The sequence below is a fragment of the Hyaena hyaena genome, unplaced genomic scaffold, assembly GCF_003009895.1.
Source record: "Hyaena hyaena isolate Hyena2069 unplaced genomic scaffold, ASM300989v1 scaffold_438, whole genome shotgun sequence".
Lineage (NCBI taxonomy): Eukaryota > Metazoa > Chordata > Mammalia > Carnivora > Hyaenidae > Hyaena > Hyaena hyaena.
Genome location: NW_024081071.1, coordinates 786,334 through 856,924, shown reverse-complemented (window position 1 = coordinate 856,924; position 70,591 = coordinate 786,334). Strand labels below are relative to the sequence as shown.

The following is a 70,591-nucleotide window of genomic DNA, read 5'->3' as shown; positions in this document are numbered from 1 at the left end:
GTGTATGAAAATGTATTTTTTTACACTTATTTTGAGAGAGAGAGAATGCACGAGCGGGGAAGGGGCAGAGAGAGAGAGAGAGAGAATCCGAGAGAATCCCAAGCTGATAGACCCTGCACTGACAGCACGGAGCCTGACGTGGGACTCAGTCTCAACAACCACTAGCTCATGACCTGAACTGAAATCGATTCAGACACTTAACGATTGAGCCACCCAGGCACCGTGAACATGTATTTTTTAGAGACAGAAGGCATCACAACACATTGGGGATAGCATTGGAGGTTCCTGGTGGGAGAATGGCTAAGAAGCACACAGAAGGATTTCAGGAGAAAGTGAGCCAGCTTGGAATGCCGTCAGGGCCAACAAGCACCCATGTGACAATGGAACCACACCTGCCTTGTACGTCTCTGTTTTTCCGTTTCCATCCACCCCACTGACCACCTGATGCAGGAGGCCAAGCAAGAAGAGAGAATCTCCCCACATCCATCTCCCTCACTACAGGCCTCAAGATCCAATACAGTTCTCAGCCAGGACAGAGGAGAAGCTTTTATCCTTAATAAGTTTTGATGTTTTGATGATTACACTGGATTGGGCATTTTAATCACTCATCAGAGATGGTTCTTGTTTCTTTCATGGCAAATTATGCTCAGAGACTGATATTGTCTTTGCCAATAATTTATTTAATGCAAGTTCACTGTGGGAATTATAATTTATAATAATATGTCACAAGCCAATAGCATACAGGATAATGTCTCTTCACGAGCCAATCAAGAAATAATAGAGTCCAAACCAGATAGATTAATTATACTACTGTTCCAGGCCAAGGGGAGATGAAAGAAAAAAGGACCAGATTTAATTGAGGTGTACCTTTCTGCAAGTTGGGTCTCAGGAGAGACGGCTTAGCCACCCAAGAGCTGACGGCCTGCTGGCACAGATTAAAAGTACCTTGTTGCTGGAGCACAAAGCTAGCAGAGTGAAGAGGCTGGTGTTTATGGGCAAGAGGATCTCTTTCATGGGGCCGTTGCACGGTTTGCACCACCTCCAGCAAGGACTAGCCTCATCATGGCAGGAGCTGATGTCCCAAGGTCTCCAAAGAGCTATTTAGATCAGCCAAGAGTAGCCTTGCTCAGACAGAACGCTCTTGGTAAGTCTTCACAAATTCTTGGCATTAAAGGTTTCACATCTATAAGCACTCAGTAGCACAACAACTTGGGGGACATCATTCTGACATGGCCTCCCCCTAAGATCAAGACAACTGCACTTAAGCCGTAAAGAAGTGGATTTGAAATCATAACAATGCACAACAGTTGTTACTATTGAAAGCAACTGGTGGTCAATTATTTGAACGTGAACACGAGCATAAATAGCCACTGCCTCTAGCCCCTTCCCCAAACCTGGGTTTTTATCCAAGAGCCAGAAATAATTCATAGAGCAAGTGACAAAGGTTGTCCTCTGCTTGAGCCATCTGTCACTTCACAATTTCAGCATGATAAACTAATCCTTAATGGCTTAAAACAGCCACAATGTATTTATTATTCTTTACAAGTCACCAGGTTGCTTGGACGGTTACGCTGATCTGGGCTGGACTTCGTGAACCTCAGCTGGGCTTACTCAGCCATCTGCCACAGAGGCAATCGTATTTTCTGAAACAGTAATTTGAAGTAGAAATAATAATGAGACCCTGTACAAACAAATCTTCCCAGGGCGCATCACTGTTGTCAATATGGTGCTTGCAGAAAGACAAGCACATCAAATAGCACATGGATCTTGGAACATTAAATTTGCACTCAACGATGATGTAAAATTGGAAACCTACTAATAATCTGGCAGCAGACAGATCTTGTAAACGCAGAAGTTTGATTTAAAATGTATAGCGATGTGTTCTGAAATTAAATACTTGTCATGTGTATTCTTTTACCAGGAACTCTTAAAGCATTGGGGATCATCAACAGGCAAATCCCTGCTCCTCAAGAGTTTATACTCCTGGTAGAAGACCAACACCGAAGTAGATAACAAATAAAACCCTGATATCTTAGGCAGTGATTACTAAGTATAATAGTAAAAATAACACCCAATAAGGGAAATCATGATGGCGAGGCAGGTGTTACTTCATACGGGGTTCTCAAGCAAGGTCTCTTTCATAAGGTGTAATCTGAAAATTAGATCTTGGGGCGCCTGGGTGGCTCTGTCGGTTAAGCATCCGGCTTCAACTCAGGTCATGATCTCGTGGTTCACGGGTTCGAGTCCTGCATCGGGCTCTGTGCTGACAGCTCAGAGTCTGGATCCTGCTTCGGATTCTCTCTCTCTGCCTCTCTCTCTCTCAAAAATAAACATTTAAAAAAAATCTGAAAAGAGATCTGAAGAAAGTAGGAAAAAAGAAATTGTGAGAGCCTCCTGAAGGGTGGGAAATTGAGTAGCACTGCCAGGCAGCCCCAGCAGCCTCTTGAAGTTAATGGCCATGAATTTAAAATGATTAAGGGATTTAAAATCAATATTGGTGTCCAGAAATTTGGCAAGCTAGTTTATTTGAACTAACTCACCAGGTGAAAACAGCTATACGTGTTGGAAAAAATATAAAACGTCTTCTTAAAAGTATCAAAAGGAAAAAAATCTCCAGGTCAGAACCTAAGAGAATGTGGAATTTTGTGTGGCAAGCTAAGCACCAAGGCTGCTTTTTCCAATCCACACAACTTTGAGCTTCAGGTTTGAAGAGAGCAGTAGTCAAATACCAGAAGCCAGCCAGGGTAGGAAGTCTAATAGTAGACCTCATAAATTGGAACATCCAAAGTGCTATACACTCCAGGTAAGGGTGAGTAGGAAGCAAATGTGCCCCTTCTTCCCACCCCATCCTCACTCCCCATGCAGGAGGTGACAAATAAATTCACTGAGTGTATCAGGATCAGGAGAAATCTGTTGCGCTCTCTTCTCCCTTTCTCCCAGGCCCTAGCAACCACTCGTTTTATTGAGATTTTATTGTATGGATATACCACATTTCATTTATCCATTCATCATCATTTGATGGGACATTTAGGTGGTTTTCCCATAATGGAAACATGAATAATTTCATTTCCACTTGAATAATGCCTCTGTGAACACTGATGTACAAGTTTTTGTGTAGACATACCTTTTCATTTCTCTTGGGTATATATATACCTAGGAATGAAACTGCTGGTTCATATGGTAACTCTATGTTTAGCCTTTTCAAGAACAGCCAAACTATTTTCCAAATGGCTATACCATTTTATATTTCCATCAGAAATGAGTAAAGGTTCCACATTTTCACCAATATCTATCATTTGCCTTTTTGATTATAGGCATCCTAGTGGGTGTGAGATGGTATCTAATTGTGGTTTTTATTTGCATTTCCCTAATGACTAATGATGTTGAGCATTTTTTCATGTGCTTATTGGCCATTTGCATATCATCTTTGGGAAAATGTTGGTTTAGATCCTTTGCACATTTTTAAATAGGTTTGTTTTTGTTTTTGTTTTTTGGTAATTGACTTGTAGATGTTCCTTGGATATTCTGATTACTAGTCCCTTGTCAGATACAGGATTTGCAAATGTAACAGTAAATACTGCAGTATGTCTCTGTAACGGAATTTTTTACAGAGCCAAAACTGCTTCATCACACCTAATAAATAAAACAACGTTCTTTCATATCATCTAAGACTTAGCCCACATTCAGATTTCTCTACTTACCTCAATAATGGCTTTTAACAGTTGATCCATACCTTGTACTTCATCTTATGTCTCCTAAATATTTTCATATCTATAATCATACACTTATAATTTTTTATTCCATTTATTTGTTGAAGAAACTGGGTCATTAGTACTATGGAGTGTTCCACATTCTGAATTATATGGCTTGTTCCATTGACTCTGTTTCTGTTATCTAGAAGATAAAATAGAAGCTTCAGATTCAGGGCAAATTTTTTGTTCAAACACTTCATAGAGAGCACTGTACACTTCCTACCTGTGCACACTACTATATCACATCAGGCAATACTTGATGTCACTATAAAAGGCTAACTATTTGTGTTCCTCTAAAATCCATATGTGATAGCACTACACCCCAGTGTTTGAAAGTGGGGCCTCTGGGAGATAATTAGGATTAGATGAGGTTATGAAGAAGGAGCCTTTATGATGGCATTAGTGCCCATATAAAAAAAGAAAAAGAGGAAAGGCCATGTGAGAACACAGTGAGGTGACGTCTACAAGGCAGGAAAAGAGTCCTCACCAGGTATCGAATCTACCAGCACCTTGATCTTGGACCTCTTAGCCTCCAGAACTGTGAAAAATGTCTGTTGTTTAAACCACCTAGTCTATTACATTTTATTATAGCAGCCTGAACAAACAAAGACAGTCCTTTGTCCCACATTCGGTGAAATTAAGAGTTAAGATTCAGGGCACCTGGGTGGCTCAGTCAGTTAACTGACTGACTCTTGGTTTTGGCTCAGGTCATGTTCGCAGGGTCGTGGGATCAAGCTTCTCATCAGGGTCCATGCTGAGTGTGGAGCCTGCTCAAGATTCTCTCTCTCTTTCTCTCTCTCACTCACTCACACTCTCTTTCTCTTTCAAGGGACACCTGGGTGCCTCAGTCAGTTAAGCATCCAGCTCTGGGTTTCAGCTCAGGTCATGATCTCACAGTTCTTGGGATCAATCAAGCCCCATGTCGGGCTCTGTAGTAACAACAGAACCTGCTTGGGATTCTCTCTCTCCCTCTCTCTTTGCACCTCCCCTGCTCTCTCTCCCTCTCAAAATAAAAAGAATTTAAAAATTTCTCTCTCTCCCTCTGCCCCTCTCCCCTGCTCACACATTCTTGATCTCTCTCAAATGAAGAAAAAAAAAATGAAAGAAAAAGAAAGACAGACAGACAAAACTTAAGATTGATCATGGGGTTCAGGTTTTGCCAGGCTGATCTATCTGCTATAAGATTCCACTCACTATTTCACTTAGTATCTTATATATTGATTATTGTTGCCTATATTATTGCTTCATTAGGGGTTGCAAAATGAGTTTTTCCCTAATTTTCTAATTCCTTCTAGTGTATTGGCTGTAATTTGTCTAGAAAGAAAATCTTCCCCTTATCAACAATTTGGTTACCTTGAAATATAATTGAAATATAAAAGGAAAGGCAGGATAAATGCTTGAATTCTTTTTGCTTTAGAAAAAATAAATTATCAGAATAAATCAGATTCCCTGGTAACTTCCAGTGATGACCATTGAGGGTTTGTCTTTTGTTTTTGTTTTTAATCATTATTAACTCAGGAGACCTGTGTACCCATTACCAATACTTCTATCTTACACAGTTATAGTGTGACATCCAAAGCAGACATTGTACAACCAAAAAACAGACACCGGTGTTGTGCGTGTACAATTCTAGGACACTTTATCACATATAGATTTGTGTAACCAGCACTGCAGTCAAGATGCGGAACGTTTCCTTCACCACAGAGTCCCTCATGCTACTCCCGTATAGTTACACACTCCCCACACACCATCACTAACCCTTAGCAGCCACTAATCTGTTCTCCACCCATATAATTTTGTCATTCTGAGAATGTGCTATAAATGAAGCCATACAATGTATGACTTTTTAAGACTGGCTTTCACTCAATATAAGATTCACCCAAGTTGTTGCATATATCAATTTATATTCCTTTCTTTTAATTTTTTTAATGCTTTTTTTATTTTTAAGAGAGAGGGAGACAGAGCATGAGTAGGGGAGGGGCAGAGAGAGAGGGAGACACAGAATCTGCAGCAGGCTCCAGGCTCTTAAACTGTCAGCACAGGGCCCAACGAGGGGCTCGAACCCACGAACCATGAGATCATGACCTGAGCCAAAGTCAGATGCTTAACCGACTGAGCCACCCAGATCCCCTCAATTTTTATTTCTGAGCAGTATTCCATGGCATGGATGTGCCTGTTGGTTTAACCATTCACATATTGAGAGATATTTGGGCTGCTTCCAGTTTGGGGCTGTTACAAAAAAGTTGCTATGAACAATGATGTATTTGGTTTCTGTGGGAGACATACGTTTTTAGTTCTCTGGGATAAATGCCCAGGAGAGCAATTGCTGGGAGTACAGTAAATATATGTATGTTTAGTTTTTTAAATAACTGCCACCACTATTCTTTTTGATGCTTAAATTATTCCATCTTTTCCCAGTGGAAGACTCTTCAAGTTCCCTCCTGTGTTCTTTTGACATGACCCATTAATCTTTTCTAGCTTTGGTTTTTGGGGTTTCTTTTTTCTGACCAAGAAGACATCCCAGGCTCCTTTTGTACATTCCTAGCTCTAAACTTGAAACTGTGCTTTGTTACCTCTGACTACATGCCTCTCATTGTACTTGGCAAAGTATTTGTGAGTGGGAAGTAATAGGTTAGCAGGAGATCTGCAATGTGTTCCCTCCCATTACTGGTCAGATCATCTTGTACATATACCAAAGGCCAGTGCTCTGCAGCCAAACTTGAGAGTGTTTGCTGGTGGAGGAGTCTTTTGCTGTGAACTGCCTAGAGGAAACAAGCCTAAAATCTCTGCAAAATGTTACTAAGCCAAGTAAGTGAGTTCCAGTTCAAAACAGCTCCTTCTGTGTAAGTGCTATGACCATGCACACCATTAATGAGTCCCCCACGTGGTACTGTATAGTGCTAGTAAGACTGTGAAATGGTAAAAGCCATAATGGAAGACAGTTTGACAATGTTTCAGTCTGCTTGGGCTGCTATAACAAAATATCATAAACTGGCTAAAACCACAGAATTTAAACTAGCTAAACAGTCTAAAACCACAGACATTCTAGAGGCTAGAGGTGCAAGATCACGATGCGAGGTGACTTGGTTCCTGGTGAGGGCTCACTCTCTGGCTTGCAGCCATCTCTCTTTTTGCTGTGTCCCCTACATAGCTTTCTTTGGTACATAGACACAGTGAGGCAGGAAGGTGGGTGGGAGGACTCTCTCTCCTCTTCTCAGAAGGCCATCAGTCCCATCATGGGGCCTCACCCTCATGGCCTAATCTAACCCTTATTACCTCCCAAAGACCTCATCTCTAAATACCATCACAATGGGGGTTAGAGCTTCAACATACGGGGGACACAAACATCCAATCCGTAATACAGTTTTGTATAAACATACACCTACTCTATCAGGCAGCAATTTTATTACTAAGTACTTACCCAAAAGAAAGAAAACATAAAGTCATAAAAAGACTTGTATAAAGGTATTTATAAAAGCTTTATTTGGGGCACCTGGGTGACTTGGTTAAGTGTCTGAATCCTAATTTCAGCTCAGGTCATGATCTCACAAACCATGAGATAAAACCCCTGTTGGGCTCTGTGCTGACAGCAAAGAGCCTGCTTAGGATTCTCTCTCTCTCCCTCTCTCTCTCTGCCCCTCCCCTGCTCACATGTTCTCTCTCTCAAAAAAAAAAAAAAATAAACATTTTTAAAAAGAAATTTTATAATAGAATAATTAGTGACAAGACTAATATCCATCAATAGGATAATGGACACTTCATTAGGTTCATTGTATTCATCTGCTTGGGCTGCCATAAAAATACCACAGGTGGGGTGGCTTAAAGAACAAATTTCTCCTCTCACAGTTCTGGAAGCTGCAAAGTCCAAGATCAAGGTTCCAGCTGACTCAGTTCCTGATGAGAGCTTTCTTCCTGGCTTGTAGATGGCCACCTTCTCACTATGTCATCACACAGCTTTTCCTTGGTGTGCATACAAAGAGAGAAAGAGTTTTCCAGTGTCTTTTTTTTTTAATGTTTAATTTTTATTTTTGACAGAGACAGAGTGCAAGCAGGAGAGGGGAAGAGAGAGAGGGGGACACAGAATCTGAAGCAGGCTCCAGGCTCTGAGCTGTCAGCACAGAACCCAACGTGGGGCTCAAACCCACGAACCACTAGATCATAGCCTGAACTGAAGTTGGATGGTTAACCAAATAAGCCACCCAGGCACTCCTGGTGTCTTTTTTTTTTTTTTTTTTTTTTTGATGTTTATTTATTTGTTCTGAGAGAGAAAGAGAATGAGAGAGGGTGTGAGAGCAAGGAAGGGACACAGAGAGAGGAAGTCGGAGAACCCCAAGCTGGCTCCTGGCTGTCCATGCAGAGCCTGATGCAGGCCTAATCTCATGAACTGTGAGATCATGACCTGAACTGAAACCAAGAGTCAGGTGCTTAACCTACACACAGGTGCCCCTTCCCGGTATCCTTATTAGGGCACTAATTCTATCAAATCAGTGCCCCATCCTTATAACTTCATTTAGCTTTAATTATTTCATTAGAGGCCCTATCCTCAAGCACATGAATTGGGAGCAGGGGGTGGACACAAACCTTCCACCCACTGCAATTATCTAAAATGCAGCACAAAGACAAAAAGGCAACAGATATGAAAGATCAGAGACCAGAGGGAAGGTCCAAAATGTTTCTAAAGATAGAAGGAAAGAAAGGAGGGAGGAAGAAACCCACCCCTAGTTGCATGCCAAAGACATAAAGAAGAGTTTTAAAGCCACAGGAGAAACAGAACAGTCATCTTCAAAGGAGTGGCTGTGAGACTGGAATCTGGCTTCCCAGCAGCAGCATGGGAACCAAAGTGGAATGAAAATGGAATGAATGTGCTGAAGACATGCCTACTGTTAGAATTCTATACTCAGCAGAAATATTTTCTGTGAATGAAACAGAGGTAAATTTCAGACAAATAAAAGAGAGTTTGCCATTAATAGACCCTCATTAACGGAAATTCTAAAGAATATACTTCAGTAAGAAAGAAAATGATCACAAACAGGCGATCTGAGATACAAGAAAAGATGAAGAGTGAGGAGATTGGAGAGTATGTAGGTAAATCTAAATAAATGTAAACTGCATAAAAGAATAATAACAACGTCTCATTGTATTCAGAAAAATACAGCATTAAGACAAAAATAACATGTAAGTCAGGAAAAGGGATAGTCTTTTGAACAAATAGTGATGGATCAATTTGATCTCTGTAGGGACAAAATGAACCTCATTCATATACAGAAAATGTCTTTAATGGATTATAGACCTAAATGTAAGAGATAAAACTATTAAGCTTCTAGAATAAAACATCAAAGATATTTTTCATGAGATTAGGCCAGGCAAAGATTTCTTAGGAATGATACAGAAAGCAAAAACCATGTAAGAAAAATTTGATAAATTAGACACTATCAAAATTTTTAAAGTTTGCTCTTCAAAAGACACTGGTAAGAAAATGGAAATGCATGCCACAAACTGGGAGAAGATATTAGCAAAACACCTACCTGAAAAAGGACTGGTATGGAGAACATATAAAATAACTCTCACAACCCAACACTAAGAAGACACAACCAGATTTTTAGATGAGCAAATATTTACACAGACACTTCACCAAAGAAGAGAGGCAAAAAGTAAGCACATAAAAAGCTGCTCAATATTATTAGCCATTGGAAACACGTAAATTAAAATGGCCATGAAATACCACTACACACCTAGTAGAATAGCTAAAATTAAAAAGCCCCCCAATACCAAGTGTTGCCAAAGACACAGAGCAACTGGGACTGTCACGCAGCATCAGAAGGAATGCAAAATAGGATAGCCACTTAGGAGGGGGAGAAAAGCTCGACAGTTATTATAAAGGTAAACCTGTGGTTACCATTCAACTCAGCAATGTTGCTCTTAAATATTTACTGAAAACATGTGTCCCCACATAGACTTGTATGTGAATGTTATTAATAGTTTTATTCCTAATAGCTAAATAAATAAATAAATAAATAAAAGGAAACAACCCAAGTAACCATCAACTGTTGAATGAATAAACAAATATGGTATATCCATACAAGGGAATATTACCAATAAAAAGGAAAAACACTACTGATACACAGAACAACATGGATTAGCTCATGTGATTATGGAAACAGAAGTCCCATGATTTGCCATCTGCAATTGCAGGCCCAGGAAAGCCAGTGGGATAGCCACCCACTAAACCCAAAGTTCTGTGCACCAGGGGTGCCAATGGAGTAAAGGCCCAGCCTGAATCTGAAAACTCGAGAACCAAGAGTGCTGATGTCCAATGCCAAGAGAAAGGTGGATGTCTCAGCTCTATTCAGACCCTCAAGGACTGGGTGATGCCATCCCTGTTGATGAGACTAATCTTCTTTCTTCATCTACTGATTCAAGCGCTAATCTCTTCCCGAAACACCCCCACAGACACACCCAGAAATGATATTTTACCAGCCATCTGGGCATCCCTTAGCCCAGTCAAGTTGATACATAAAAAACATTAGCATTAACAACTACCCAAAAGCAATCTGCAGCACTTTTCAATACCAAAGCACTGGAATACAGAAAATAAAATTAATTCTTACAAATCAATACAAAACTCCCACAGGCAACCCAATAAAAATCAGCAAAAGACATTAACAGACATTTCGCAAAAGAGGATTATCCAAGTGGCCAATAAAAGTATGAAAAGGTGATCAAGCAACCACATTAGTCATTAAAATAAAAAGACACCATTACTCATCCACCAGACTGGGGGTAGGGGAAGATAAAAAACCAAAAATCTAACCATAATCTGTGTTGATGAGAATGTGGAGCTTTAGGAATGCTCATACATTGATAGCAGCAATGTAAGTTGGTACCATCATTTTGGAAATCAGTTTGACATTATACAATAAAATGAAACATACTTCTACCCCACAACCAGCAACCCTACTTACTACAAGGTATATACTCTTGAATGTGCACCAGTGCCTTAGCTTGGGTTCCTCCAAAGGGCCTGAGACAAGGACTTGCCACACAGGTAATTTACTTTGGGATGTAGTCCTAAAGTAAGACTAGAGTGGGAGACTAGAATGAATGGACCGGGGAGGAAGGAAAGCCATTCTAAGGCTTTGTCACTGAGCTGTTACCACTGTGAGCAACCAGGGCTCAATGCTGCTGGGTACCCTTTGAGGAAGGGTGTAAAGTGAATTGCCCACCCGTGACCTGGAAATGGAGAGTACTTATCCTTTGACTCCTGTCCCCATGGTCAAAGATCCCTTTTCTTGGGACCTACAAGTGGAATAAATTACCTTTTCTTTTTTTTCTTTGTTTTTTTTACTTTATTTATTTGTTATAATTTACATCCAAGTTAGTTAGCACATGGTGCAACCATGATTTCAGGAGTAGATCCCTTAAGCCCCTTACCCATTTAGCCCATCCTCCCTCCTACAACCCCTCCAGTAACCCTCCGTTTGTTCTCTATATTTAAGAGTCTCTGATGTTTTGTCCCTCTCCCTATTTTTAAATTATTTTTTCTTCCCTTCTCTTATGTTCATCTGTCTTGTACCTTAAAGTCCTCATATGAGTGAAGTGATATGATATTTGTCTTTCTCTGACTGACTAGTTATGCTTAGCATAATACCCTCTAGTTCCGTTCACGTAGTTGGAAATGGCAAGATTATTCTTTTTAATTGCCACGTAATACTCCATTGTATATATATACCACATCTTCTTTATCCATTTACCCATCAGTGGACATTAGGGCTCTTTCCATACTTTGTCTATTGTTGATAGTGCTGCTATAAATATTGGGTTGCATGTGTCCCTTCGAAACAGTGTACCTGTATCCCTTGGATAAATACCTAGTAATCCAATTGCTGGGTTATAGGGTAGTTCTGTTTTTAATTTTTTGAGGAAACTCCGTACTGTCTTCCAGAGTGGCTGCACCTTTTCAATGGCAGGCATCTCCTGATCACCTGGCCTCACAATACCTGAATAATAAAACCTATTAAAACACCTACTGACGAGGCACCTGGCTGGTTCAGTCAGTTGAGCATCCGACTTCAGCTCAGGTCATGGTCTCACGGTTCGTGAGTTCAAGCCCCACATTGGGCTCTGTACTCCCAGTGCAGAGCTTGCTTCAGGTCCTCTGTCTCCCTCTCTCTGCCCCTTCCCCACCTCTCTCAAAATAAATAAACAACAAGATAAACAAATAAAAATAAAAAATAAAACACCCACTAACAATAGTTGAATAAATTGTCATATAGCTACACAATGTAATACAATACAGCCATATGTATCTACAAACAACAAAATAAGGATGATTCTCACAAACAATTTTGACTGAACGTAGAAGGACACAAAAAATAAAGTATGATTTCATTTATTTAAAGTTGAAAATAAGTAAGATGAATCTATAACACTGAAGATTGCATATGTAGGAAGCCCAACTATAAAGAAAAGCAGAGAAATGTGTATCACAAATGTCAAGATAGTAATTACCTCTAGGAGAGGAGGCAGGGGGTTGTGATTTGGGTAGAGAGGAATATGGAGAACTTCTGGGGAACTGGCTATTCCCTCACTTCACCTGAATGATTTTAACAGGGTTGGTTTTTTTTTTAGCGATTCTTTAACCTGTATATATATTCTTGTGCATTTGTTGCATACGTCCTATCAATCAAAATATAACTTATTATCATGTTGCTTGAAGAATGAACAGAGGGATAAAAAGCAAGGATGAAAATAAATCAAAATGCTAATTTTATTACCTATCTGGTGCATGTGATGCTGTTCACTGACCGTAGTACCATAAAGAGGCCAGTATTGCTGCAGCGGAGTCTGGGAGGGTGATGCAGTGGGACAGACAGAGATAGACAAGCAGGCAGGGACAGGTTACAAGGGACCTGTATATTGAGTTAAGGAGCTTGGGCTTTATCCTGCTGGCAGCGAACAGTAAGAACTGGCCATTTATTCTTCATATCATGTGCTGGGACTGGCAAAGGAAAATATCCACCTCCACCAGAGCCTCAAAGGAAAAAGTGGCCCCTAACAGCCAAGAACAAGAGCCTGGGTGCAAGGAGTCAGCCGCCAGGCTTGCCCCGTCTTCCCCTTCTCCCCCCTCCCTCCGGAGCATGTGATAGAAAAGAGGCTGCGCTATGCATCTCTGCATCTCTGGCGTGTCTGCTCTGAGCTTCTCCTAGGCCACTGGGATAGATGCGACTGTCCTTATTTTACAGACACAGCTAGTAGGTGATAGAGCAGGGTGTCTATTCATTTGAAGTCATTTGAAAGAGCCCCCGTCTTTTAATGACTTGCTGTACTGCCTCTCCAAGACTGGGGGACACATCATTCTGGGGGCAAGTGAGAGAGGCTGGCAAGTCAGCAGTATGAAAGGATGGCAGAGCCGTGGGAGGAGACAGATCACTCAGAGACAATACCAGAACTCCCCCTAGACTAGCAATAGAAAGAGGGCATCCTGAAAAGGCTGCTGGAGTGGGATGGGAGGCCAGTCTGGAGTGCACTGAGATTAAGTAGACTTTTTAAGGAAAAATGGCTTTGAATAGGAGGGAAAAGGAGGAGGTGGATGGAATGGAGGACAGGGTAGACAACGGATCCTCTGGCAACTGCACAATGCAACATTTACCAAAATATCCACAAAAATTTTGATGCTAGTTCAAGTTACTTTCATCCATAACAAATCCGAAGCAGGACTATTAGATTTTAAGTCGAGAATCTAGAGCATAATATGTCTCTTAACAGGCAGATAAGGAAATACCATAAGCAGAGGTTTAAAAAGTGTAAATGGTTTTAGAATTATGTTGATATCTATAAAATTTTACTATTGAAAACAGCTCAAATTTCCACCAATAAAAGAATGTTTTGAAACTGTGGTACATTTAAAATAAAATAAAATAAAATAAAATAAAATAAAATAAAATAAAATGGGGCGCCTGGGTGGCTTAGTCGGTTAAGCGTCCGACTTTCGCTTAGGTCATGATCTCGCGGTTCGTGGGTTCGAGCCCCGCGTCGGGCTCTGTGCTGACTGCCAGCTCAGAGCCTGGAGCCTGTTTCAGAGTCTGTGATTCCCTCTCTCTCTGACCCTCCCCTGCTCACGCTGTCTCTCTCTCTCTCTCTCCTAGAAATAAATTTAAAAAATAAATAAATAAAATGAAACTGTGGTACATTCATACAATTTTCTGCTATTGCATCCCAGCCACTTTGTCTCTGCGTGTTTGCTACCTTTTACTTTAGTTGATATGTAAAAATTTGACTTTGCTTTCAGATGAACTTACAGCAACGCACTCCTAAGTAAAGTGTAAGACGGTCATTGTCCTTACAAAGCAAGGGAATGGGCTTTGGCATCAGACCGATTCGGTGGTAATCTTACCTTCACCATTTACTTAGCCTCCTCCTCTATAAAATGATAACAGTCCCTACCTTTGTCTATTATCAAAACATAAACATCTTCAGATGTTAACTTATTTAATCCTCCCATCCATCACTCCATTGAGTTCAATACATTGGTTTGCTTGTTTTTGTAAAAATGGAACGGAGGCACAGAGAGGTTAAGTGACCTGGCAGGGTCACACAGCTGGTAGGTAGGCGAGAGTGTTGATGCGCGATTTGAACGTCCACCCCCTCTGACTGTAGAATCCGTGCCATCCAGCAGGAAACGAGCCCGTCCCCGGACCTCGCACACGGTGCGCGGGTCGCGCAGCGTTCGAGCGGAGCCCGCTTGTCCAGGAGCTCGACTTCTCAAAGGAGCACGAGGCTGCGAGGGCGTCCAGGGGTGCAGCCCCCGCCCGGGAATCCTGCGGCGGTCGCGAGCCGAGTCCAGTTCCGCGCGCCCGCCGCACGGGGGCGCTGCCGCCCTCGCCGCCGCCCGCGCGCTCCAGGCCGTCCCCGCGGCAGGGCGCGCCGCTGCAAGATGTCCGTGCGCCGCGGCCAGAGGCCCGCGCGGCCGGTCCCCCGCCTCTCCTGGCTGCTGTGCTGCAGCGCCCTGCTCTCCCCGGCCGCGGGCTACGTGATCGTGAGCTCGGTGTCTTGGGCCGTCACCAACGAGGTGGACGAGGAGCTGGACAGCGCCTCCACCGAGGAGGCGCTGCCCGCGCTGCTGGAGGACTCGGGCAGCATCTGGCAGCGCAGCTTCCCCGCCTCCGCTCACAAGGAGGACGCGCACCTGCCGCCCCCCGCCGGCGCCGCCCGCGCCAGGCCGCCCCCCGCGCCGCCCGGGATGTTCTCCTACCGGCGCGAGAGCGGCCCGAGACTGCGCCCCAGCACCGCCCGCTTCCTGGCCCACGCCAGCGCCTGGGGCTGTCTGGCCACCGTGTCCGCCCACGAGAAGGTAAGCCGCGCCGCCCGGAGCCCGCTGCAGGGGCGTGCCTGGCGGTGGCCTGGGGGCGGCGAGGAGCGCGCCACCGCTCGCGCGCTCGGATCCAGGGCGCACCGACGTGCCCGGTGGGCTGGGTTGCGCTGCGGCCGGCGCGTAAATAACGCAACCAGGTTGTGCTTTGGTTAACCTGGCAAAATGGGGGGCTCGGCAGGTGCTGACAGTCGGGCATCCTGCCAAGCGCGTGGGGATTGAAGTGCAGTCTTGAGATGGTCAAAGAGGGGCGCGCATAACCAGCGCCTGCCCCGAGACCTGGACAAAAGAAGCCAGAGCCGCCTTCGGCTTCATGGTGTAGACGCGCGCAGCCTCCCTGCCCGCACGCAGCACCCCGTAGACCCGAACTTCCCGGTCGCCTACTGACAGTAGGGACCTGGGGGGGGGGGGGTAGGGGTTGTGAGGGGGGGAGGGGAGAGACACCGCGAGGGGTTTGGTGGAAATCCACATTTTGAAATATGGAACTTAAGAGTTTTTCTGGAAAAGCAGCTTAGGGTGCGAAGTGTATAAATGCTGGAATGAGCTGTTTTCTGCTGCAGTTTTATCATTCAGTTCACAAATGTACTCACCTGTTAGGTATGATTCCACCTTAAGCCCAAATGACATGGATAAATGATGAGGAAGTGACATCCCTAAGTGTACACCATCCGGAAAGCTTTTAGGGCTGGTAGATGGATGTTTTTATTACACGTAGGTGATTTGAACTCCTGTTTAATTTATGCAAAAAAATTTTTTTTAGGGAATGTGTAGGTCATTGGCCAGCGGCAGGTTCTTACCTCAGGTGTGGGCTCATCTGTTTGGAGACTAGCCGAGTCACTGAGCTGTCCACTTTGTTTTCTGCCTCTATGAAATTAAGTGGTTGACTATGTTACTATGTTTGTTTTGAAGGTCCTGTTTTAGTTTTTAAAAACAGTTGAATGACCTTATTCTGATTATGGCAATGATCTTAATCACGTTCACAGCATCCAAGTGGCTCCTCACAGTTATGTATTATGCTCCCAAGACACACCTTAAGACAACATGAAGCTTAAATAATGAGGCTGATCTTGCTCTAAACACAGACTGTTCTGGGGTGCGTGGCTGGCTCCGTGGGAAGAGCGTGTGTCTCTCTCAACCTCGGGGTTGTGAGTTCGAGTCCCACATTGGGTGTAGAGATTACTTAAATAAATAAACTTAAAAAAATAAGGATGTAGACAGAGTAAATGTTTTAAAAAACACAGATTGTTTCAAGCAATTAGAAGTCTAGTGCCAACATACAGAAGATATTTTGACTTTCGATATCTCTTTTCATAGCATTGTTAGGAATTCCCCTTTCCAATGTTGACATTGAGTCCAAATTCACTCCATTCAGAGTGCATTTACCCTGTGCATGTTATGTGTGCAAAGCGTGATTCCAGGCAGTTTATGACAAGCTGAGAAACCAAATCTGTAAATGAACTTACATTACCGTTTTGAAAGACACCTTAACATTATGTCTTCTCAAATGGCAAAAGCCGTCTCTTATTCCAGATCTATACACCATTGCCATGCAGTGCTTTAAAGACAAGACAGTTCCTGGGTCCTGAGCTCAGGACCATTCCATAAAGGGTAAATAAGGCTCATGAAGATTGGAATGCCGGACCCAGCAGGTCCTGGGAAAACCTAAGGAATACTTGCATACATGCCTAAGAATTTCACCTACTCCACTGGATGATCACGACTAAAAGTGGATGTAGTGTGTTTCTGTGATTTCCTTTTTGCTAAAAGCGTGAATTGCTGAATCATATAATGAAAAATTGATTACAATTTAAAAAATGGAACTAATTAGTGAGAAAGTGGTGTGGCTCTAAAAGAAACAATAAAACAAGGTTCTTGGAGTCCAAAGACCAGGTAAGATATTAAACTTAAGATCTATCCCCGAAATTTTCAGAACTTGAGGAGAGTCAGTGAAGGCAGTAGGGCTCGAAGGGGCAGGTTGTGGTTAGCGCACTTCCATAAATTTCAGTGCCGCCTCCAGATAACTTCAAATGTAATAAACTGAGCGTGTTTTCTATGTGCATGCAGCAGCTTCAAGAATAATCCCTTAGCCATCCTGCCAAACTGAATGTCCCTGCTCAGCTCCTCGATAGAGATTCTGGAGCAATCACTGGGTCAGTCGGGTCGATTGGAAACCACTGCGCCTTAATTTACTACCTGTCGAAGCCATGGTGATGCCGTGACATCCTCGTTGCTATATTTCTTGGCTAAGCTCCCCGCTCAGGTCAGTCCAAAACCCTACATTGAAAAAGCCTTTTTCGGTGTTTGTTAGATCCCAGGACTGCCGTTTGGGAACTGCCTGCCCATCAGCGACGGCCCGTTGAACAACAGCACTGGGATTCCTTTCTTCTATGTGACAGCCAAGGACCCTGCAGTGGCCGATCTGATGAAGAACCCCATGGCCTCCCTCCTGCTGCCAGAATCTGAAGGAGAGTTCTGCAGGTAGACCAAGGGGTTGATCTTGCCTACACTGGTTCTCTGTATAAAGCAGAGCGACCATGGGGTGGGACCGTTCTTAATCACATGACTTAATAGGGGCCCTGAGATGCAAAATGATGTGTTCACCAACTTGAAGTGGAAAGAGTATATGTACCCTTGGAATCCAATAAATAGAATTCCACCACCCACCAAGCTATGTGATTTGGGGCAAGCTACTTAACTTCGGGGAGCCTCAGTTTCCTCATCTGTGAGATGGGAATAATAATTTCCATCTCATAGGGTTCCTGGGAGGGTTGAGAGTCTTATACAATATCAGGTGGGTAAACAGGGACCACTTGTTATGATGGGAAAGGAGAGGCAGGGAGGTTGATGAAGGAAGATCCAGTAGTTTGTCTGTGAGGCACATCGTCGGGCATAGAATCTATTTACCATCCCCGGGGTCTCCCTACTTCACTCTCTATTAATTGTTTTTCCAATTAATTTTTAACCCATCATCCCCCACCACCAGAGATGTGTGCACAAAGACGCCACATTCTTTAATACACCCTCTCTTAAAACTTTGAAAGGAAAGACATTTAAGTGCAATGGGAGCATTGATCCAACACCTGTGTCTGAACTCACAATGTAGAGCTTGCAATCAGATCCTGCCTGGAGACGTCTGCACCAAGCTTGTGTGGGGGCCACAGGCAGGAAACCCTTTGGGGAGCAGCAGATGCAACAGGTGCTTCAGGCGAGTCCCTTAACCCCCAGGACTCCCTCATTTCACCCTAAAATGTAGTGCTCCTTCATGAACTAGATTTATCCCAATTCCAAAGTTGGATTCTTTTTTACGCAAAGCATAAAAAAAAAAAAAAAACAACATTTAAAGCAAACAAATTGATTAGTTCTTTGCGGGGCATGAGGTGGTAATAATCAAAGCCACAATGTGCTGTAAAATGCTGCCCAGATAAAAGACCCTTGTCACTTATCCTTGGGACACTGACAAAGAGAGTCAGCAGCAAGTGCGAGACAGTTTAGCTGACCCAGTTCCCTCACGGGTATGGCAAGAAGCCAGGAAAAGGGATGCTTCCTCTTTCATGGAATATTCTCTGTGCTTCTGGCCAGGCAGGCTTGCTTGCTGGCACTAGAAGCATATGCCCGGGATACCTTTCTAAACATCTGAGGAGTGCCTAGGGCAGGCATCCTAAGAGTAGTCATGAGGCCGGAGCGTTTTGCCCCGCACCTGCTCTTGGAGAGGGACCGCAGAACACAGAGCGATGCACGTAGCAGCTGCAGCTCTCCAGGTGTGGAAGGGTCCAGGCAGATGTCAGAAGCAACTGAAAGCTGGCAGCCCTGAGAAATCCAGCTTAGAGAGGGCCTCGCCTGGAGGGGGCGGGATCCAGGTCTACATGGCCTGGAACCACGCGTGCAAACCATCTTCATGGCAGGCCACACACAGAAAGTGCAAATGTCTGTGCACCACCCGAGGGCAGCTCAGGGCCAGCGGTGGCCGCCCCAGGGCCAAGGACATCAGTACCTCAGCACACTTGAACTCTGGCCTGGAAGAGGAAAGATGAGCAGCCACCAGGCTCCCCAAGTCTCGATCCTCACGGGAGGCTGCTTCTCAGAACTGCGACTTCCTCCCACTGTTGAAGCTTCTGAAGCATGAAGATACAACTTGAAAAAACTATGTCCAAAATCAAGGTTAGCCCTAGGAAGCACCAAAGCTTAGGTTACCAGTCTTGTTACCGCCCCACTACTACCGATGAACTGCTTATGTCCAGGGGTGACTCCTCTGAGTGAGCTGCACAGTTCAAGTTCGGCATTACATTTGAGGTTTTACATCCAGAATCTTGGTAATGTTGAGCCCAGAGACTTAACAAGAAAAACAGGCAAACACTGAAGCCTTGAGTGAAGAAGCCAAGCGGGAGCTCCTCGGGCCATGGGAGCATAACAGGCATCAGGCAAAGATGCCAAACAGGAAGTTCAAGGGACGGCCTGGGAAGGCTAGCGCAAGCGGCCCCTGCTGCCTGATCCCAGGGCCTGGACCGATGGCCAGCGACACCACAGTTCTTTGTCAAGTGTTTCAAAGCATTTCCCACAGAACGGGGGGACACAAAAACACCCATTTCTCCCGATGATGATGATGATGACAATGATGATGATGATGAGGACGAGGATGATGAATCAAGCCACCTGATCCTTTCACCTCCGGAAGGCAGCTCATACTCAGGAAAATGAAAATTGCCTTCATTCTGTAAAGCGGGTGAATTGAAATTGGGAACCGAAAACTTGCAACAGCATTTTCCCCATCGTGTTCGGTGCCTTCCGGGTTCTCAGGTTCCCTCTGGCTCCGTGCCGCTGGGGAGGGGCTGGGTCTTCCCCGTTTTATCAGAAGTGGGAAGATGAAGCCAGAACTGGTTCCTTCTGTGTGATGCATCCCAGGGCAATGTGGGCCCAGAGGGCCACATTGGGGCTGAGGAGCCCTCAGCAGCTGAACAAGCCAAGTTCAGACTGTATGGAAACAATGTAGCCTCTGAAGCACTGAGAGAAGGAAAAGAGGTACCTTCCCAGCCATTTCCTGGGCATTTCAGCTACAACCTGCCCTGCATGTATAGGGGTTAGCGCTGGTGCCTGCGGAGTCTGGACGGGGACAGACAGGTGAGCTCCACTTCCTCGGACAACACACAGCTCAAGAAGCAGGGCCTAACACAGTTCCTGCCTGAGGGTGAGCTGAATGTGTCTGATTCGACTGCAAGGGCAGGCTGAGCCGGCCATCTGCTTTTGGGGCCCCATACACAGGCAGGCAGATAGCTGTGTGCGCGCTTGTGCATGGGGGCGCACCTGTATGTACTGTCACATGTTCAGCTATCATCCATTCTCACAACATAAATGTCATCTGCCCCCACCGGTTCCCTAGTCCACTCTGTCACCTTGAATTCATCCTCAATCCAGCAACTGAAGTCATCTTTCAAACCCCAAATCAGATCCTGGAATTCCTCTGCCTAAATGCTTTCACTGGGAAAAATAAGCAAATTCTTAGTAATGGCCTAAGAGGCCCTGAGAGGCCAGGATCCTGTCTACCTTTCAGTATAGATAAGAGACTTTGATCCTTTGCTAATTGACTTAATATTTGATGCCTATTCTAGTTTTATTAATTTGAGAGCTTTAACCTGAAAGCCTTGAATTCAAAGCTGATAGATGTGTTTGGCGTGTAGCTAAGAAATGTGGGTTTTTTTAGATGTATTTGACATGTAACATTATATAAGTTTAAGGTGTACAGTGTGTTGATTTGATACATTTATATATTGCAGTGTGATTAGCACCAGAGTGTTAACTAACACCTCTGTCACATGCCATGGTTACCATTTCTTTTTTTGTGGTGAGAACATTTAAGATCTGGTCTCTTAGCAACTTTGGAATCTATAATACAGTATCTTTGTATCTTTGCTTGTGATCACCATGCTGTGAGTTATCTCCAAAACTTACTCCTCTTCAAATTATATGTCTGTATTCTTTGATCAATGTCTCTGATTTCCCCCAATCCTCAGGCCCTGGTAACCACCATCCTACTCTCTGTTCTGGTGAGTCTGGCTTTTTTTTTTTTTTTTCCAGATTCCACATGTAAGTGAGATCATACCATATTTGTCTTTCTCTGTCTTTTCTCACTCAACATAATGTCCTCAAGGGCCATCCATGTTGTCCCAAATGGCAGGATTTCCTTCTTTCTCATGGCTGAGTAATATGTCGGTGTATATATAAGAAATGCTTTTCACTCAGTAACTACTCATGTATGTTGACACATATCTTTCTCAAAATTGATACTTAGATCCATCAAAACTGCTATGGGTGAAGGACATTGAGTATCTAAAATGCTCAGGAGTACACAGCAGATGTCCTCTCCTTAACTGAAGTTGGGTGAGGCCAACATATTGAGAATAAGGAAAGGAACAGATATATCTCTGTATTTTACAGTTGTATGGGTACCTTAAAGAGATTTTCAGTGAATCTGTAAAATTCAGCTTGGGATACTCCATCCCACATAGTTAGGGGATTTTCCCCAGACTTTTCACCATCCAATCCTCTGATCCCTGAATTTACTCTTAAATGTCACAGTAAAGTTACTAGATCTAACCGCACCCAGTTGTCTTGAATACCTCCCACCCCCTCCTGGGGCATATTGAATTGGGTGCTATTATCATGTCTTTCTTCCTGGGAAAGAACATTTGAAAGGTAATCTTACTGGATAATAAGCAGAAAGTGGCTTTCAGTACTGATTAAGGACAGGATTGTCAGTTTCTAAGGGACAAAGCTCAGGTTACCACAACAAATTGAGAATACAATTCCAGTTTACAAGATTCACCAGCAATCAGCAGCCCCCTCCTCTCTCATTTTCCTCTCCCTTCAAACATTTAAGCATAAAGAGATGCTTCTGTGCCTAAAGTGAATTTATGCTCAGACCAGAGACCCAGTTGTATGAAAATCCAATAAATACTCATTGATAAACAAAGCCTACCCCCCCCCCCCAGACATTTCTCATCCGCTGAAACATCTTTTCTTATGGAGCATGCAGGCTTGAACACCGTGGAGTTTAGGTTTTGCATCTTCTCAGACAGCCAAGGCAAAGCATGCCCTCTGGGCCAGGAAGGGTTCTTCTGCTGAGTGACATTCTGTTGTTGGCATCAGATGAATTTTCATTTTGAAGATATGGAAATAAATGGAAACAAAAGAGGTTTATTGGATGCTTTCCCTGCAATGAAAAAGTTTTGACTGATAGTTGGGACAAATGCTAGGTTTCTATTCAATTATCAAGAAAGGATGATCTGAAAACACTTGTTTCCTTTTCCTCCAAAGGCTTTTACTGAAATGTTGCCATGGCCCATTCATTTCCGCCCCCTGCCCTAAACCATGAGCTTGTCAAAGCTCTTTAATTGACCAGGACTCAGTGTGGTTTGGCATCAGAGGAGATGCTATGATTCTAGTTTGCAAAGGAATCTAGTTCCTGAAAGGGAGGTATCAGACCGTGAATGGATTGCAGCCCAGGGGGTGTGTAAAACAAAGAATGAGAGGCTTTCAGAAACAGTGATCCCTCAGAATTATTTGCTTGAGAGGTGGGGTACCTGGCACACGTTGTAGATGCAACTCAACACCGAAGAATCACACATTAAAAAGGTACCGCTCACACTAGAGAGTTTGGGACACTGTGCTTGGACACAGATTCCTGCCCTATCCTCTGAGCAGCCCCTGCATTTGATGGGCACTTTGACAGGGCCAGAAAGTCTTTTGGTGAAATGTGGGATGGTGTTGATGGGAGGGCTGGGCTGCCTTCATGCCACGAGCACAAGATAAACACTTGGTGGGCATGCACAGCTAAAGTAGTGTACTGAGTTTAATTCCTTCTCTGCAGGAAATGACAAGAAATTCCAGAAATATAAATGCCCCTTAGCCTTCATCTTTTTGACTATTGTTGTCGGAAGAAAATATATGCTGAGTGGTAGATGAAAATGTCAGCCCAGGGGCACCTGGGTGGCTCAGTCAGTTAAGCGTCTGACTTTGGCTCTGGTCATGACCTCACAGTTCGTGGGTTCGAGCCCCACATCGGGCTCTGTGCTGACAGCTCAGAACCTTGAGCCTGTTTCAGATTCTGTATCTCCCTCTCTCTCTGACCCTCCCCTGCTCCTGCTGTCTCTCTCTCTCTCTCAGAAATAAATAAAACAAACAAAATTAAAAAAAAGAAAGAAAGAAAATGTCAGCCCTAGGACTGCTTGTGGAAAGCACTCTTTTCCATCATTCTCTAGAAGAGTTTGCACACAGAGTAAGCATGTGCTTGCAACAGCTTGTCATCTAATGGCCAAGATGCATCTCCTTCTGCACTCTGTCTACCTGAGACGTGAAATGCTTTTCAAAGCACAGGGCCCAACCCTCATCAGATGAAGAAACTGAATTCAATTTCTCTTTACTGAATTGTATTCATTCCCCTTAAAGGCAACGTATAAATCTTCTAAATAGATTGCTCTCTGTCTGAATTCATGTTGCCTATTTTCCTTTGCCCACACATCCCTAAAGTCCTGAAGCTAACATTAACCTGAGTTGCTTTTAAAAGAGCTGTCTGGGAAAAGCCAGGGAGCCATGTGGAGAGAAGACTTACTGAGCAGGTGTTTGAGAATTCTCTCCTGTCTTCCTCTCATGTCCATGGTCAGCGCTCCCAGCAACCCGCAGCCACTTCTTCCTCCCTAATTTCATTTCGGCTCCATGAAGTTCTGTCCCCTTGATTCAGGGCACTTATTTCATGGGTTCACTGATGATTCTGGTTCCTTTGTCTTTATACTACCTCTTTCCTGCATCTGACTACCTCTCCTGATCCAGTTCACCAGTAGACATGATTCCTCCTTGAGCTGAAACAATATGAATTGATCAGGATGTAACTTGCCTAAATATACACCTTCCAGAAAGCTTTTAAGGTTGCTTAGATAGATTTAAGAGTTTTGTTACAAGGCCCTTAGCCTCTGGAAATCAATAGTGTGTTTTGTGTATCTATTGGATTTGTCTATTCTGGACATTTCCTATAAGTGTAATTATATAATGTATGGTTGTTGTGACTGATGTCTTTCACTTAGCACAATGCTTTGCCGATGCAAAATGAACAAACCTTTTAGAATCTCTAAAAGCAAGAAAGAGCATTTTATTCAAGCCCAAGTTAAGACAGCTGCCTGGGAAACACTCTTCACAGGGAAGAAAGTGGTCTGGAGAATGAATCATTTTTACAGAGTTATATCCTTTTTACATCTTGTAAAAGCTCAAAAGATTATGGAGTAGCATGTAGGCAGGAATCACAGGCTTTATCATAAAGCAATGCAGGGACCAGGAGCATTGATTGCTATCTCAGGACAAGATGGTTTTCCTTTAGGCGACTCACTCACAAAGCAGGTATATGATGTGTGCGTGGCAGGCCATAAATCAGGCTTTGGGTTGGAACAAAGTCTAGGTACAGTCATGAGGACTTAGAAAGAAATCTAACATGGCTTCCATTTGAGAAGCCATCACACTGTTAGACTTTTTCTCCCATCAGTTTTCAGGGCTCATTATGTTCTAGCATGGATCAATACTTCATTCATTTTTATAGCCAAATACAGTTTTATTGTATGAGTATACTACATTTTATCTATTTTTATTATCTGTTCATCGGTTGATGGACATTTGCTCCCATGTTTTGACTATTACGAATTATGCTGCTATGAATATTGGTGTACAAGTTTTTGTATGGACATTTTTTTTCTCAGTTCTCTTTGGTATACACCTAAGAGTAAAATTGCTGTACATATGGTAACTATATGTTTAACATTTTTTTCTTTAATGTTTATTTGTTTTTGAGAGAGGAAAAACAAGAGTACGAGCAGAGCAGAGAGGGGCAGAGAGAGAGAGGGAGACACAGAATCTGAAGTAGGCTCCAGGATCTGGGCTGTCAGCACTGACACCAGGCTTGAACCCATGAACCATGAGACCATGACCTGAGCCGAAGTCAGATACCCAACCGACTGAGCCACCCAGGCGTCCCTGTGTTTAACTTTTTGAGAAACTGACTGTTTTCTTCACTAACTGCACCATTTTATCTTCCCATCAGCAATATAGGAGGTTTCCAGTTTCTCTATATTCTCACTAATACTTGTTATGCCTTTTTTATGATAGCCATCCTAATGGGTAAGTAGTGGTACCTCACATGGTTTTGATAAGTTTTTCCCTAATGGCTATTGATGTTAAGCTACTTTTCATGTTCTTATTAGCTGTTTGTATATCTTCTTTGAAGAACTATTTAATGCCTTTACCCATTTTAAAAACTTTATTTGTTTATTGTCAAGTTGGCTAACATATAGGATAGTCTTGGCTTCAGGAATAGATTCCTGTGATTCATTACTTACCTACAACACCGAGTGCTCATCCCAACAAGTGCCCTCCTCAATGCCCATCACCCATTTTCCCCACCCTCAACACCCTATCCCCATCAATCCTCAGTTTATTCTCTGTATTCTGTATCTTATTTTTCCTTCCTTTTCTCCATGGTCTTTTGTTAAGTTTCTCAAATGCCACATATGAGTGAAATCATATGATATTTGTCTTTCTCTGACTGTCTTATTTCATTTAGCGTAATACCCTCCAGCTCCATCCATATTGTTGCAAATGGCAAGATTTCATTCTTTTTCATCACTAAGTAATATTCTGGGGTGTGTGTGTGTGTGTGTGTGTGTGTGTGTGTGTGTCTCCCTCTCTGTCTACCCTTCACCCATTCACACTCTGTCTCTTTCTGTCTCTCAAAAATAAATAAACATTAAGAAAAAGTACATAATTGAAGTAACTTTCCTGAGATAATACAGATGTGTACCTAAATTATCTGATGGGTAGAATGGTAAGGAAATGTCTAAGAAAAAATATTTTAATTTTTTTAAATACTTACTTATTTTGAAAGGAGAGAAGGGGCAGAGGGAGAGGGAGAGAGAGGATCCTAAGCAGGCTCCACACTCAGCACAGAGCCTGACATGGGGCTCAGTCTCATGATTCACCATGAGATCATGACCTGAGCCGAAGTCAAGAGTCAGACACTCACTTACTGAGCCACTCAGGTGCTCCAAAAAGATTTTAATTAATTAGATTACAAAGGAGTGTATGAGGGAAAGCTATTATTCTAATAATGTAAAGGTGAGGTGGGGATATACTGACAATAAATTCAATTAAACATTAAATTAAAATTAACATTAAATTAAACACAGCATACTGTGTACAAAGAAACATACCAAATATTGTCATGAAAGTAAGAAATTTTTCTTTCAGATGATATTTATCAAGCACTCACTATGTGCCAAGCATGCGTGATTAAGACCCAAAGACATGGCTCTTCCCTACTTATTTGTCACCAGTCATTTGGCCAAGACAAGGAGATGACACATGTGACCATGTACGTGAAGGACCCTAACTGTTAAAACCACCTTCTCCGCGATAGGAGACATGAGTAGGATTCCACGTAATAGCTGTGATCTCCACCAGCGTAGCATCTGTCTGTCCACCATTCCCATCTCATCCAACTCAACCTGACCTGTCCTTCAACACTAAGACGCTAACCTCTTGAAAGCCCCTTCCTTTCTTTACCTCTTCCTTACTGTCTTAAGGCTGCATTCACATTTTCTAGTCCCAGGAATTACCAGTTCATTCCCCAGGATGCATTTCATTTCTGTCTGACTCATGGGGAGAGCCCAGTTCTCAGCTCCCCGGACTGCCCAATCCCAGGCCCCCCTACTCTAAGAAGCCCACTTCCCCACTCAGGTCTGCCAAGACAGTGGGGTGTTTGCACACTCCCCACTTGCTGACCCTTGTTTGCTTTCCACTGCCTTTCCGCCCTGTTGCTCTCAAGGTCTCTACAGAGCGGGCAGAGCTGAGGTGAGCCGGGCTGCAGATAGGTGAGATCCTCAAGGACCAAAGCTTTCCCTGTATAATGGAACAAGGTTTCCGTGTGTTTAGAAGTACTGACAGCCGGTGAGGACCTGGCCCTAGGCTGCCGCCTTCCATTTTACAGACTAGGACACGAGGGGCTGAGAGCTGGAAGGCAGAATTGTGGAGGGCGCAGGATTTGGTCAGTCCCCCCCCACCCCACACCCACCACCACGTGGTCTCTGCAAACGGCTCTACTCCTGACTGAGCACACACACACTCCGGCTTTGGCTCCCCCGTAGCTACCTTCTTTCCTTCTCTCCTTTCAAGTGAGTGAAGTGTTGGAGTGCCAGCAGCTCCCCTGGTTTAATTCACTGTTTGCTGCACGTCTCCAAGCGAGACACAGTAGGATTTGGAGAAGGAACCGAATGTGCAGCGCCAGGACAGTGTCATTGGATAACGTGTATGTCACATATTAGGCTAGAGCGACGACCACTAGATGATTATAACACAAGATAAGGACCAAAGCAAAGCCCACTCTGAGGGTTCCTGTGGTCTGCATATGCCTCTACATGGAGCTGCTGTCTTACTTCTGCGGCAGGAGAGCCATGGTGGATCTAAGAAGCACAGGTGGCCAGAGCTGAGCGCCAAGCCCTGCTCGCCCAGGACAGGGTCCTGCAGTGCCAGCAGAATGCCATAGGGAGCTGGGGTGGGATCTCCGAACCAGTTTCAGGGCAGCACCCAGTCAGAGGCCAGCACCGCAGGTGAGGAGCTGCCAGGATACCCCAGGCCCCATCTCTGAAGATCGCATGACATCGCTGCTCCAGTCACCGGCCACCCCTCATCACGAGGATGGAGAGTGCCTCTGCGCCTTACCTCCAGCCCCCTGTCACACTGCTGGGCAGCCCTGCCAAACTCCATGTGTCCTTTATCTTCTGTGCCTTTCTTTTCTTCTCTGAGTCTCACCAACCCCTCCAGGTGAAACCAAACCATTCTGTGTCTCCTGCCTCTACAGGAATCTGCAATGCACTAACATCGAGGAGGATACCGTTTGCAGGGTTGCACACACTTAACCTCTCTTTCATTCCTCCTGCACACCAGCCTGGGTGCACTGTGGAGGGGGCCTTACCTTGCCCTGATCCTCCAGACTTATTAACGTGCTTTCCTAAACACAAGAGTAGACCTTCCCGAGATGCATTTGCTACCCTTCGCTCCCACCACCGTGTCCTCTACCCTAATCACACAGAGACATAGGAACTCATGGCCAACTCCCGTCAGTCATTGTTTCTTTACTAGTGATTTTATTTTCTTGTTCCATCAGGAGCCAAAGAATGTAGTTAAGCCAGACTTGGAGGTCAGGAACTAGCAGATGGGGTATCAGACTGGGGGGCTACACAAAGTGATTACCAGGGAACAAGAAGTGAAAGGCAGACTTGGGGGCGGTTCAGAAGAAGAGGCAGCTCCTTTCCTGCCAGTGCTGCACAGTCCCCAGGCTGGGATAGACCAGCGAGGCCCTGAACTAATCCAGAAAGAACAAGGCCACCAATAGACTCCTAACTTGGCACCAGCAAGGTCTTTTTCATTATTTCACCGTATAATCCATATACTATGAAATATTTTTGTCTAACGGGCAGATAGTGTTTTAAAATAATTTATCCCCCCACTTTTATTACTCAAAGATATATGTACATATGCAAATCAGAGCTTGTGAGCAGCATGACATTTTCACCTCACCAATTCCAGAGCAATTTAATTCCAACCAAAAGCAAAGAAACTCAATGGTTTTACATTGTGTCAAGAACAGGTCTAAGATTTTACCCTATTTGCAAGCAAGTTGTTCATGTTCCTCCTCACCAACAAGTGAGCCATGGTTTATGGATGCTAGCAGAAGACACAAAACTCATGGGTCAGAGAAAAAAGACTGTTACTCACAGCAATAGCAGTGGCCAGAGCAACAGTGTTTTATGGCAGGAGTTCCCATGGGCCCTAATTCCCACAGGGATGTGAAGAGGGCCACGGGGCATGTGTACACACAGTGGGTTGCATTATGGGAGAGGAACCCTCAGCCCAGAGAAACAAAATCGTGTATAACAGAGAGCAAGCCTGCCTGCCATGCCCCCACCCCCAAGAAAGACAGCATCCTCATCCCGCTAGACAGTAAATAAGCCTGCCCTTTGCCCCACAGGGAAACACTGTATCTTCCAAGGCTGTTTGCTTTATAAAGATCTGCCCGGGGAAAAGATCCGTCCCAAACACAGGGAGCTACTCCTCTGCTCTCAAGAGTTCAGAAACATGAGAGAGCCATGGAGAACTTCTGCCAAATAGATGGTGTGTAGAGTCTTATCTCAAAGAAATGCATAAATTTGTGAATAGTTTTTAAATACAGGCCATCTTTGCTTTGCATGATCTCACATTAATAGAAATAGATGCAAATGGGAACCACCCTTACTTTACGCAGTTCCATCATGACTTTACTACCTGTACTGAGAACAGTTTGTGGATCATTATTTTCTTAAGTGTTTATTTATTTTTGAGAGAGAAGAGTGTGAGCATGTGAGCAGGGGAGGTGCAAAGAGTGAGGGGGACAGAGGATCTGAAGTGAGCTCCTCGCTGATAGCACAGAGCCCCATATGTGGCTCAAACTCATGAAATGTGAGATCATGACTAGAGCCAAAGTCAGACACTCAACCAACTGAGCCACCCAGGCGCCCCAGGGGATCACTATGAATAGCACCCAGCATTAATGATGGGCATGCCTCAACCATAGGATCCATTCTAAGAACAAGAAGAGTTCCAGAAACTAAACCCTTCTATCAGTGAGGAACCTCTCAGTTGTAAGAAACAGAAAAATAAGCTCAGATGTGCTTAGAGAATTAAAGAAATTGATGAGTTGACATATTTGAAAAGTCCAGAGGTAGGCTTTTCTTAGGGGCTCTGCAGGGTCAGCCAAAATGAGATTTCCCCATTTCTCTTCTCTGCCTCCCCAGTGTCTGCTTCATCTTAAGGGTGGCCCCACTTGTGATGCAGATGTGGTGCTGGAAACTACAAGATTGCTCTCTCTTTATGTCCAGTGAAAACAGGCACCTCCCCAGGTAGACTCCAAAGGAGAGTAAGGGGGTTGCCGTTCCAGAAGTCCCCAGCAAGTAGGTCCTTGAGCTTTAATGACCAAACTTCTGCCAATCCCTGAATCGTCACTCTGGCCAGGGGATAGAGCCTGCTGGTTGTTGTATGCAGTCCCAGCCCTCAAGATGTAGGGATGGAGTAGGGCTTCCTGAAGCTGTGTGAGGGAGAGGTGGATGCCTGAACAATATGCAAAGTACAGTGGCCAGAGGAAGGAGTGCTTCCTGCAGCCCCTGTTCACTAAAGGGAGGTGAACTGAAAGGGTCCCCTGGGTACACCGCATCCTCCTTCCTGGTCGCTGGTGCATTCACTGACCATCTCAGGAGCAGCAGCTGCCAGTAACCCCAGGTGTGTTGCACTCACATGACTAAGGGTGGGGTTGCAGTCTGACCTCTTCCCAGATGGTATATTGGTTTCCTTTTGCTGCTGTAACAAAGCACCATAACCCAGCAGCTTCAAACAACACAAATGTGTTACGGTTATGGAGCGCAGGAGTCCCAAACAGGTATTAGTAGGCTAAAAACCAGGTGTAGGCAGGACTGTGTTCCTTCCAGGAGGCTCTAGGGGAATAATCATGTTCTCGTCTTTTCCAGCTTCTAGGAGCTGCCTGCACTCCTTAGCGCATGTGCCTGTGTGGCCCCTTCCACACTCAAAGCCAGCCATGGTCAACTGAGTCTTTCTCACACCACATCTCTCTGACACTCTCTTTTGCCTCCCCCTGTGACCTTAAGGACCCCTGTGACTGCATTGGGCGCAGCCAGATAATCCCAGATAATCTCCCTATCCAGTGCCGGTTGATGAACCGCCTCAATTTCCCTTTGATATAGTCATGTGTCCCAGAGATTAAGCTGCAGACCTCTTTCCACAGGGGCATTATCCTGCCTACGACAGGTGGGCAGAAACTTACACTGAGCCTAGCTGGGTTGCCCCTGTGTAAATCGAGCTTTCTATTTACCTATTTAAATACATCATCACTTCTATATTTTATGTAATCACCACCAGTGGAGAAGCAAAACACTCCCTATTTACATATGATGCTCCCTATTTAAATTCTGTAATGACTTACTTATGAGTACTAATTCGTTGCTTTCATCAAAGAACAATTTGCAAAGAAATTAGCTTTAACCGTGAACAAATAATTGGGCACAACTGATGACAGTCTTGTCCAGTATATGTAAATTTTGTTCCTGTTTACTATTACTTATTTTCTCCTATCTTGGGTTTTTGCAAAGTTCAATGTAGATTCAATTTTTGTAGTTATTATGTGGATTGCTTCCCATCATTCCTTCCTCTTAACCCACAGGAAAAATTCGCAGTTCAGCGGCTCATTTTTGCAGTGTCATAAACACAGCAGACCATAACATTTCCAATGGTACACAATGTTCTCACATGAAGCCATTTACCTGAAAATGTGGTCATGTCCAGTGTTTCTCTTGCTATAACTCAACAGGATGTATAATAAAGGAAAACTTCCAGGCAAGTGAAAACAAGTTCCTTAAATATAATCAAAACATGTGCTTTGCTTAACAAACGTACCTTTCTCAAGATTTTAATGCAGTTTAATGGATAAGAATGTGTTTTAATGAATCATGCCTCAAGGCTTCCATTTTATGCTACGCACCATCTGGAAGAAGAGGATCTGTGAGAGTCTGCTTGGCCAGCCGTGTCAGGAGCCCCTACACCACCCCCAGGCTCGATGATTCACTAAAAGAATTCACGGGATTCAGGAGCCCATGGTTTATGACAGTGAAGGAATACAGATCACAGTCATCAGAGGAAAAAGCCGCACTGGGCAGAGTGCAAGAGAAAGCAGGCCCAAGCTTCCAGGAGTCCTTCCCAGTGGAACTGCTTGGAAACACACTTAATTCTCCCGGCAACAATGCATGACAACATGTGCAAAATATTGCTGGCCAGAGATGCTCACTTGAGCCTTGATATCCAGGGTTTTCACTTTAATTTAGTCACGTGGGCACTACGGTGTCTGCGTGACTGATCTTAGCTACTCAGTTTCTGGGCCCCATGAGGTCAAATTGATCTGGTGTGGCCCAGGCCCTCAGAAGGATGTGTCAAGAGCTCAGAAGTTAGCTTCCAGGAGCCAGTCAAGGACCAGTCCTCCTGAAACAAACCATTCTTTGAAATGTACAGGGTTTGAACCACCACGGTCTGCTGAGTTAGCTCCTGGCCTGCATACAAGAAAATTATATGTGACCTACATCATGTGAATATTGTATTAGACAAATCAGATGCCTTAAAAGATATGTAATGCTGTGTAAAAGATCTGTAAATGTCAAAAAATCCTACCTGATTTCAAAAAGGAAAAAAAATATATCATTTTCTCAAGCAGTGATCAAATTATGAAGAGAAACAAATGAATATGTAGCTAGGTGGGTAGATTTGAAATGATCTGCTCTGCCTTCCCAGAAACTGTCAAGGTCCTCATAGTGGGTACAGCTTTTGCCATGATGCTGGGGGACACCATAGGACAGTAAAAATACACAGACTTCCAGGAGCCAAATAGTGTGTGCCTTTCCCACATCTCCCTGGGCTCCTTAGACACAGGGTCCCAATATAGGGAGAGGATTTGCCACAAACATAATAGGTCTCCATTTTAAGCTTAAAAAAAATACTTGCAAGATTTTATAAATTAACTCCCCCTTACATTATATTTTATCTAGTGCTCTCCTAATTTAATCCCTTCCATCCCATAATGCCCTATCCCTGCAACAAATGTAGCCAGAGAGGCAGAGGGGGATGCCTTTGGTGCTCCCCATTTCAGAATCACTGTTCAGTCCCTACCATCTTTGTGTTAACTCAGGCTGCAGTAGCAAAATACCACAGGCTGGGAGGCTGAAACAGCAGAAATTTATTTTTTCACAGGTCTGGAGGCTAGAAGCCCAAGACTAAGATGTCAGCTGGGTTGGTTTCTCTTGAGGCCTCTCTTCTGAGTTTGAAGATGGCCGCCTTCTTGCTCTGTCCTCATGTGGGCTTTCCTCTGCCTGCCCCTCCCTACTCTCTTCTTATAAAATCAGCAGTCCCATCAGATGAGGACAGTGCCCTTATGACCTCATTAGCCTTAATTAATTAATTAACCTTAATTACTTCCCTAAAGACCCTGTTTTCAAATACAGTCATGGGGTGCTTGGGTGGCTCAGGCGGTTGAGCATCCAACTCTTGACTTCAACTACGGTCATGATCTCATGGTTCATGGGATTGAGCCCTGAGTCCGGATCCTGCTTGGGATTCTCTGTCTCCTTCTCACTGCACCCACCCCTTGCTCATGCTTTCTCTCTCTTACTCTCTCAAATACAGTCACAGTGGGAATTAGCGCTTCACCATTTGAATTTGCCAGGCACACAGTTCAGTCCATAGCAATCTTCTTGATATTTCATGATCGATATCCCCACCGATCGAAGCTGTAAAATTCCTGAGCCCTCCAGCCACCCCACCCCTGAGCCCCCATAACAAATGAGCAGCAATAGCATCACTATGTGAGGGCTTACTACACACCAAGCACTATTCTAATTATATTATGTGAATCCATTTCTTTAATCCTCATGTTAAGGTTCAGAAAATGTTTTCTTTGGGGGAAGATGACAAATTTTGTGGGTGATGTGGGCCATACAGTTTCTTTCACAACCACCCAGCTCTGCCATTGTAGTAAGAAAGCAGCCACAGAATGGACTGTACCCCAATACAACTTTTTTCAAGTAGACTGAAATCCAAATTTCATATAGATTTCATATGTCATAAAATATTCTTCTTTTGATTTTTCTCAATTCTCTTAAAAGCATAAATTCCATTCTTCTCTCTCACGCCAACAGAAACAGACGACAGGCCATGCTTGGCCAGCTAGGCCATCATTGGCCTGATCTTAACCAATGGAGAAATAAAAGAGTAGAGCAGACAGAATAGCAAAATATCACCTTTGACATTGATCAAACCAACATGGAGAGTGTGGGCAAGGGAACTCCAGAATTCGACAGGCTTACACAGGCTGCAGCACTGCACCGGGGCCTCCCTGAGCTGTGGCAGGTCTTTCTAGTTTATGGCAGATGGACAGCCTAGTATGTGCACTTCCTGCAAGGAGATGTCCAGTGTCTTCTTTCAAAGGCACCGGTTAATGTAAGTCTGAGTAGTGGAGAGAGTCAACAGTGTTATCCTGGGGAGACTTCCTCATCGCAGGACCAGAAAGTCTCCTTGTCTCCTGCCACCGACATCTCGCAACACCACTATGAGGCAGGAACTTCTTGTGTCTCTTTCTTACAGGTGAGGAAACTGAGGCACAAAGAGGTTGAGTCACAGCCAGGATTCCAGTCTCTAGGGGGCTGAATAAGATCCCATACTCTCTTTTTTTTTAAGTTTATTTATTTATTTATTTCGGGGGAGGGGAGAGAGAGAACAAACAAGCGGGAGAGGGGCAGAGAGAGAGGGAGTGAGAGAATCCCAAATAGGCTGGGTACTGTGTGTGTGGATCCCGATATGGGGCTCACAAACTGTGAGATCATGACCTGAGCCAAATCAAAAGTCGGACACCTAACCAACTGAACCACCCAGAAACCCCTGAGTAGGAACCCATACTATTAACCACCTCACTGTATACCTTTCATGTCCTTCTGCATTTACCATATATCAGAATGCTTGGCTATACAGACTGTGCAAGACACAACAAGGAAAGAGTACTTTATCTCTCTTTTTCCTGACTCCAACTGGCCTCAAGCAAAAGGAAAACGCAAGCTGTCTCCCGCTTCCTTCTCCTTTGATGTTGGAGAACAATCCATCATAAAGTTTTCTCATTTGGCCTTCTGTAATGAAATGCAGTGCTGGAAAAATCTTTCAAGGCTATAGACAAATGGAGAAGGGAAGTAATTCAGTCTGCCTCAAAGATGATCTTCTCTATCTATAACCTCCTCACTTTCACTTTCTGTAGTTTCACGTTTATATATATGAGAAAACCATTCATTACTTCCTTATGATGTTCATCGTGCTTTTACATACCTTTGAACTCTGTGAAGAAGGCTGGCAAGAAATTAATGTCCTCATTTTACAGAAGAGGAAATTGAGGCTCTGTCCTTGGGGCTCCAGCTCACAAGGTCGATGGAGGCAAAGAGACCAGACACCATACTTCCTGTGACTCAGCTAATTTGCACAGCTCCCACAATACAAACAAGTAAAATCATTCAACATCAGAGGTGTATCTTTCCAGCCCCTTCTGTATATTCAGTAGACAGAAATGGTAGATAAATGTTTGAGAATTTTGTGAGTAAACAGATTTCCCAGCATGTGCCTCTCAATATAAAACGTTCACAATTTAATTTTTGGGTGGAAACAAATAAAGATAAAAGCTCTATGTATAATATAATTCCAAGGTTATTTGAAAACGCTTATTTTTATTTTCTAACATGTTTTATAGTCCCTAAACTTCTACATGGAAATTCTTTATGTTTTTAATCTTAACATTTTTTATTGTCTTATGTTTTATTTATTTATTTTTTAATGTTTTATTTATTTCTAGGAGAGAGAGAGAGAGACAGTGTGAGCAGGGGAGGGTCAGAGAGAGAGGGAGTCACAGACTGAAACAGACTCCAGGCTCTGAGCTGGCAGTCAGCACAGAGCCCGATGCGGGGCTCGAACCCACGAACCGTGAGATCATGACCCAAGCGAAAGTCGGATGCTTAACCGACTAAGCCACCCAGGCACCCCCGCCTTATGTTTTAAAATACGACAGACTTTATCAATCTAAAAATAAAAACAGTAGGAAGAAAAACATTCTTTTAAATGCATACTTATAAGAAACAAAAAGAAATCCCCTGGGAGCCAAAAATGAAGATGAAACAAAAGAACCAGAACTGGGACTTCTCGAGTGGGGCTTACCAGTCTGGGAAAAGTAGGGCTTAGGTTTTGATACAGTGAGAACAAAGAAACAATATCTTGGGCTGTTAGATATAACAGGTGAAGAGTTAGAAATAAGGGCCTCACATAAAATCAGACCCCCAAAGAGCTTACACTTTCAATTAAAGACTGGGAGGGGCGCCTGTGTGGCTTAGTCGGTTAAGCATCCGACTTTCGCTCAGGTCATGATCTCGCGGTTCGTGGGTTCGGCCCCGCGTCGGGCTCTGTGCTGACTGCCAGCTCAGAGCCTGGAGCCTGTTTCGGTCTGTGACTCCCTCTCTCTCTGCCCCTCCCCTGCTCACGCTGTCTCTCTCTCTCTCTCCTAGACATAAATAAAACATTAAAAAAAAAAGACTGGAAGACCCTATGCATTTTAGGTATCTTTATCTTATAATCAATTTATTATAACTTGAGTATTTATTTCTGATATTTGCTGTTTCTGCTGGCTCTTGCTTCTTACTGTGAATAATGGATTAAGGTCCCCTTTAACAAGGTTTTGTCTGAGAATTCTTTGAGGATTTCCCCTAGGGATACCAAACAGCCCAAGAGGAAAAAAAAAAGAAAAAGAAAAAAGAAAGAAAACCCACATATACTGAGTAGTTAAGAGTCCTTCAACAGAACCATCAAGCCTGATCACCTTAAAGTGCACTTCTCAGAAAGCCATACCTATTGCAGTCAGAATTTCCAACTGGCTCTAAGGTGCCACATTTTCAATATGAATAAACAGCCAAGGAAAACATTTGAGGAAAGTCTCTACCGTGCAAAATGAACAAATACAAGGAACTAGGAAAATCTAAAACAATGCAAAGAGAAGGAAGCAATTTTTCAGGACAGAAGACAATATGGCCTGATGTTTGGGTTATCTGGTAGAGGAAGCCCTCCTGCCTTGTTCTTCTTAATAGTGGTTTTGACTATTTTTGGACTTTTGTTATTCCGTGTGAAGTTTAGATTCGGCTTGTTTTGTTTTATTTCAAAAAATATATCTGAATTGGAACTGAAATTATAGCATCTGTAGAGATTAATTCTGGAAGAATTGACATCTCCTTTAAACTGGGTTTTCCCATTCATGTATATGGTATAACCCTCTTTTAGGCCATTTATGTATTTCAATAAAGTCATCATTTTTTTCCACCAAAGTATTACACATTTGGGGGTTAAATTTATCCCTAGTATTTTGTAGGTTTCGTCACCATCTATATATCTTTTAGTAAATAAAATGTACCTTAAAAGTTTTTTTCTTATAAGTAGCAATGCAAGTGTTCATTGTTTTCGAATTCAACAATCTTGCTGAGCTTTCTTCTTCATGCTAATATACTGAGTGTGGATTCTCTTGCATTTTCCTTTGTATACAGTCATATCATTTGGAAATAACTACATGTATGTTTATTATTTCCCAACCCTTATACATATTTCTATTTCTTGTTTTACTACAAAACCCACAATATCTAATAATTATGGACATGCTGTCCTGTTCCATGAGATATAAAATAGCATATGGATAAGATTTTGATGAATATCCTTTACCCTAGGTTGCTGGGAGCTTTTTAAAAAATCATAAATGGAGGGGCGTCTGGGTGGCTCATCAGTTAAGCATCCGACTTGGGCTCAGGTCATGATCTCACAGTTCGTGGGTTCGAGCCCTACATCGGGCTCTGTGCTGACAGCTCAGAGCCTGGAGGCTGTTTCAGATTCTGTGTCTCCCTCTCTCTCTCCCCCTCCCCCACTCTTGCTCTGCCTCTCTCTGTCTCAAAAATAAATAAACTATAAAAAAATTTTTTTTAATTAAAAAACCATAAAAGGAAACAGAAGAAAAAGAAGTTATTTGGATTTAATGAAAATTTTAAAAAGACGTTTTGCATCAAACACCATCAAGGAGCTTCTGGGTGGCTCAGTCAATTAACTGAGCATCCAACTCTTGATTTTGTCTTAGGTCATAACCCCAGGGTCATGGGATTGGGCCCCAATCAGTCTCCACACTAAGCATGGAGCCTGCTTAAGATTTCCTCTCTCTCTCTCTCTCTCTCTCTCTTTCTCTCCCCCCACCAACCCTCTCCCCTGCTTGTGCTTGCTCTTCTTCTCTCTAAAATAAAAAATAAAAATAATAAAAAGAACACCATCAAGAAAGTGAAAAACAGAAAATACTTTTAAATCACATATTGGAAAGGGATCTGTATTCAGAATATGTAAAGAACTCTCACAACTCAATAATAAAAAGGAAAAGAGCCCAATTTAAAATAGGCAAAGGATTTGAATAGACATTTCCGCAAAGATATACATACAGCCAATAAGCACACGAAAAGATAGTCAATATCAGCCATCAGAGAAATGCAAAAAACACCACAGTGAGGCACCACTTCACGCTCACTAAGACGGCTAGAATGAAAAGAAGAGACTAAAATAAGCCCCCTCAAAGATGTGAAGGAATTGGCTTCATACAGTGCTGGTGGGAATGTAAAACAGTGCAGCTGCTTTGGAAAACAGTTTGGCTGTTCCACAAAAGGTTAATCAGAGTTGCCGTAGGATCCAGCAATTCCCTTTCTGATAGTTCCACCACTAAAAGCCATGTCCACACAAAACCATGTGCACACATGTTCATAGCAGCATTATTTGCAATGGGAACAACCCAAATGCCCATCAGCCAATGAACTGATAAACACAGTGTGGTCTATCCATACAGTAAATTAATATTCAGCAATAAAATAAAATGCAGTGCTAATACAGGCTAAAACATGGATGAACCTTGAAATCACTATGCTAAGTCAAAGAAGATAGTCACAAAAGCCCACATATAGTATGATTCCATCCACGTGGGCAAAACAGACAACTCTCTAGAGATGGAGAGTAGATCCGCGGTTGCTTAGGATGATGTAAACGGTCGGGAATGAGGAATATCTGCTAATGGGCATAGGGTGTTTTGGGCAGGTGATGAAAATGTTCTAAAATTAGATTATGGTGAGAGTTGCCCAACTCTGAATACACTAAAAATCCTCAACTGTGCACTTTAAAAGGGTATATATATACATATGTATATGTATATATATTTTTTCACATCAATAAAGCTGTAAAAAATTAAATTTCAGGGGCACCTGGGTGGCTCAGTTGGTTAAGCATCTGACTTCAGCTCAGGTCATGATCTCACGGCTCATGAGTTCAAGACCCGCAACAGACTCTGTGCTGACAGCTCAGAGCCTGGAACCTGCTTTGGATTCTGTGTCTCCCTCTCTCTCTGCCCCTCCCCTGCTCACACTGTCTCTCTCTCTCTCTCCTAGAAATAAATAAAACATTAAAAAATAATGTTTAAAAAAAATTTCAGATAAATATTTTTCTCACATAACTGTGTCATCCAATATTTTAGCTGGCAACCCTAGTTAGGGGAGTTCTTAACTAGCAGAATCATATCGTATCATATCATATTATATTTATGTTAGAATTATATTTACCTGGAAAGAGAGGGATATCCAGAATGCAAAGTACATCCTCACTGCCAGATGACTCTTTCAGTGAGAGCAAGTCTTAGAAGAATTCTCTCACCATGGGAACACTTATTAGCAGGCAGTTATAAATGCAGTCATGCTGGTGTTCTCATTATTTCCAACATTCTTTACCCTGAAGGAGGACCCTCTGCATTCTGATGGAGATGTTGGAAAACCTTCGCCTCGGTCACGGCTGGACCCAGGCAGATGCATTGCCTTACCTCTAGAGCACCACTTCTCTTGTCTTTGAGTGGCACCCTCAGGTTGTGCAGAGCAGCAGCTGGCTTCCCAACAATGGCTCCCGACTGTAGAATGTGGTCTACAAGAATGTGGTCTTGTAGAATGTGCACCCTTGACTCTTGTGCTTCGGGTGCTATCTGCTGCCCCCTGGGTACAGGCTGACGTCTCACTTCCCAAACACACAGCCAGTGCCAAAGTATTTTTTACTGTTTATTTATTATATATTTTGAGAAAGAGAGGGAGAGGGGCAGGGAGGGTGAGAGAGAGAGAGAAAGAGAGAGAGAGGGAGAAAAAGAATCCCAACCAGGCTCCCCACGTTCAATGCAGAGCCGGACATGCAGCTCGATCTCACGAACAGTGAGATCATGAACTGAGCTGAAATCCAGAGTCAGACGCTTGACCAACTGAGCCCCCCAGGCACCCCGTGTCCCCAAGTATTTTAAAGTAATTATAGATAGTGTAAAAACTTCAATGATAGAGCCAGCCGTGTGACTCTCTATTTTTAACTTTTCATAAAATTCTTGATATTTTGGGCTGATATTCTATCATCATTTTAATATGTGAAAAACATTGTTTGAATGCAGAAAAAACATCGTCGACCCAGAAGACCCCCGATGTGCCCGGTTGACGCTCACTGGCCAGATGATCGCAGTGTCTCCAGAAGAAGTAGAATTTGCCAAGCAAGCCATGTTTTCAAGGTCTGTAGATGCTGTACAGTTGGTTTGCTCAGAAATGCACTATCATAATGAAGCAGAGGTCAGGACTGTGGCACATACTGCCTCCAACACAGTGACAGTGACAATCTGAGCTGCCCTTTGGAAATATGCTGGCCATTTTGGTTGCTGCAGGTGACAGCAGAGGCCGGGCGGACCATCCTCGGTGGCCTGACCCCGCCTTTGCACAGCACCCCACACTGAGGGATTCCAGGTGCTCTTCCCTGCACTTGTACAACCTCCTACAATGCCCTGCCTTGAAATGGAAATAACCAGGGGCGCCTGGGGGGCTCAGTCAGTTAAGCATCCGACTCTTGGTTTCAGCTCAGGTCATGATCTCACAGTTCGTTGGATCGAGCCCCTCATGGGTCTCTGACAGTGCAGCGCCTGCTTCGGATTCCCTCTCCCTCTCTCTCTCTGCCCCTCCCTGGCTTTCTCTCTCTCAATAAATAAACAAACATTAAAAATGAAAACAAGGGGCGCCTGGATGGCTCAGTAGATTGGGCGTCTGACTTGGGCTCAGGTCATGATCTCACAGTTCGTTGGATCGAGCCCCTCATGGGTCTCTGACAGTGCAGCGCCTGCTTCGGATTCCCTCTCCCTCTCTCTCTCTGCCCCTCCCTGGCTTTCTCTCTCTCAATAAATAAACAAACATTAAAAATGAAAACAAGGGGCGCCTGGATGGCTCAGTAGATTGGGCGTCTGACTTGGGCTCAGGTCATGATCTCACAGTTTGTGGGTTCGAGCCCTGCGTCGGGCTGTGTGCTGACAGCTCAGAGCCTGGAGCCTGCTTCGGCTTCTGTATCTCCCTCTCTCCCTGACCCTGCCCTGCTCACACTGCCTTTCTCTCTCTCTCTCTCAGAAATAAATAAATCATTAAAAAAATTAAAACAAAAAAAAAGAGAGAAAGAAATGGAAGTAACTAATTGAGGCTTTGTAGAGAAGTCCACACAACAGACATTTTCAAACATCCAGGAGTGAAAGGGCGCTTCTTGGTGTAGTCCTACCACGCCTACATCTGACCCACTGAGGATGCTTGCAGAGACAGGCTTTCTGCCCCACCCTCCTGCCCCGACCCGCTTACTGAATCAGATTCTCTGGAGCTAAGCCTCCATCTAAATTTTAAAAGCACGCCCCAGGAAATTAGCATGTATGTTTAAAATCACCGCTGGCCTTTCCGGTCAAAATGAGCCAGAGGGCGGCCCTGTTAGGGGCTGTGGGAGGTCGGGAGCTTGTGAGAGGTGAGGAGGGTGTGTGCATGGCGGTGCCTCTCCCAAGGGTGGAGAGGGTGTCCGAGCTGGGGGCGGGGCGGGCAGCAGGGAGGGGGAGGGTGGAGCTGGGGCAAGGCGTTGCATGTGTCCTCCCAGAGGCGCAGACGATGAAAACGGGCAGAGTCTCTCTTTGTCTAAGTTAGTGGAAGAGTAAGAGGAAAGCAGGTGGTGAGGTAGAAGAGCCACCCCCCACGCCCAGGGAGATGGGAAGATTTTACATACCGGGGAACCATCAAATAAGTAAACACGGCAGAGACGGGAAGCCTGGTTTCTCACTGCCACACAAAAGGGTTTCCTATGTGCAAAGGGAGAAAATGAGAGTGAGCTCTGGAATTGGATCGCGATTGGGTATATCAACATGAACGTGTGGCCTTCGGTACACAGACTGAGAAAAGAGCATAGGGGGGTGTGATTTATTTTTTAGCTTCACTGCCCTCTTTTTTTAGTGTTTATTTAATTTTTTGAGGGGGGAGGGGCAGATAGAGAGAGGGGACAGAGGATCTGAAGCAGGCTCTGCGCTTAACTGACTGGGCCACCCGGGCGCCCCACCCCGATGTCCTCTTTACTTCTAACCCCTCCTCTTTCGTGTCATGATAGGCAGTGGGACTAGGTGAAACCTTAAGGAGACCGCTCGGTTCATTAGATCCATTTCCTACTTTCTGCATCCCTGCAGGCACAGCAGGGATGAATTTTCCACCACTGTGTCTTGTGGGTGACTTTACTTCCTGCTTCCACTAACGTTGTCTTTACCTTCTTTTAAGCGCCCACTGTCAGTCTCCTCCAGGTCCCCCTCCCCGCTGCCACTCGCAGCCTGGAGGCAAAACCGGTGCCTCCTCCCTGGTTGGGGATTTGTTATAGTTGTGGGTGCCAAAATGTGTTCTGGTCACAAGTACAAATCCTGTTTGCTTATAATAACAACAACCTTTTATTATCTTCGCCGCACGCACAAGTATTTGGAGTGTTGGGGCATCGCCTCAGCAACTTATTTCCAAATGGTTTAGGGGGAAAAAATAGTTTGTTGTACTGTACTTTCCAACTTCTCTCTGAGTTTACGACTATTTCAAAATAAATTGTTTTTTACACAAGGTCATCAGCCTTTTATTGCATCTGCACTGTTGCGAATGTTCTTCCCAGGCTGCACAGGGCCTTTGAGTTTTTATAACATTTTTAGATGTGAGTAAAGTTTTTATTTTTATGAAATATATTTTTTAATGTTTATTGATGTATTTTGAGAGAGAGAACACACACATGGCAGTGGAGGAGGGGGCAGAGAGAGAGAGAGAATCCCAAGTAGATTCCACACTCAGCATGAAGCCAGACATAGGGCTCGATCTCACAACTGTGAGATCATGACCTGAGCTGAAATCAAGAGTTGGGCCCTTAACCGACTGAGCCACCCAGGTGCCCTGATTTTTATGAAGTTTAAAAGAAGTGAGTTGGGGCACCTGGGTGGCTCAGTTGGTTGAGCATCTGACTTCAGCTCCGGTCATGATCTCACAGTTCATGGGTTCAAGCCCCATATCAAGCTTTGCACTGACAGTGCTTGTGTTTAGGGTTACATGTGAGGGAGAAAGCAAGTCAGTAAGCAGAAGGTGGCATGTGACGTTCCCTGTCTACTCTGAGTCTCAACTTGGTTCAACAGTTCTAAGCCTGCTGCAGAATGGAAATCTTCCCATGAGCAGATTTGTTTCATAAGCCCACGATTCTTTTGACATTTCATACAGAGATGCATAAAGCCATTCTTTATGTTTCCTGATAACAGTAACTGGCAGTCACGGAGCACTTGCTCTGTGCAGGTGCTTTATGTGTGCAGAGTGGTTTGCTCCCCACGCAGCCCCACAATCAAAGCACCATCGCTGTCAGCCCCCATGACAGTAAGGAGACTAGGGTCTGAGAAGGCACACGGCCGGGGAGGCACCACAACTCATCAGCAGCTGACCTGGGATCCCAACCAAGGAGGCTGGTGCAAGACTGGGCTGCCCCTCTGTGGAGCTGGCAGTTTCTTGCCTTCCCAAGGCGGCCTGAGACCCCGTCCTTGGCTCCCTGGCTTCTGTCTCTGGCTTCAGCCCAAATGAGGCCTGGAGGTTGGAGGGCCGGATGACCTGCCCAGTGATATGCAGAGTCTGGAGCAGTGCCCTGGGAGGGACACGCACTAATATGAGCAGCTCTACTGTGACCTCTCCTTTATTTCTCAGACACCCAGTGATGAGGAAGTGGCCTCGTCAGTATGAATGGTTCTTTATGAAGATGAAGATAGAACACATCTGGCTTCAGAAATGGTATGGAGGCGTATCCGACATTGCAAGGGAGGAATACTTCAAGGCCGTTCCAAGAAAGGCCTGATGCTGTAAGAAGAAAGTCCTCGGTGTTTGCGTGAAATGGAAATCTTGTAAGTGATGCTGCCAACAGCGACTGACTGCTGACTCTTTGTTGCCAGGGTTCACAGCCCCGTCATCCTCACTGCAGAACGAGAGAGGGTGACCAGGGAACCCTGTGCCAGACTGGATATTATAGTGGTCATTTGCAAACCCCCAATTCACACAAGTACCCACATATATAGCCTTTGTCTATATTGTATTCAAACCAGTCTCGCCAACTTGAGAATTACTGTTGGTGGTCAAAGTGACATGTTGAGACAGTTGCTGTTCCATTCCTTAGGACAAAAAAAAAATGTATGTGCGATGTGATTGCATTGTATTGTGAGAGTATTTTTGTTGCTTGCTGTGCCCAGAACAGTCTTGATTTGAAGCTCACTGCAACCATGAAGGAACTAAATATGCATCATACAGTCGGTCTTGTGTTTGGGGTGAGCACGCAGGACTGTTTATCTAAGGATTATCCATCATGCTATGTACTGAACTGCAGATGCATTATTAAGTCACATGTGCTAGAATATATTGGTTACTTATGAAGCTTTTGTCCCACTGTAACATGACAGACGGTATATGAACACGGAGTCTGTGCACAACCCTATTCTGTGTAATAAGCAGGCCATGGGAATAGATTAATAAGATGGGACAACTTCAACATCAAGCTCTCCAGATCCCCACTGCTAATGCTTCTGACAGAGGGTCCCTTCTCTTAGGCACGAGGCATGGCATCCCAAATAAGAAGTGTCTCCGTCTGTGGTGTATAGAGCAGAGAGGGGAGAGGGTGAGGAAGGGAAGGAAACATGGACAAAGTATAAGCAGAGGAAGCAAAGAAGTCAGTAATTGAAGGCACGCTCCCTGCCCAGATCTGGATCAGGCCCTTGGCAAGATCATCTCATTTAAGCCTTATAACCAGTGAGATTCGCATCACCATTGCTACTTACACATGAGAAGACTTAGGCTCAGAGAGGCTAAGTCAATATCCCATGACCTGACTCCAGAACTCACTGCACACAATGGATGGAGTGGTGGTGGTAATTCTAAGTCAGTCTTGAGAAAGCAACAAGAGAGTGACTGAAATGCACAGGTGGTCATTGGATCAGCATAACCAGTGATGACTGGCCTGCCTGTGATGATTTGCCTCTGTCAACTACCAAAACAAAAATTCATCTCTGAAATTTTGTTGTTACCACAGATTTAAAATTTTCTACAAATTATACGTAGGAGCTCCTGGTTTTTCAAGAAACTACACTGATGTCCCTGAGTACACATCTAAGGCCTCTAAGGATCTATGTGTATCTATCCGAGACCTCTTTTATTGAAGTCTGTGAAGGATCAAGCAATACCCTGTTTTCTGTCTTTTATAGCCATTATAGGCTATAAACTCTCTCTGATGGGTGAGGTACATTGTATAACCTAAAATGCAACACTATATATAGGAAATATACATTTTTAAAATAAGTGAAAATGTTATTAATGGTCATATTTTTGTTTAAGAAATTAAGACATGAATAGAGTTTGAGATGTCAAAATATTTTTAAGTGACTTTTACTAAATGCATAGTAAGATGCACAGAATTCTTTATTTGTCAAAAGTCAACTCTCAGAAGAGTTCCTAACAATAGCAATTTCTAATATATAAGAATAAGGTAATTTTGATAGCATTTCATACTTCTGAGTTTAAAATTATCGCTATCACCAATTTAGAGGTAAGAGGGGAAAAATGAAAGGATGAACCACATATTCCATAAGTCAACCTCATACCTTAATTCTTTGAGCATCACTACCTCCTGGTTCTGTCTTACGAATAATGTTCCTATGCCAGGTTTGCTTTTACAAGCAGTTTCCACTTAGCTCATTGAAGGCCTCTCTGTTGCTTCAAGGGATTTTGCAGTGTGGGTGCCATTTATAACCACCGATGGATGTTATCAGTTACTTATCCAAATGATAGGATATGAAGTCTAGACAGGCTGGATGATAAGAAGAGGGTTAAAAATGCACCTGTTTGAGAATGATGGGCCCCATTCAGGCCAACGTGTTTTAGCAAATCTCTGGAAATTTACATTGATTAAAATGTTAAAGGCTGTACCACAATTTCTACACATGGCATTAATGAAAGAAAAGTAAAGTAAACGCATATGATGGGAAAGAAAGAAATAAAAGTATCTCTGTTTACAGATGACATGACTATCTACATAGAAAATTCCGAAGAATCTATTTAAAAAGAAAGAAAAGAAAACTCCTAAAACTAGCGGGTGCAGCAAGATTTCAGGATATAAGATTAGCACGCAAAATATAATCATATTTCTAATATTAAAGATGAACAAAGTGGAAACCAAAATTAAAAGCACAATACCATTTACAGTAGCTCTGAAGAGAATAAATATTTAGGTATAAATTTATCAAAACATGTATAAGATCTAAATGCTGAAAATTACAAGATGCTAATGAAAGAAATCAAAGACCTAAATAAATGAAGAGATATACCATATTCATGGATTGGGAGACACAAAATAGCAAGGATGTCAGTTCTCCCCATATTTATCTATAGATTTAATCCAATTTCTATCAAAATGTCAGCAAAGTTTGTAGACATATTCAAGTTTATTCTAAGAGTTCCAAGACAGAGGCCTTGGAATAACTAAAACAATCTTGTAAAAGAAAAACAAGTAGGAGAGATCACTCTATTCAATATAAAAACTTATTATGTAGCTATAATAATCAAGATAGTATGGTATTTATTGATGGATCCACAGACACATACATCAATAGAACAGGATAGAAAATCGAGAAATAGACCCACACATATATACTCAGTTGGGTATACTCCCTCTTCAACGGAGGAAGAATAGTCTTTTCAATAAATGTGTTAGAGCAATGGGATATCCACAGGCAAAAAACCTCAACCTACATATCACACGTTGTATAAAAATGAACTCAAAGTGGATCATAATTCTAAACATAAAATGTAAAACTATAAATTTTTTTTAAAAAAATAGAAAACGTACGGACCCAGGGTTAAGCAAAGAGTATTTTGGCACCAAAAACCATAATCCATAAAGGAAAGTTTGATAAATTAGATTTCATCAAACTTTTAAACTTTTGCTCTGAAAAAGTTTTCATGTTAAGGGAATGAAAAGACAGGCTGCAAACAGACTGAGAGAAAATATTTGCAAGCCTGTATCCAATAAAGGGCTAGTACCTAGAATATATGGAGAACTCACAAAACTCAGCAGTTTTTTTTTTTAATCCAATTAAAAAACGGAGAACATATACAGACTTTTCACTGAAGAGGATGTACAAATGGCAAATAAGCCCATGAAAAGATACGCAATATCACCAATCATTAGGGAACTGCAAATTAAAACCACAATGAGATACCACTAGGCACCCATCAAAACTGGTAAAAAATATAACAACACCAAATAGTAGCAAGGACACAAAGAAACTGGATCAGTCATATATAGCTGGGGGGAATGAAAATGAAACAGCCACTCTGCAAAACCACTTGGCAGTGTCTTATAAAATGAAACATGCAGCTGCCATACCGCTCAGCAATTGCATGGTTGGGCATTTATCCCAGAGAGATGAAAACGTATGTTCACACAAAAACTTGTACGTGAATATTCATAGCAGCTTTATTCATAAGATTCAGAAACTGTAAACAACCAGATGTCCTTTAATGGGTGGCTGGTGAAACATATGATACATCCATGCCATGGAATACTACTCAGCAATAAAAATAATTTCTCATACAAGCAACAACTTGGATGAATCTCCAGAGAATTAGGCTGAGTGAAAGTCAATCCCACAGGGTTACGTACTGTAGAATTCCACGTATGCAACATTTTGAAATGTGACATTCTAGAAATAAAGAACAGATTAGAGGTTGCTAAGGAGGAGGGTGGAGAAGGAGAGAGGTGGGTAACACAAGGGACCCTTGGGATGGAAACGTTCTATATCTTGAACATATCAGTGTGAAAATCCTGGCTGCGATAGAGTATAGTTTCGCACGATACTACCTTTGGGGGAAACTGGTAAAATGCAGACAGGTTCTCTTCGTATTATTTCTTACAACTGCATGTGAATCTATAATTTCTGCAATTATCTCAGAGTAAAAAGTTTGATACAAATAAAATCCATGGCTTAGCTTACTTAATAAGGCATTTATGCTATTTCTTGTTAGTCCCTAACGAAATGAAGAACTGAGCTATGTGCCAAAATCCAACAGAACAGACAACATTATTTACCTTCGTCAACCATTAATCTATGCATTTGTGAAAGTGATAGAAGTTTTAAGTTTTCTAAATGTATTCAACTTAACATTGAATACAAATTAATAAGAATTCAACAAATCTCCGTATTGGTTTTACAGGGGACACTTACAAGGGGACGATATCTTCAAGTTTCTGACATAAGCATGTCGTAAGTAAGCTATAGGTGTATATGTTTATGTTTCTGACATAAGCATGAGTAGACTATAGATGCATATAGGAATCCAAGTCTCCACGTACTGATTCTCCACTGATACTTACAACAAAGAACTATATTTCCACTAATCTTCCTGAAATATTCTTGAATATTCTGGGAAAGTATTCTTCTCTTGTTTCTGTGAATAGCATTATCCCGACCCCCATGCTTTTATTTACAGTGGTTGTACAAATCCATGATGCTGACACAGAGGGTATGATTCTGATGTTACTTGCTCCAGTATACCTTGTGTATATTGACTCATTATAAAAGAGTTATTTTTTGGTTGAAATATATTTCTACAATTTTTCCAGAAAGTCTGTATTCCATTTACAACAATTTGACCATCAATCCTGTTCTGAAAATAAAACTTCGCTGAAATATTGATGCATATTTATTGATGCATAGTTGATTGCTATAACAGCAAGTCAGTTATGATGAAATTAGAATTATAACGAAGCTGTGGTTTGTGCTACGTGATGCATGTGGAGTGTGAAATCTATTTTCAACACTAGACAGGTCTATTTAACCAAAGACTGTTTCATCCTTGACATGATTCTCGTGCTCAATTAAATAAATTATGATATTTATATATAGTCCTTTTATGTAATATTGCAAATTGACGTTACTAGATTTCTAAGAAAATAGAGGCTATTATAATAAATCAGCAGTTAAATTTCCAATAGAAAGGAAAGAATTAGCAGGGGAGCTTGGTTGATGTGATTTTTAAGGCTCTGAGTACAATGCACTTAATTTGCAGACTTGAAAATGCTGATGTCGTCACACTTTGGTGTTGCCACTCTTAGAAATATTTGCCATTTTTAGCATGCTTATTATTCCTAGAGTTCAGGGCTATGAAAAAGCTTCCTTTTGCTGCCTAGAAAGCATGCCCAAGGAGTCCCACATAGAATGTGGCAAAAAATGACATAAGCCCACAAGAGTGATCTATCCTGAGGCTTCCATAGACCACCCACCACTAATCGGCTTCTCAGAGATAGTCTTGCTCTCCACTTGGTGACCAGGTGGCCAATTTACCCACAGTTGAAGATTCTCCAGGACACAGGGCTTTTAGTGGTAGAGTCAAGAAAGTCTGGGCAAACCGAGATGGATTGGTCACCTACCTGCACTCGCCCTCAGTATGCCATACCCCGAGCAAGTCATCTCCTGCAGTGGCCCGTCTCCGAAACTGCATTCAGATCCCTCCTTCAACCACACCGTCTCCCCCTCAGCCTTCTGTCCTTCTGCGAGAACCCTGAGGTTCTTCATTCTCAGTTGTCTGACTCCCTTACTCAAGAAGGTGACCACAACATATAGGATTACTTGGAGAACAAGGCCCTGCCCTCAGGAAACTTATGTTTTGTAAACAATAAGTAAACAGGTTTTTAAGCCAGGTAATCTGGTAATGTCTGTAGGTTCTGTTCCAGCACTTCCACCAACACCCCCAACATCCCCGCTGTTTTCTGTTGGAACCGCCTGACTGGATAAATTCACCACTCATCTCTGCAGCCGAGTGTTAACAGAGGAAAGCCACAACCACAGAATTGGTCCCACATCCTCACCTGGCCCCTCCACGCTGCCCAAGTCCCCCAAAGGTGCTTCCCATTCTCTTAAGTATCTGTCAGGCATCTCCGGTGTGCAGCCCTGGGAGCCCACACCCTTGTTCCTCTCCCAGAGAACTCTCAACCCTTCCAATGAGCACTCCCTCACCTCCTTTCAAAATGCCCCATTCCCCACACCTCCTTTCAAAATGCCCCATTCCCCTTCCCTTCTCCTGGCCCAGTAGGGTCTCCTGCTGCAAGGTTTTCCAGGACTGCTGCGGGATGCAGTCCTGAATAAGGCCAGGTGTTAGTGCGGTGGAAGCCAGCTCCACGGAGCAGAGGGAGACGAGGGGGAGCCTCCGGGGTTCTTTAAACGTGGCCAATATGCCTTGTCATCGGAACTAAGCTGGGGAAAGAAGGAACTGAAGTCAGGAGAGGCTGATGCAGGGAGAAGCTGGACTAGCTGTCCGGGGCGGGGAGGGGGGGGGAACCCAGAAAAGCAAAGAATAGCTGTGTTAACCTTAAAAATAAAACTGTCGGTTATTTTACTATCAAAAATGGGTTTATTCAGAAAAAGAGAATGGCAACTCAGATCAAGCAAGCCATGGCAAAATCATAGGCAAACCCACAAAGCAAAAGACAGGACCCGTCTTTCACAGAGGAGTGGGAGAGATTGGGGGGGGGTGTGTTTTAAACAAAATATTCACTGGTGTAAACTGGGAGTTCAAAGTGCAGCGGATTTTCACTGGCTGAGTTCTGACAGTCTCTCATTGGCTGGGCTGTTGGAGAGGGGAGGACCGAACCCTTCCTACCTCCTCCAAATTGAAATAGTAGCTACAGGCAAGGTAAGCGTTCCTGTTGGGTCTGCAATTGACAACCAGTGGTAGGACGTTAGAGCTCCCCCTGCTGGCCGCCTCGAGCTATTTTAAATGAGATTTCCTTTTACCAATTTTCACAGCTGTAGCCAGGGTACTTAAGCCATCCAGAGGGAAGACCAAGACACTATAAATAGGGAGATGTGTGAGCGAGGGCTCTCTAGAGCTGAGCTGTCAGTGATGACCAAAGCCAGGCTGTGGTTGTGAGAACGCCAGCTGAGGTGGCCAGAAGATGGTTGTTTGGGTGAGCCAGATGCCTTGGACAGTGAATGAACAGTGGACAGGAGGTGGGTCAGTGCCAGCAGGGAGGAGGGAGAGAGGGGCACCTGAGCCCACTGGGGAGTGCCCACCATCTTATTGTCAGCCCTTGCTGAGACTAACCTCTCAAGTGGTGAGCTTTAAAGGAGCGGGGCTGTTTTGTCTTCTTTCAGTGGAGGCGTAATGATTGGTAAAGCACTACTAACGTAGCCTTTAAAGTAGACTGGAGTGGCTTGAGACCATTGTTTCTCAGCTCTGTGAATTCAGGAAATGAGTGAATCCCTTGAATCTCAGTTTCTTCATATGCAATGTAGGAAAATTATAAAGTGCCTGGCATATCCTAAAGGTTAAAGAGATGGTAGACATCACGTCTTGTTATTTTCCTATCAGTCATTTGTTTATGGGTCATACTCCTCCTGTGACCTACGTGAGGGGGCTGATTTCTCACCAGGCCCTGTTTATGGCTCATGGTAAGTGCTTAACAAATGTTTTGGCAAGAAAGGATGAATTATCTGTGGGTTTTGGGCCAGAGCCCCTCCCCAGGTCCCATGGGTGTCTTTCACTGACACATTTCCTTTACTCCTTCTGCTTCTGTGACTCACCTCCCTAGCCTTCTTGCCCCTCACTGAAGTCTTGCATCCTTCTGACCACTTCCAGATAAACTGCAAACCCTATCGGAGCTTCTAGCACTACTTCCTGGCTTCCAAACCTGGATTTTCACTACATCATGGCAAAGAATCGCTGCGCCACCTGGTGGCTATACATATGGAAACTTCAACTTTCTCAGAACGTGGAATCCAGGGAGAAAGAAGCCCAAATCCAGAATACAGGATCTAGGCCAGAGAGAAACTGTGGCCCTGAGCCACCTTTAATGACCGTGGTGAGCATACATTCACACTAAGCTCTCCCCTTTGAAAACATACACACACACATAAATGTTTTCCTCACACATGATGACAGGTCACCATACTTCATGATATTTTGATAGTGATTTTTAACTAAATATTTAATCATTTCAATTATTTTAAATTATTTGCATATTAACTATGTATAAAATAATTACTTAATTACATAAATTCCTGTAACTGAACTCTTTCAATAAGCTAGGTATTTTACATACTTTTTTAAAAAATCTCATTTAATTTTTATATATATCTGTCCTGCAAGAAAGAAAATGCTTCCGTGTTCCATGCGGGAAACCTATATATAGTTCAGCAAGCTCTTCAGATGTGCACACTCCTGGGTACCTGTCGGTACGAAAGCCAGTACTGTCTGACTCCAGCCTCCTGGCCCTCTTCTCAGTGCTGTAAAGTTTTCCGGAAAAACCCAGCCATCTCTATATACTTTTCCCTCTTTTCTCCACCAGGGTGAGTGTCTGTCCACGCTGCTTCCAGCAGATGCAAGGAGCATAAGTCAGTGGAGAATTTCCTGAGTGCCAGGCCTGCTACAAGCCTAGCGGTAGGTAAGCTGTACCCTGTTTAGTAACCCAGCACCCCTGGGAGCTAGGCCCTCTGATCGCCGAGTGAGAAAACCTACCCAGAGTCAGGCAGCTAGCAGTTGCTGGTACCTCACGTCCATGCCCTGAACCACCACCCAACAGGCTTATTTGTGTATTTTTTAGTATCAAATTGCGATCAGTATCAAATATTTAGTTTGATTCAATACAAGAACAGCAATGCAAATGTGCTGACAGCCAGGCAGTAGGACATTTTGCCGTGACCCCCCAGCTCCCTCCCAGCCCCCCACTTCTTGGGTCTTTGGCTCTTCCAGCCCTTCCAACGTCTTCGTAACTAAGTCCGTGCATTAAATCCCTGTTTCCTAGACTTATCTAGAGTGTTTGTTTTTCTGCTTGGACACGGATTAACACCTTCTAACGAGAGAGAAATGTTCATGGCATTGATCTCTTAGGTTCTGCTGGAGTAAAAAATGTTTGTTCTGTCATAATTGACGCTGACCAAGTCATACAATATTTTAATTACTTTTAAGATGGTGCTCTGGATCTCTCCTACACGAATGCCACTTTTTTAATAGATAATTTTGAAAGAATTATGTAGCCGACCTAAAAGTGTTTGGGGACTGTGAAACAGCATGACTGTTTGGGGTTTGTTTGTTTTTAAAAATAGCAATTATTTTTTATTGTGTTCATCTGTGGTGTACTACATTTAGCAAAGTAGCTGGTGACTTTTTAAAAATGTTTATGTATTTTAAGAGAGAGAGTGAAAAGGGGGGGGGGAGAGCAGAGAGGGGGAGAGAGAGAATCCCAAAGAGGTTCCATGCTATTAGTGTAGAACCCTATGTGGGGCTCGAACCCATGAACTGTGAGATCATAACCTGAGCCGAAATCAAGAGTGGCCGAGCCACCCAGGCGCCCCAGCTTTTTTAATGGAGATTCAAGCAATTTTCTCTTCAGACACTTTATTAAGAAAGGAAAAACTGCCCTGCCCTGAATTTGGCTGGCAGAGCAGACCCAGCCAGTGGCAATAGTTAACTGGAAACAAACAGTATTACTCCCAAGGTCATGTTACAGCTGTAAAATGTCATAACAAATCCCCTTTTGAATGACTTCTGCTTTCTTGATGAGAAACCTTGTTCTAAAATCAGCGCTGTCAGAAACTTTGCCGTTTAAAGTCAAATCGGTGAGAATGAAAAATCCCACTTTTGCCCAGACAATCTATGTTTTTAACAGAGAAACAGCCTCCATTTTAACTCAAATTCAGGCTCTAGACAAGAGCTCTCTAGACAGGATATAATATAGCTATTTTAATTTGCTAATTTCCAAGAAACAAAGCACTGAGTCTCATTTGCAGTGTAGACCCAAGCCAACCCCTCACACACACACACACACACACACACACACACACACACGCACACGGACACGCACACAGCCCTGTTTGCCCTGAGGCTATCCAAACATTGCTTCATTTAAATTTTACTTAAACTCCCTTCCCCCATATTACATAAAAACCTTATCTCTTTGTTTGGTGACATACCCCAGGGCTCTGCTGGTAGCAGTCTCTATTTCCTTGAGCCAATAAATGGGACTTTGTCAGACTTGGGGTTTGTGAGGATAGCGGGGATTTGGCTGAGCAGGTTTGGCTGAGCAAACTGGGACCACATCCACAGCCCCCAAATTCCTGCCTCACAATAAGGATACCCCCTTCCTTCCTAACCATCAGGAAAGCTGAATTATTACTCAAGAGTTGTTTGAAGGGCATAGAACAGACCGAAAGAGTAGAATGGACTAGAAGGGGTTATTCATCTAAGTTGAAAGATGGGCAAACAAGATCATCTTTATTTCCCAACAGAGAATGCAGCCAAGTTATTCTTATAATCTGAATTTAGTGGCTCTGTCCCTAGAAGATGGCGATGAGTAAATGCTTAATATCACTGAGGAAGCTGTGTTCTCAGGCATCATTCTGTAAACCATGAGACATTCTGTCTCCCACAATTTACTAAGTATTTATTAAGTATTCGTTTTTTAAATTTTACTTTAAGTTTATTTATTTATTTATTTATTTTGAGATAGAGTGTGTGCAAGTGGGGGAGGGGCAGAGAGAGAGAAAGGGAGAGAATCCCAAGCAGGCTCCTCACTGTTAGCATGGAGCCCAATGGGGTGAGCTTGAACCCACAAACTGTGAGATCATGATCTGAGCCAAAGTCAGACACTTAACCAACTGAGCCACTCAGGCGCCCCTTTAAGTATTGATTTAATTATAATTACCCAGCAAGTTTTGAGATGTCCTACCAGGATAACCAATAATTTCCATATCATCTGCTTAGTTGATTTAGATTGTATCACAATGTTTTGGTTATCTATTGCTGTGTAACAAATTACCCCCAAACTCAGCAGTTGAACACAACACATATTTATCATGTCACACAGTTTCTGAGGTCAGGAATTCTCATTATGTACTTTGTTAGAATTCTTAGGGAATTTAAATCCAGATAAAAATACAGTTGGTACTATTCCTGTTTGAATGGAGATACTATGTATTTAGATTAAGTTAATATGAATGCAACCTGTGAAAGCTTTTGTTGTTGTTGTGTGTGTATACTCGTATGTGCAGTCACCATATTCACTTTTCTCAGGTCAGAAATACAAATACTGTTTGAGTTAGGATGCGTTACCCGTGGAAGTTGTACAGCTCAAAAGTTGAGCAAGTTAGGGGTGCCTGGCTGGCTCAGTCAGTGGAGTGTGCAGTCCTTGATCTCAGGATTGTGTTCAAGCCCTACATTGGGTGTGAAGGTTACTTAAAATCTTTAAAAAAAAAAAAAAAAACCAACTAGAGTACCTTTATGATAACATCAGAATCTCTTAGGAAAACTTAAAATATATTCTTTTTGTAGGTGAGTTAGTTATGGATGTAACTGTTATGTTTGGTCTCTGTCATATTTTATAATGTATATTTTATTTACTCTACTTCTTTTCCTAAAGGTTGTACATTCTTCATTCTGATTTATTAAAACACTTTTGGTATTTAGGAAAGTTCATGTTTTTCTTCTTGTGGTTACCGCTGAATCTGCACCTTTTGTTTTCTGCAGTATCTAATTGGCTGTTAATTCTAGTGTGTGGTTCATCTCTAGAATTTCCATTTATGTCCTTTTTATATCTTTCTTATCTCTCTCTACTTAGCACATTCAATCTTTGCCATCTGAGCATAATAAGCAGAGTTACATTAACTGTTTGCTTTGTCGGCAGATTTAATCATCTTGTCATTTCTGGGCCTGATTCTGTTGATCTGCTTTTCTCCTCCCCAGCATTTTTTACTGAATATTGTACCTTGTTTTGGGTGCTAGATGTTTTTGTGTTCCTATAAATATCATTGCACTTTGTTCTGGGATGAAGTTATTTAGAAACAGTTTGATCCTTTCCATTTTGTTGTTTAGGATGGTTAGGTAGGATCAGAGCAACCTTTAGTCTGTGACTAATGTGACTCTGTCACTGAAACAATACGTTTCTGAGTGCTCACTGTCCCCGAGCTGGGAGGCCTCCCACTCCCGCTCCCCAGCACAGAAACAGTTCCTAGCCCTGTTTGAGCTTCCAGGACTGTTCCTCTTAATCTGAAAGGCTGATTCTTGCCACAGCCTTGAGTAGTTTCCTCATACACATGCACTGGTCAATACTTAACTGAAGACTAGAAAAAGACCCTCGGCAGATCTCTGGTGCTATGTGTGACTGTGTGTGTGTGTGTGTGTGTGTGTGTGTGTGTGTGTGCGCGCGCGCGCGCGCATGCCCACACATGCCCACGCACACGCGCATGTAGGAGCACATGCAGTTCTTTCCTCTCTGGCACTTTGCCCCGCACTCTCCAGACATCTTGGCCTCTCAGGACTCCTGATCCCATTTCCTCAACTCAGGGCAACCACTGGGCTCTAGCTGGACTCCCTCACAACGTGGAGATTCTCTCCAGACAGCAGGGTGGGCACTCGCCATCTCACATTGAATGGTTCTTTGGGAATCACTGGCCTCCATAGTCTGATGTGCAAGGTCTAAAAACCATGGCTTCACACATTTTGTCTTTGTCTTAGTCATTTCAAGTGGGAGACTGAATCCAATCCCTGTTACTCCATCGTGCTAGAACCAGGAGTCCCTTGTAATTTTTTTAATGCCCCTTCTCCCCAAGTTTATTTATTTATTTATTGTTAATTTCATAGCTGGAAGTTTGTACCTCCTAATGCCCGTCACCTATCTCACCCATCTTCCTACCCATCTTCTCTCTGGTAACCACCAGTTTGTTCTCTGTATGTAAGAGTCTTTTACTGTTTGTTTGCTTGCTTTGTTTTTGTTTCTTAGATACCACATATAAGTGAAATCATACAGTATTTGTCTTTCTCTGACTGACATATTTCACTTAGCATAATGCCCTCCAGCTCCATCCATGTTGTTCCAAACGGCAAGATCTCACTCTTTTTATGGCTGAATAATATTCTGTGTGTGTATGATATATATTATGATATATATATATACCACATACCACATCTTTTTTATCCATTTGTCTATTGATGGATACTTGGTTCCTTCCATAACTTGGCTATTGTAAATAATGCTGGACATAGGGGTGCATGTACCTTTTCGAAACAGTGTGTTCATTTTCCTTGGGTAAATACCCAATAGTGGAATAACTGGATTGTGTGGTATTTCTATTTTTAATGTTTTAAGGTACCTCTATACTGTTTTCCACAGTGGTTGCTGCACCAGTTTGCATTCCCTCCAAAAAGGCATAGGGTTCCTTTTCCTCCACATCCTCACCAACACCTGTTATTTCTTGTCTTTTTGATATTAGCCGTTCCGACAGGCATAGGGTGATATCTTATTATGGTTTTGATTTGTGTGTGCCCGATAATGAGTGATGTTGAGTACCTTTTCATGTGTCTGTTGGCCATCTGTATGTCTTCTTTGGAAAAATGTCAGTTCAACCCCTCTGCCCTTTTTTAAATTGGATTATTTGGGGGCTTTGTGTGTGTGTGTGTGTGTGTGTGTGTGTGTTGAGTTGTATAAATTCTTGATATATTTTGGATATTAACCTCTTATTGGTTATATCATTTACAGATATTTTCTCCCATTCAGTAGGTTGTCTTTTTGTTTTGTCCATAGTTTCCTTTGCTGTGCAAAAGCTTTTCATTTTGCTGAAGTCCCAATAGTTTATTCTTGCTTTTGTTACCATTGCCTAAAGAGACATATCCATAAATATGTTGTTAAGGCCAATGTCCAAGATATTACTGACTGTGTGGTTTTTTTTTTTTTTTTTAAGAGTTTTACGGTTTCAGGCCTCACATGTAGGCATCTCCTTTATTTTCTTATTTAATTTTTAGGATCTGGTTCATTTTTAAATCGGTATCCTTTAAAGCCTACCTATTGTCTACGGTAACCAATAAGCTTATTCTGCTTTCCACTTTCTTACTCCCTTCTCCCATATTTTTGTCATCTTCTTTCAATTTTATCATAATATATAACATCTGTACATCGATCTTCTACGTTTGTCCCTCCTTATTAAAAGCTTTTTTTAATTAATTAATTTATTTTGAGAGAGAGAGAGAGTAGGGGAGGGGCAGAGATAGAGAAGGAGAGAGAATTCCAAGCAGCCTCTACACCATCAGCATGGAGCCTGATGTGGGGCTTGAACCCATGAACTATGAGATCATGATCTGAGCCAAAACCAACAGTTGGGCACTCAACCAGCTGAGCCACCCAGGAGCCCCTGTCCTCACTTTTGTTTTAACCTTAGAGGCACATTTATATATTTCAAAATACTCACCAACAATCTGCTAAAAATTTCCCAGTCATCATTTGGTTATATAAGAATCATCCTGTAGTAAATCCTCAAGGAGGTTGATGGATACAGATTCCCCTATGTTATTATATGTCTAAAATTGCTTTTCTTTAGCCTTGATATTTGAAGGACAACTTGGCTAGATCGTATTTTCTTTCCTTGTTTTCTTTTTTTTTAAACGGTGTCCATTGTTGCTTTCTTGATATGTAGACTGAAGAGTTTGATGCCAGACTAATGCTTCTTTCTTTTGTAATTTATTTGATATATTCCCTGCAGGTCTTTAGGATTTTTTTTCTTTGAAATCTAATAGTTTTAATAGACAGTGTCTTGGAATTGATATCTCTGGGGTAATTTCCCCAGTACCCAGTGTGCCCCTTCACTGGAAAGGTCTTTTCTCATTTCTTCCTGCCATTCTGGGCAGTCAACAAATTAATAGTCAAATCCTACAACTAACCAGATAGTTACATTCTTGGATCAGAAAAGATCAACACTTTGAATTAAAATATCAGTTTTAATGCTATGTGCTAAAACATGTAAGTTTTTTCAATGTTTATTTTTTTGGGAGAGAGAGCATGTAAGCTTGAGCAGGGGAGAAGGAGAGAGAGAATCCTATGCTCTCAGTGCAAAGCCCAATGCAGAGCTGCAACCCACAAACTGTGAGATCATAACCTGAGTGGAAATCAAGACATTTAACCAACTGAGCCACCCAGGCATTCTTAAAACATAAGATTTAAATCCATTGAGAACCATTTTAGACTTCTGGCCTCCAAAATTTTAGGACAATAAATTTGTGTTGTTTTATTTTTTAAGTTTATTTTTTTATTTGGGGAGAGAGAAAGAGAGTGTCCACCACGTGTGTGTGCACGCACTCGAGAGCTGGGGAGGGGAAGAGAGACAGGGAGAGAGAGAATCCCGAGCAGGCTCAGTGTTGTCAGTGCAGAGCCCAATGCAGGATCCAATCCCATGAATCATAAGCCCATGACCTGAGCCAAAATCAGGAGTCTGATGCTTAACCTACTGAGCCACCCAGGCGCCCCAAATTTATGTTGTTTTAAGGCACTAAGTATGTGATAATCTGTTACAACAGCCATAGGGAACTAATAGAGTACATATTCATGACAAATTAGTTCCTATAAAAAATGACTAAAATGTAAAGGATAAGCCCCAGTTAATAAAAACAAAACAGTTCACATAAATGAATAGGTTCTTGATCAAATGAGGTGAACATTGGGGGTTTTTTTTCTTATTTTTAAAAAAAATACTAATGTTAATTGATTTTTATTTGTTATGCCAGAAAAATATCCCAGTAATAAAAATGGGGAGAAATGAGAGTCTGATGTAGTCCCTACAGACATACAATAAAAGAGGGTTTCTTAGGGGCACCTGTGGGGCTCAGTCAGTTGAGCATCTGACTTCAGGTCAGGTCATGATCTCATGGTTCATGAGTTCAAGCCCCCACATTCAGCTCACTGCTGTCGGAGCAGAGCCCACTTCAGATCTTCTTTTCCCCTCTCTCTGCCCCTCCCCTGCTTGTACTCTCTCAAAAATAAATTTAAAAAAAGAAGAAGTTCTCTTAATATAAATTGGCATAACTATTAAGGAAATAGGATTTGGGTAAAAAATTAAGTCTAATAGATTTTGAAATTAGGGACCTAGATTAAAGATGTAATAGGGGCACCTGGGTGGCTCAGGTGATTAAACATCTGACTTCAACTCAGGTCATTATCTCACAGGGTTTGTGAGTTTGAGCCACACATCAGGCTCTCTGCTGTCAACACAGAGCCCGCTTTGGATCCTCTGTCTCCCTCTCTTGGTCATGCTCCCTCTCAAAAATAAAAACTAAATATTTAAGAAAAGATAAACTATAGTAAAGGATATAGCTGCCTACACATGTAAGGTTAAAATTTCCGAACAAATTTAGAATGATGATCCTCATAATTTGATATTAGAAAAATCCTCAGCAACAGATGAAGAAGAGCAATGATAATTCTGTTAAATATTATTTTCCTGCAGAGCCTCTCCATGGCTTTAGTTTGGAACAAGAAACAATCTACTATGTATAGAGGCAGGAACCGTGAAAAATAAAATTAATAAATAACAAGGTTCAGAACTATTTGCATTCACATCATAATGCTTCATTATAACTATCTTAACAAATTCCCACAGTTTTTTTCCCAAAATTCCTTTTTGATGATTTCATACAAATTCATACTAATTTAAAATTGGTGATTTTCCTGGGGCACCTGGGGCACCTGGGTGGCTCAGGTGGTTAAGCATCCAATTCTTGGTTTCAGGTCAGGTCATGATCTTGGGGTTTCATGGGTTTGAGCTCTGCACGGGCAGCATGGAGCCTACTTGGGATTCTCTCTCTCTCTCTCTCTCTCTTATTCTCTCTCTTCCCCCTCCGTCCCCCTCTCCCTCTTCTCCCTCCCCCACTTGTGCCATCTCTGTCTCTCTCAAAATAAATAAACTAAAAAAATTGGTGATTTTTCTGAGCATGAATAAGAAAGTAACCTGAGATTTCTGTATATTTTTCACAATTCATTATTTTCAGTCTTTTGGAATAGTTGGGTTAAATAGCCAGGGCAACAAGTCCTCCACATCTTACTCCACCTACTAAGTGATCAAGAATCATGAGTTTCACTGAAAACAAAAACTACCCATGATCTAAGACCTATGAAACGGCTCTTTGCTTAAGGATAAGCTGAAGGATGCAATGAGGAACTTTTAAAATGTCTTTGCATCTAGGTGAAATTAGAGCCAAATAAGTTTTTCAGTATGAAAAAAGATGCATTAAAAGTTTTTTATGTAAGCAAAATTCACAAAACGTAGAATTGGCCATTTTAAAGTATACAATGCAGTAGCATTTAATGCATTCACATTATTGTGCAACCAAAAAATTATGTTTTAAATGTATTCGCACAAACCTTTAAAACACAGAATTATTCACGAAGTGTTAATACATGATTTCTACAAAGACTCTGATCATTACAGCTAAAGGAGGTTGAATATCAAATCGCTATCAAACCGTGACAACTCTTTGTCTTTTCTGATGCCCACAAAGATGTCTAAATCCCTTCAGCTAAAAAATCAACAGAGATCAAAGGGGCTCCTAATGTTGCTGCTGAGAAAAATGTGTGCTCTCTTTACACATTTTAATAAATCAGTAATGCCCAATGACTTACCAGGTGGATAACGTCTCACAGGCTTTTCGAGAGAGAACAGTCATAATTTCCATAATACCAAAATAGGTATTAGTGATAACAATCCCATACAGATATTTGTCCCTTTCAGTGCTATGTGATTTGGTCTTGCAGTTTTTCATTCAATTAGCAACTTCAAATATAAGACCCAAATATTTGGAAAAGCTAACAAAATGGTTTCTTATTCACCAGCTAATTTGAACATAGACACTCTTAAACATTCACAGGATTTCACCTATTGAAAGAGCAGTCTCTCTCCTTCTCCCACCTTCAGATCTGCCATGAGTGCCTTCTAATGGCAGAAGGTTATAGGAAATCAGCTGGGAAGAGAGCCTGGGACTCCAAGAGAGTTTGCATACTGCCAGGCTTAACATTACAGAACCATTTAGAAAAGAGACATTGCAGATGTAAGAGACAATTGGTCAGTAACTGGCACAGTCTACCCCTTTGATCACTGTTTAAATTTTTTTTAATGTTTATTTTTGAGAGAAAGAATGTGAGCAGGGGAGGTACAAAAGAGAGAGAGAGAGGGACCAAGGATCTGAAGTGGGCTCTGTGCTGATAGTAGCAAGCCTGATGCAGAGCTTGAACTTACAAACCATGAGATTACTATCTGAGCCAAAGTTGGACGCTCAACCTACTGAGCCACCTAGGTGCCCCTTGATAATTGTCTAAATGTCCACTTACCACTACCAAGAAATCTCATGCTTCCACCTTACAAGATGCAAGTATACCTTATACAAATAAGATATTCTGTCTCTCTCCCTGGAAAGGGGAGATTTAAAGTTCCCTCTGCCATTGTATCCCGCTGTGGGTGCTATTGATTCCTGCCTGGATGTTCTATAATCCAGGAATCAAATTATAAAGTTAATCATTACTAACACTCCTCATGTAAAATGATAGAGAAAAGGAGGAGGGAAATTTTTACAGATGAATATATAAACAACAAACACAGAAGAAAAATAACAACTGCTACAGTCCTTGTTAAGTAACTGGCCACAAGGCCATGGTTGATATGTGTAACTTCCTTCTTCCACCACCCATTTCATGTTCCTGTTCATCTTAGGTAGCAGTTCAGGTGAGCGTCACCCAAAGGAGTGACCCAAACCTTCTTCGCTGAAAGGTCTGGTTCCTTGACAATCCTATCTTTGTGGGTTGCTGTAGCCCTTCCTCTACATTTTACTAAGAGGTATTACACACGCCATACTCCCTTTGTGTGTCAGAAGCCTTTCTCCTCATTATCAGGATAAGACACCCAGACAATCTGCCTGTTGGTTCAAAGGTATGAGGAGCCCTCATGGTCAAAAGACAGTCCTCCATAATGAACCTGCCCACCAGGTACATAGCCAGTCCCTTTGGGCTTGATGCCATATTGGGGACTAAGCACTGACACCTGTTTGTGGCGGGGCCAGCACACAGTAACCATAGTAGCAGGTCCAGTCTTGTGAAAGGAAGCATAGGTTGAGTCCATGCATTACCCACATCCCTACCTAAACTGGGCGGAGGTGATAGAAAAAAAGAGGCTAAGTGACATCCACAGAATAGGACATGCCAATCTTCTGGTTATTGCGGTCTTCCTCTGCTCTTTGGTGCACATGCACATGGAGTATTAAATATTTTCCCAACTTCTGTCCATTCCATGATGTCAATGCACATGCCCCCTTCTCGGGCCTCCTTGTTTACCCTCTTATTTTCCAGGTCCCTGGCGATCTAGCCAAACCAACCATTAATATGCACCATCTCTTTGGTTATGTCTCCATGTGGGCAGTCCCGCCCAGGATTTGCCTTCTGTATTGTCGAAAGACACCCTCCTGGGTGAAGCCACGATGTTGCAGCTGTCCACTTCTGGCCAACAGCAGCATATCATAAACTAAGGTTAGGTTTTTCCTCAGTGACCTGGTCATAGGAAACTCCCCGTTAGAACTGGGTTATGTGGGCTGTAACCTTCCATCACAGAACCCTTAGAGCCTTTCTTATCTAGATCCTGGTAAAATAAATAGTACCCAGTTTTTCATCTAAGTACTTAAAACATTGGGCTCAGCTATTGGTTCTGCTTGAAAGAGAAAATGAGAAATGAAGCAGATACAGAAATCATATCTTTACAGCAGCTGAACAAAGAGGACTAATTCAGGAATTTCCTCAAAATACCTAGAGCCTCCTGGAGAAATCACGAGAACCCAAACTGAGCTTCAAGAAAGCTAGGGTGCCTGGGTGGCTTAGTCAGTTAAGTGTCCAACTTCAGCTCAGATCATGATCTCATTGCTCATGAGTTCAAGCCCCACATCAGGCTCTGTGCTGACAGCCTGGAGCCTGCTTCGAATTCTGTGTCTCCTTCTCTCTCTACCCTTCCCCAACTTGTACTCTGTCTCTCTGTCTCCCTCTCTCAAAAATAAATAAATGTAAAAAAAATTTTTTTAATCTAAAAGACCACAGAATTTGATTTGGAAAAAAATGATCTCTTTTCCCCCTCTCTACTAATTCATTAATTGGTCTTTTTTCTTATTTTTCAACTCATTTATTTATCTGCTGTAACATTTATTGATCACCTACTTTATGCCAAGCAGAGTGGATATAGGAGTGAAGAGAACAAAGCCCATGCCCTCACAGAGTCTCCATCACAGGGAGTTGTGAGAATTAAGTGAGCTAATACATTTAAAATACATAGAATAGAGCCTAGCGTATATTAAGCACAGAGGAAATATTATACATACATTCTTTTTTCTACCCATAATGTCACACAAAAAGAGAGAAAATTTGAAAATGGGGAAGGAAACTTACGGGGCAGGCAATCCAACATCTTCACATTACAGACATGGAAATGGAGGCCCACAAGAGGCCTCTCGGGTCTCATGGGGTATAAGTGGTGGGGCCCAAATCACAACCCAGGACCAAGGTGGGCACTGCAAGGAGGGATTTGAGAGATCCCAGCACAGACAGACTGAATATATGATCTGTATATATGATATATGATCATATATATATATGTATATATATATATGATCACTGAGTCAGACAACTGAATATATGTGCCAACCCCATCGCTCCCTAATTATGTAGCTCTTGGAAGGCTCTATTCACCCATGAGGAAGAGGAGGGGGATCTTGAGAGGTTCCACAGAGACAGTGAGTGAATGTGCTGGTGTCCTTGAAAAAAGTGATCCCACTTGTGAGGGAATAAATTTCATTGTTTCCTTGCTGTTCCTGTCTGATTTTGTTTTAAAGGGACTCTTTTGAAAGATGGAATACAGGACAACCAGTGAGAACCACCTCTGACTAATTTAAGCAAAGAAAAGTCTTAGAATGCTTTGGGGATGGCCACAGACTTGAAAGAAAGCCAAAGTTCCTGGCTTCCAAAGATCTGCTTCAGGGGCCAAGAGATGGCCTCCGAATAAATGTTTTCCATCCATCTCCAGTTTTGTGCTGCTCTAATTCAGGTTCTGGGAGGGAGCGCCTCTTTGAGTTACTTGCTAACACCTGAATGAGGGAAGGGACACACCTTGAGTGATGCTCCCATCAAGACTGTATCCAACGTAGAAGGCTTTTTCCACAAAACAAAATGGTGGTGCTCCTAGCAGAAGAACAGGAGATGGACCCTGGGTAGGCACACCCAACAGATGTCTACTACACTTAGCTCAGTTTGGTCACAGAAGTATGTTCCCCAGTCAAATCTCAATTCACTGAGACAGTCCCTTTCTCTCCTTACATATTAAGTGGAGAAGAGGAAACCTGTATGTGATCATTAATTTAATGTCTTGATTTGACTGCGTCAAGGGATGCCCAGATAGCTGGTTAAACATTATTTCTGAGTGTGGTTGTGAGAATGTTTCCCAAGAGATTAGCATTTGAATCACTAGACTAGGAAAAAAGATCACTTCTACCAATGCAAGTGGTCATCACCCAGTCCGTTCAAGGTCAGAATAGAATGAAGGAGGAAGAAGGGTGAATTTTCTGTTTTGCTTGAATAGGACATCCATCTTCTGCTGTCCTTGAACATTGGTGTTCCTAGTTCTCAGACCTCTGAATTCATACCGGGACTCAACACTGTCAGCCCCCTAATCCTCGGGCTTTTGAACTTAGATTGGGGCCATCAGCTCCCAAGAACAAAAAGCCAAAATACTTATTTCTTATAATGCTATCAGCCACTTCAGTGGCTAGAGCAATGCTATGGAAACTGTCACCTGCCATCAGCCCCTCTTGCCCTCTGGGTCCTGATGCCAATTTCCATGTCAGTGCAGGTCCCCCAAGAAGCCGACTCCAAGATAAGATGAATGGAGCAAGCATTTTATTATCCCTGTGAGAGCGAATGGGACGGGAATTGGGAAAGGTAGGGAGAAAATTAGCACTCATGCAAATTTGACCCTGAATGAAGGAGAGAGGAAAGAAAGCCTGCTGGAGGTGTTCCAGACCTCTGTGTGATATAAGAAAGGTTCTGCAAGTCCAAAGGAGAGTCCTCAAGCCAAAGTTGGCCATCAGAAGAGGTCCATGTCTTCCAAGAAGTGCCTTAGTGTTCCTGGCTGGAGCACCCTGGAGCCTCCAACATGAGGCCAGCAGCAGGGGTCAGTTACACCCATGAAATTTGACGTCTATGAGATTCACCCTAGGGCCACCGCAGGTTCACTGTCATCTGTCCCTAAAAGGAATGTTCTTCCCAGAGATATAAAATTCTGAGAATCCAGGTCTGTAAACTACAAATGTTCATATAATAGCTAAATGATTATTAATTTTATCTTGTACCTTCCTCATGCAATCTCTGTGTTTTGTTTTTGTTTGTTTGTTTTTAGAAAAGCCCACATCCTTTGCTAAAAATATTAAATACTTCTAATTGAAGGGAACACTAAATTCTATATTTCTTGACTTCAATTTTAGCAATGTAAAAAAGTTTGTTTCTGGAAGAAGTATAATTACAGTAAATTGCCTCTGATCCTGATGCCAATGCCCAGCATGCATTTTTTGAAATTGTTCTGTTAATTGATCCATGAATTAATATGCCTCCCATGAATCAAACTCACACAAGGTTTTATAAGCCATCATGCTAATTTATTAATGTTAAAAGGAGATAAAACATTTGTAGTAAACCATGATTGTGGCTTTGATATTAGACCTAGTAGATCTTAGGAAGCTGAATTAGAGATCAAGGCTGCAACATAAGCATGGTAACCAAGGAAGGGAGGGGGTGAGCTCTCTGCACCACAAGAAGGAGTGTTGAGCTTCTACAGGAAAGAGATATCGAAGGTTCTGGCATCTTCTCTCTGGCATGTGAAGATGGGTCATTGCTGATGAGACACTGACTCAGTCTAATAATAACACTCTTTCTCACCCTCCATCCTCTCCTTCTGCTGTATGGTAGTCAGTTAATGTGAATTTTAATCTTGTTGCACAGTTTGTTTATTCGTTCAATAATCCTTTTTAAGTATGAACATGGTAATTGTATTGAGTATAGGGACTACATTGCCAAGTAAGGTATGAACCTGCTCTTCACTAGCAGTGATAGTGTAAAATATATAGGTAGCTGGCTAGAATATATATCTGGAAGACCCCACTATCTGCTTTCTTCACTTTGCCCTCCAGGGACCCCACATGAGTGATTCTGCCACCTAGTTCTACCACAGATTCTTGAATTTAGACTCAGTTGGGCCCCCAGTGGTCTTCAGAAATCTGTTTGCCCACTTCTAGTGGGCTCTGTCTCATTTCCCAATAGCCGCTTCAATCCTTTCCCTTATTCTCAAAACCCAACACCTGCCCCACCCTAGTCTCCAGTGAGCTCATTTTCTATTCTCTTGAGAAGAGTGAGTCACCCACGAAGACTGCCTTCAATTTCCTGCCTCTATACGTCAGAATGTCTCTGTACCCCCACACTTACCTTTTTATCCTTCTCCCCCATATATATCCAAGAAAAATAAATACAGACTTCCTTCCTTCTAAGGTTGCCTCTTCTGGCTCAATCCCACCCATAGAGAGACTTTTTGCAGACTTCATCCATCAACCACTTCCTCTAACCTCCTTTCTCAGTCTCTCCTTATCCTCCAGTTCCTTCTCCTCAGACTACAAACATTCCCGTCTCCCCCACCCCAAGAAAGAAAATGCTCCCCTCAATCCTTCTGCTACTTGGAATTACCAGGATTGCTTCTCCTCAAATGACTTAATGCATTTCATGGTTACCTTACAGCCTCCAGTATTGTAGCCAAGATAATCCTTGGGGTCTTCTTCCCTGAACACTTATCTGTCGTTTTCAAAGTCTCTTCTTCATTCTCTTACCCTTCCCAACCGCCACTCCTTCTTCCCCCAAGGTTCTTGCTTGGCTAAAGGTAGAAAACCTACACCCAAGTCTCTCTCCCTTCTCTCTTCAAATAGTTTCCTTTGTGGGCATCCCAATCCTCGTAGCTTTCTGATCATCTCAATGCTGTTATCTTTCAAATTAGGATCACTAGACCTCACCTTTCACTCAAGTTGCTGACCTACATTGTCTGTGCGTATTTCTACTTGGATGGTTTGCCAAGCACCTCAAACTCAATCCAAGCCAACTCATTATCTTCCCACCAAACCAGTTTTTCCTGCTGCCTCTCTACCTTGGTTTGGCACCATCAGCCTTTCAAACACCCTTTCTTTCCCTTGTTCATATTTGAGCAGTTTTAAGACCTGTAAATGCTGCCTTAATCATAGCCCTGGCAGATCCCACTACCACCACCCTGATTTGGCCCCTCATTAGTCTCTCATTATGTAAAATGCATCCTAATTAGTTTTCCTCACTCCAGTCTCTTACTCTTTAGATACCTGCTCCTCAAAGATAGGAGGTTAATCTTTCAAATCAAAGTACAATCACGTCACTTCCTGGTTCACAAAATGTCAGTGTGTCCCTGTTGTCCACAAAATGGAGGGCAAACCCCATGGTGTGGAATCCAAGTCCTTTCTTTCTTCTTTCTTTCTTTCTTTCTTTTTTCCTTTCTTCCTTTTTTTTTTTTTTAAAGTAGGCTCCACGCTGGTCATGGACTCACAACCCTGAGATCAAGACCTGAGCTGATACCAAGCGTAGGACACTTAACTAACTGAGTCACCTCCAAGTCCTTTCTAATGTGGCCTCAAATACATTCTGACCTCACCTCACTCTAACTTATTTACCCTATTTTCTGTTCAAAATTCATTACTTACTAGCTTCCAAACACAACCCCAGTTTTCCTATTTCCAAACTTTTTCTTATACTATGTCCTATCTTTTCACTTAAAAGAATGCCTTATCTTTTCACCCTACCCACCCCATTCATAACCATCATTCATAACCTAATTAAACAATGGGTAGAGGACCTCAATAGACATTTTTCCAGGAAGACGTATGAATGGCCAAAGGGCACATGAGAAGATGTTCAATATTGCCAATCATTAGGGAAATGAAAATCAAAACCACAATGAGATATCACCTCATGCCTGTTAGAATAGCTAATATTCAAAAAGACAATAGGTAACAAGTATTGTTGGGGATATAAACTGTCCATTATGGAAAATGGTATGTAGGTTCCTTAAAAATTAAAACTAGAGCTACCATGGTATCCAACAATCTCATTTCTGGTTATATATGGAAATGTATGGAAACAACTTAAGTGTCTATCAATGAATGAATGGATAAAGAAAATATATATATTATATATAATATCATATATCTTATATATAAATCCATATATGTGAATTACATATATGGATTTACATATATGTATGCAGAGCCTGCTTGGGAGCCTGACAGTATTAGAGCCTGCTTGGGATTCTCTCTCCCTCTCTCTCTGCCCATTCCCACTCATGTTCTCTCTGCTTCTCAAAATAAATTTTAAAAAAGTTGGGGGTGCCTGGGTGGCTCAGTTGGTTGAGCATCCAGCTTTGGCTCAAGTTATGATCTCACGGTTCCCAGGTTCCAGCCCGACATTGAGCTTTGTGCTGACAACATGGAGCCTGCTTCAGATTCTCTGTCTCACTGTCTCTCTCTACCCCTCCCCAGGCTGTACTTTCTCCCTCTCAAAAATAAATAAACATTAAAAAAAAAAAAAATTTAAGGGGCACCTGGGTGGCTCGGTCATTTAGGCATCAGACTTCAGCTCTGGTCATGATCTCATGGTTTGGGAGTTCAGGCCTCACATTGGACTCACCACTGACAGTGCAAAGCCTGCTTGGGATTCTCTCTCCTTCTCTCTTTGCCCCTCCCTTACTTGTCTGCACCCTCTCGTGCCCCCTCTCTCTCAAAATAAAATTAATTAAAATATAAATAAAAATAAATTTAAAAAAGGAAGGAAATCCTTCCATTTGTGACAACATGACTGAATCTGTAAGAAATTTTGCTAAGTGAAATAAGCCAGACACCAAAAGATAAATACTGTAGGATATCACTTACATATGAAATGTAAAACAGTTGTACTCATACAAGCAGAGTTGAATGACAGTTGCTAGGGGCTCAGGAAAATGGGGAGATATTGCCAAAGAGCACAAACTTCCAGTTATAAGAGGAATGAGTCCTAGGGATCTAATGTACAGTAATACTCTATTGTATACTTAAAACTTGCTAAGAGAGTAAATCTTAGAAGTTCTCACCACACACACACAAAATTATGTGAGGGGATTGATATGTTAACATGATTATGTAATCAATCAAGTATAAGTGTATAAGTATATCAAGCTGTCACATTGTATGCCTTAAATATATACAATTTTTGTCAGTTATACCTCAATAAAACTGGAAAAAATTATTTTTACCCCTAAAAATTCTTAACCATCATTTAAAGTTTAGTTCAAATTCACTGCTTCAGTAAAGTGTGGCCAGATTTTTCTACTTGGAAGTTCTCTCAGTATTGATTGAATCTTCTTCTGGCACAATTTACCTACTAACAAAATATACAACATGTTTTTATTTTATTTATTGGTATTATTATCTTTTTT

At 42.6% G+C, this 70,591-nt stretch overlaps 1 protein-coding gene across 1 annotated transcript; it reads left to right on the top strand.

Annotated features, from left to right (window-relative positions):
• The first annotated feature begins 14,685 nt into the window (after positions 1-14,685).
• CREG2 (cellular repressor of E1A stimulated genes 2) lies at positions 14,686-46,187 on the top strand. The gene is made up of 4 exons (XM_039253132.1): positions 14,686-15,102; positions 17,429-17,598; positions 40,298-40,411; positions 43,893-46,187. Exons 1-4 carry the CDS (start codon positions 14,686-14,688, stop codon positions 44,038-44,040), a joined length of 849 nt encoding a protein of 282 aa, XP_039109063.1. The 3' UTR covers positions 44,041-46,187.
• The last annotated feature ends 24,404 nt before the right edge of the window (positions 46,188-70,591 follow it).

Excerpts from the sequence above, each read along its gene's own strand:
- CREG2 (XM_039253132.1), top strand. The coding sequence starts at position 14,686 with ATGTCCGTGCGCCGCGGCCAGAGGCCCGCGCGGCCGGTCCCCCGCCTC. Across the intron at positions 17,599-40,297 it reads TCTGAAGGAGAGTTCTGCAG|AAAAAACATCGTCGACCCAG; the intron begins GTAGACCAAGGG and ends GTTTGAATGCAG. Across the intron at positions 40,412-43,892 it reads AAGCAAGCCATGTTTTCAAG|ACACCCAGTGATGAGGAAGT; the intron begins GTCTGTAGATGC and ends TTTATTTCTCAG.